The sequence below is a fragment of the Cryptomeria japonica genome, chromosome 10 (assembly GCF_030272615.1).
Source record: "Cryptomeria japonica chromosome 10, Sugi_1.0, whole genome shotgun sequence".
NCBI classification, from domain to species: Eukaryota; Viridiplantae; Streptophyta; class Pinopsida; order Cupressales; family Cupressaceae; genus Cryptomeria; species Cryptomeria japonica.
This window is the reverse complement of record NC_081414.1, coordinates 887437446-887509534: the sequence shown is the minus strand read 5'-3', so window position 1 is coordinate 887509534 and position 72089 is coordinate 887437446. Positions and strand designations below refer to the sequence as shown.

The 72089-nt window shown below is 34.8% G+C and overlaps 2 protein-coding genes across 2 annotated transcripts; one reads left to right on the top strand and one right to left on the bottom strand.

Moving 5' to 3' along the window:
- Window positions 1–44263: 44263 nt before the first annotated feature.
- Window positions 44264–44844, top strand: LOC131072295 (uncharacterized). Its single transcript, XM_058008436.2, has one exon. It carries the CDS (start codon window positions 44356–44358, stop codon window positions 44689–44691), a length of 336 nt encoding a protein of 111 aa, XP_057864419.1. The 5' UTR covers window positions 44264–44355; the 3' UTR covers window positions 44692–44844.
- A 3037-nt stretch (window positions 44845–47881) lies between these two features.
- LOC131072291 (ATP-dependent DNA helicase pfh1-like) lies at window positions 47882–49210 on the bottom strand. Its single transcript, XM_058008431.2, has one exon. It carries the CDS (start codon window positions 49208–49210, stop codon window positions 47882–47884), a length of 1329 nt encoding a protein of 442 aa, XP_057864414.2.
- Between the last annotated feature and the right edge of the window lie 22879 nt (window positions 49211–72089).

Here is a 72089-nt window from a genome sequence, read left to right as displayed (position 1 = left end):
ATCATTCTCCAGATAGTATACAACATATTCTCCAACTCCTGATAGATGTAGCTTCATCCTTTTCTACCATGTAGAGAAACTTGACTTGTTCAGCTTCAGTGCAGCCCTCTTATACATCTTTGGATCTTTAACTCAAGTGCCTTTAAACTTTCCTTCCAGAGTCCAAAGCTCTGATACCAATTGATAGTTCTGATACTTAATATGAGTACAAATCCAATAACCAACAAGATGATAGGGGGGGGGGGTGAATCATACAAACTTAATCATCCATAAAAACATTAGATTCAACCTCGGTAACATATATTTCAGTAATATAACCAAAACTGTTAAACATGCAAACACAAAAGCATATGAACATCATAAACCTCATAACACCAGATTTAATGTGGAAACCCAAATATGGAAAAACCACTGTGGGATTTCAGACCCACTAAGAAATATTCTCTTCTAAAGTATGCTCGGTTAAAAGAAAATCCTGTTAAAGATTACAAACACATTTCTAGATGTGACCCGGTTAAGGGATTTCCCTCATATCTATTAGGATCTTCACTTTGTTAGAAGTGACCTAGTTAAAGGATTTCAAACACTCAATCAGAATGTCACCTTGTTAGAGGGTTTTACAAATAAGACTATTAAGTCCACTTGGTTAAGAGATTTTCTATCACTTTCACAAAATAATAGTAATAAAATCTATCTGCAACTTCACATCTAAAATGCTAAAGCAGATTCCTATTTGTTCAATACAATCTAGACATAGAACTAATCTTGTCTATCTACTGGGCTTCTATACTCTGTTATTCTAATAGGTCTTCAAGCTTCTGTGCTTGGTAATAACTATGTAGCATCCCTGTGCATACACTTGCCCGCATACATTGTTTATCAATAGTTTCCTATTTATAAACAATTAGGTAACCGCTTAATTTGCTTGATCACATTTCCCATGATCAATCATAGCCATCAGATCTTCTATCTTTTCTAGGTTCAATGCATCTTTCGATCTGAAAATGTTTTACCCCACCTAGGAACTTGCATATTAGTCTTGGAACTTGTGCCAGGGTATTGTGGTTCAATCTGAGCTGTAGATCTTCATGCCGACTTTTCATTGGCTTAGATTCGTTAACAAACTTCTTCCACGGCTCACTAATCATTGATCCGTTCTATCTCATCAGCTTCCTTCATTAAATAACGCATGTAAACATTTAATGCATTTTGTTATAGCTCAGTTACAACTTAGTAACAACTTGATGAATACTAAACTTCACTCGGTAGACATTCTGCCTTCATTAACTGATAGCGATAACCTTAGGGTTTACCGACTAGGTTCTTTGCTTGATAACATAGTATAGTATTAACCTTTACATTTTACAACATATGTATGATGTTAAAACAATCTAAAACATCATGATCTCATCATTGTCTGACTCGGTACCAGTTGCCCATTGAATACCTTATTCATCCCCTTATTCATCATATTCTTTCCTGTGTCTTTTACCAACATCTTTATAATCTTCATATCATACTTCTCAAGAAATGGCAACATCATACTAAATTAGAAAATCAATTTCTTGACATCAATGACAAAATAATAATATCAAGACAGTAAACATCTTTAATCAGTTATATCCATAATCATCAACAACCTTCTCAATATCCTTATTGAAATGCCAACAATCTTTCATTGTCTATTATAAAGCTATATTGCCAACATAAGACATGGGATTAGATGATTTCTAAGTTGAAATCAAAGTTTGTTATTGATAGTGGTAGTTCACATAATCTTGTTTTAGAAGAGATGGTGAATAAATTAAAATTGGAGAGATTGACACACCCTAAGCCTTATCAGATAGCATGGATTCAGGATGAACATAAGTTGTTGGTAAGTGAATAATGTTTGGTGAAATTAAAAATTGGGAACTATCATGATGAAGTTTTGTGTAATATTATGCCTATGGATATTTGTCATCTTTTGTTGGTTAGACCTTGGTAGTTTGATAGGCAGGCAATACATGATGGGAGAAATAATACATACACTATTGTGGCCAATGGGATGAAGAAAACCTTGTTACCTTTGGAGGAACCTTTGAAGAATGAAGTCTATACGAATGCTAGAATCTCCTTATTAGATGGAAGGAAATTTATTGATGGATTGATACATGAGAAGGTATTTTTTTTCTTAATTCCTAAGAAAACTGAGAGACCAAAACTAGAAGGAGAGCACCCAGAAGAGATAAAAGATTTGCTGACAGAATATGAGGACATCATTTCAGATAATTTACCTGATGGATTGCCACCTATAATAAGTATTAGTCATTGCATGGACTTGGTTCCCAAAGCTAGTTTTCCTAACAAAGCTTCACATCGGTTGACACTGGTAGAGAATGAAGAATTGAATAGACAAGTGCAAGAGTTGTTGAAGAAAGGTTTGATTAGGGAGAGTCTGAGCCCTTGTGCAGTACCGGCAGTATTAGCACCTAAGAAGAATGGAGAATGGAGAATGTGTATCGATTCAAGAGCAATAAACAAGATCATAGTGCAATACTGGTTTCCTTTGCCTAGGATGGATGACATAATGCACTGTTTGAGTGGAGAACAATATTTTACAAAGATATATTTGAAGAGTAGATATCATCATATCACAATTAGAGAAGGTGATGAGTGGTAGACAACATTTGAGACAAATGAAGGACTGTATGAATGGTTGGTGATGCCTTTTAGATTGACTAATGTAGCAAGTACTTTCATGAGGCTAATGAATGAGGTATTGAAGAAATTCTTGGGTAAGTTTGGTATTGTATATTTGGATGACATTCTGATTTTTAGCAAGACAAAAGAGGAGAATTTGTTGCAGTTAAGACAAGTTTTGTAGAGATTGAGAGAAGAGAAGTTGTTGATCAATATCAAGAAGTGTACTTTCATGAATGATGAGTTAGTCTATTTGGGATTTGTGATATTGGAGGATGGTTTGAAGATGGACCCTAAGAAAGTGAAAGTAATTATTGAGTGGCCTACACCAGAAAGCATTGGAGAGGTAAGATCATTTCATGGATTGGCTAGTTTTTACCAAAAGTTTATCAGAAATTTCAATTCAGTTTGTAACCCTATGACTGAGACCATGAGAGGAGATCAGAAGGAATTCAAGTGGACCAATGGAGAAAACAAATATTTTGAATTATTGAAGCAAGAAGTGACTAAGAAACCTATGTTAGCTTTATCGGATTTCAATAAAGTATTTCAAGTGGATTGCGATGCAAGTGGAATAGCAATAGGAGCAGTCTTCAGTCAAGAAGAGAGAGCAGTAGCATATTTTAGTGAGAAATTGAATGATTTCTGAGGGAGATATTCAATGTATGATGAAGAATTTTATGCCATAATTCAAGCCTTGAAGAAGTGGAGACACTACTTGTTGCCTAAGGAGTTTGCATTGTGTATAGATCATCAATCTTTGTAGTATTTGAACAAATAGAGTAAGTTATATCAAAGACATATGAGATGGGTAGAATTCTTGTAGAGTTACACATTTGTGTTGAAGCACAGAAGTGGGAAATCTAACAAAGTTGTCGATGCATTGAGTAGGAGAAGAAATTTGCTGATAAAGATGAGAGTGACAGTATTAGGATTTGAGGATTTGAATGTTGGCATTTGCATGATGATTGCATTGATGACCTATTGTGTTGTCATTGATGTCAATTATAACCAGTAATGATGCTATTATGATGTTTTTTTGCAATCGGCAGGTGAGCTAGTGAAGGAAACTGATATTACTTGACAAGCAGTGAGATCAACTGGTAACCCTACTTGATGATGTGCTAAACCCTAACCAATGGAGCTTGGTGAATCAGTTGTATTGGTTTATGATCAAATATGAACGATAATGATTATGCCACACATGCATGTTGTATGTAAGAAGTTTCAAATGGTTTTTGGCATATAGAGATAATGGTTTTATCTTGGGATTGAGTGAGTACATTGCATGAAGTGGAAACCACATGATGAGTTACAAGAATCGATGAAGTGGTGATCTAGGAGCGGTCGAGGTTGTCTTCAATAATGTGTAATGATTGCTATGTATTCCAATAGTCATACTTGAACTGATTTGTTTGTAATCTCTATAAGATCTTAGGTTTGTGATGTGTTACCAACCTATTGTTTTGCTTATAAGGTCGATGAGTTGTTTTGTTGTAGTGGGGAATTTTGGTTAAGTGTAAGTGTGATTGGTCACCAAACCAAAAGGTATATCTGCAGCATGTGTGAAGGCATTTAGAAGCATGAAAAGGATTTGATCAAGTAGAATAGTGCTATTCACTAGATCAACAAACCCCTATTGTTCTTTAATAATTACAACAGTCAAATCCCTTAACCAGGTAAGCTTTAACAGGCTCAGTGCTATCTAAATCCTCTAACTAGGTGATCCATTAGCTTGGATTTCAAATCCTCTACCGAGGTTACTCCTAATAGGGTATTGCTTCTAATAGGGAATTATAGTCAATCCCTTAATCGGGTGGTCCCTAATAGGATCTGTTCCCAACAAGAATTTTTGTAAAGCTTTAATAGGCTTGGCTCCTAATAGGGCAAACTTCAGAAGAGTTTAGAATAGTTGTGGGTATTCATCCCCACCGTGGTTTTTCCTATTTGGGTTTCCACGTCAAAATCATTGTGTCAAGTGGTGAATGGTTTTTGTGGTTATGTTTGTTATGGTTAATTTGCTTAGCTACTAAATCCACTTAGATATGATAAGATGACTGATAGTAATCTGAAATGTTCTTTTACTATTGTTAGTAAAGTATTTGAATATTTTTGTTAAAAGTTTTTGAGAGTTTCAGAGTTGTTATACTGTTATGACAGTCAACCGGTATACTTGACAGTGATATTGCAATTTGTAGTTCAGTGTTTGAATTAGTTAGTTTTGAGATTGACTTGTGAGATTGTTATTGAGTTTGGTGAAATTTTAGTTAGTTTTCCATCTACTGATTCACCTCCCCCTCTCAGTAGTTGTCTAGATCCTTATTGATTCATCATACCATCAATTAGTATCAGAGCATTTTAGGTCCTCTAGTGTCTAAGCCTAACAACTTGAGGTAAAGATCCCGAAGAACATGATGAAGAAAGAAGGTCCAAAGTTTAATAGGGAAAACTACATAATATGGAGTGATAGGATGAAAATCTATATCAAGAGTCTAGGAAGTCAATACGGGGAACATGTTGTTACTCAATATGTTGCACCTAGTGGGACTATGTCTGATGACCAAAAGAAAGAGAAACAAGAAAATAATCAAGCATTGAAGGCCATTATCAGTTCTTTGTCTGATTTAGAGTATGTTGATGTCTATGGTCTGGAGACTTCTTATGATGTGTCGATGAAAATTGATGTAATCTATAGCAGTGATGAGCATGTGAAGATTGCCAAAGAAGAGAGTCTGAGAGGTAAATTTGATGACATGTAGATGGTTGAAGGTGAGAATATTCAATAGTATGGTCAGAGGATCAAGGAGATAGTTGGTGAGATCAAGAGTGTTGGTGGTAAAGTGGAGGATGCCACAATGGTTAGTAAGGTGTTGAGAACCCTTCTATCGGTCTACACTATCCAAGTTGCATCCATTCAGGAGATAAAGTCTATTGATAAATCTAAGGTAACTCTTGACTCCATCATTGGTAAACTTACTACATTTGAATTAAATGGTTATAATGGTAGTGCTCAGAAATCTGAATCTACATTTATAGCTTCAGTTTATAATCCACCTATGAGAAAAAATAGAGATGTTAGTCATAGTTATGAATCTAGATCCAGCGAGAACTTGATGATGAAGACAATCTGATTGAGATTGAAGCATTGTTGGCCAAGTGGTTGCCCAGAGGTACCAATAAGTATAGAGGTAAAATACCTTTCAAGTGTTTTGCATGTAACAAGATTGGACACATTGCCACTAACTGCCCTAATGGTGACAATGAGCATAAGCATGAGAAGTACAAAGGAAAAGGCAAAAGAGATTATCTCATTGCAGTTAATGGTGGTATTATTGATGAGGAATTTGAGGGAGATGCTAATGAAGACATTATCTTTGTTTCAATTAAAGAGGAGACATCTGATTAGAAGGTATTAGTTTCTCGCATGGATAGTTCTAATGATTGGATCATAAATAGTGGTTGTTCACACCACATGACTGGTGACCGGAGTAAATTTCTTACTTTGAAGGAATTTGATGGAGGAGTTGTGAGATTTGGAAATGAATCACCCTACATGGTAAAAGGAAAGGGAACCATTTCTCTTAGTGGAAAGAGAAGTGCAAATGATGTCTACTGGGTTGAAGGATTAAAGAACAGTCTTTTGAGTGTAGCTCAACTCAATGACAAAGGTTATCCATTGGAATTTAAGAATGGAATGTGCAAAATCTATGGGAGAAAAGGTGAACTAATTATAATCGGCAAGCAGACAAAAGGTAGCCTGTTTCACCTAAATCCTAAAGTCAATAATTGTTTAATTGCCAAAGTAGATGATAGTTGGCTTTGGCATCGGAGATTTTGTCATATAGATTTTGATAACATTGTCAAAGTCAGTAAGTCCAAGTTGGTAAGAGATTTTCCTTAGTTGGACAAACCGATGAGTTCTCTGTGTGAGGAATGTCAGTTAGGAAAGATGACATCCTTAACTTTTAAGAGAAAATCTTTCTCAGTAGAAAATTTGTTAGATTTGGTTCATACAGATCTCTGTGGACCAATAAGGACTAAAAGTATTCAAGGTGATAGATATTTTATGATCTTCACTGATGATTTCTCAAGAATAATGTGGGTCACATTCTTGAAGGACAAAACAAAAGCCTTTAGTAAGTTCAAGGTATTTAGGGCCCTAGTTAAATAGGAAAGTGGTAAGAAGATAAAGTGTCTGAGGACTGATCAAGGTGGTGAATTTACTTCAGAGGAATTCACTAGATATTGTGAAGACAATGGAATTAAGAGGCAACTTTGTACACCGAGGACACCACAGCAGAATGGTATTGCAGAGAGGAACAACCGATCAGTTGGTGAAGCTCCTATAATGATGCTAATACAAGGACGTGTAGCAAAAAATTTCTAGAGAGAAGTTGTCAGCACAACTGTCTACACTATGAACCAGATATTGGTAAAGAGAGGTAAGGATAAAACTCCTTAAGAATATTGGTATGGTAGATCACCTAATGTCAGTTATTTTAATATTTTTGGCAATAAATGTTTTATCAAGAGAGGTAACTATGTTAGTAAGTTTGAGGCTAAAAGTGATGAAGGCATATTTCCTGGTTACTCCACCAAGAGTAAGGCTTACAAATGTTACAACAACTAAACAAAGAGAATCATTGAGAGTGTTGATGTCCTAGTGGATGAGTATCCTAAAATTTTAGGAGAAACCAGTGAGGAGAAAAAGGAAGATGAACCTTACATTCTGATTTTGGAACCAGAATCAGTGAAGCCAGAAGCTAGTGAAGTGAATGTTGTAGTACCAGTTCAACCGGAATAGGTAGATTTTACAGAAGAAGATGATGATAGAGAGGAAGAAGAACTTGAAGATAATGATCATGTTATTCCAAGTTATGTGAGACTCAATCATAATCTTGACCAAATTATTGGAGATAAAGATGATGGAGTATTAACTAGAAGAAGAATTAGAGAGAATTCTTACATGATCTCCACTATTGAGCTGAGAACTTCTAAGGAAGCATTTGGAGATGAGCACTGAATTAAAGATATGGAAGAAAAGCTTGAATAGATTGAGAAGAACAATACATGGACCCTAGTACCCAGACCGGTTAATAAAAATGTGATAGGAACTAAATGGGTATTCAGGAATAAACTGAATGAAGATGGAGTAGTAGTCAGAAAAAAAGCTAGATTGGTATGCAAAGGTTATGCACAGGAAGAAGGAAAAGATTATGGTGAGACATTTGCACCAGTTGCTAGATTGGAAGGTGTTAGGACTCTACTTGCATTTGCAACATATAAGGGATTCAAAGTATATCAGATGGATGTGAAGTCATCATTTCTAAATGGAACACTGGAAGAAGAAGTATACATTGAGCAGCTAGATGGTTATGCTTTGACTGATGCAAAGGATATGGTGTGTAAAATGCACAAGGCACTATATGGTTTGAAGAAAGAACCAAGAGCATGGTATGAAAAGATACATTCACACTTGATGAAGATAGGTTTTCAGAGAACCAGTGAAGACAACAATATATATCTCAAATCTGAAGGAGATAAGATATTGGTTAGTGAAGTGTTTGTAGATGATATCATATTTGGAGGCAATGATGACATGAGTGATGACTTTGCAAATGAGATGAAAAGTGAATTTTAAATGTCTCTAGTAGGAGAGATAAAATTCTTCATAGGTTTGCAAATTCAACAGATGAAGAGTAGTATTTTTATTACACAGTCTAAGTATGTAAAAGAGGTATTGAAGACATTTGGAATGAGTGATTGTAAACCAGTTGAGACACCAATAGTTACAGGTTCTAAACTGTCTAAGGAGGATGATGCCGCATCTATTGATGAAAAGGAATATAGATCAATGATAGGGAAACTGCATTATGTTGTTCACAACAAACTGGATATTGGTCATGCAATTGGTTTAGTTGCCAAATTTTAGAAGAATCAAAAGGAGACAAACTTGATAGCAACCAAAAGGATATTTAGATATTTGAAAGGTACTATTGACTATGGATTATGGTATCCATATGTAGGTAACCTTGATTTGTAGGTTTATATAGATGCAGACTGGGTAGGTAATGTTGATGATAGGAAGAGCACAACCAGTGGTGCATTCTTTCTTGGAGGAAGACTTGTATCTTGGAGCAGCAAGAAGCAGAGTTGTATATCATAGTCCACTATTGAAGCTGAATATGTTGCAGCATATATGAATTGTACCCAGGCAATTTGGATGTAACATATTCTAGAAGCATTCAAGCTAAAGATTACAAAACCAGTAAAGATTTTATGTGACAACACCAATGCAATAAATATTTCAAAGAACTTGATGTTGCATGCTAGAACCAAGCATATTGAGCTAAAATATCATTTTGAGAGAGAAAGTGCAGAGTAAATATGTGTTATTGGAGCATGTATCTACTAAGGAGCAGCTAGCATATATCTTTACTAAACCTCTGCCTAAGACTACTTTTGAGTATCTTAGAGGTCAACTAGGGGTTGTACCCCTACATGAGTTCAATTGAGCAGATGTGGAATACATCAGTCCCAGAGCTAATTGAAGAATCTTGAAGCAGGATTGGTGTAGATTGGAGTTATTCCATAGGGGGAGCATCAAGTTGTAGATTGTTGTTGAAGAACAGTGAAGTATGACACTACATGTTTTACTTTCACTTTGGAATTATTGTCAAAGGGGGAGAAGAACTATATGATTATGGGGAGAAGAATTGTATGATTGATAGAGAAAAGATGTATAGCTAGTTACTAGCTGAAGACATGGAGACTCAGATGAAGGAGAGTACATGGTAAAATGTAAACCAGGATTCCTATACCTGTGTATGTGCATTACTCTCAATCATCACAATCGGGGGTTTTGATACTTGTATTGCCATCAATACCAAAGAGGGAGATTGTTGGCATTTGCATGAAGATTGCATTGATGAACTATTGTGTTGTCATTGATGTCAATTATAACCAGTAATGATGTTGTTATGATGTTGTTTTGCAATCGGTAGGTGAGCTAGTGAAGGAAGTTAGTATTACATGAGAAGCAGTGAGATCAACTGGTAACCCTAACTGATGGAGCTTGGTGAATTGGTTGTATTAGTTTATGATCAAATGATGAACGGTAATGATTATGCCACATATGCATGTTGTATGTGAAGAGTTTCAAATGGTTTTTGGTGCATAAATATAATGATTTTATCTTGTGAATGAGCAAGTACTTGGCTTGAAGTGGAAACTGCGTGATGAGTTATAGGAATCAATGAAGCGGTGATCTAGGAGCGGTCGAGGTTGTCTTGAATAATGTGCAATGATTTATATGTAATCTAATGGTCATACTTGAACTGAGTTGTTTGTAATCTCTATGAGATCTTAGGTTTGTGATGTGTTACCGACCTATTTTTTTTCTTATAAGGTTGATGAGTTGTTTTGTTTTAGTGTTCCCAATTTTGGTTAGGTGTAAGTGTGATTGGTTGTTGAACCAAAAGGTGTATCTATAGTATGTGTGAAGGCAGATAGAAGCATGAAAAGAATCCCATCAAGGAGAGTAGTGTTATTCACCAGATCAGCAAACCCTTGTTGTTCTCTAATAATTACAACAGTCAAATCCCTTAACCGGTTAAGCTTTAAAAGGCTTAGTGCTATCTAAATCCTCTAACCAAGTGATCCATTAGCTTGTATTTCAAATCCTCTACCGAGGTTACTCCTAAAAAGGTATTGCTTTTAACAGGGCATTATAGTCAATCCCTTAATCGAGTGGTCCCTAATAGGATATGTTCCTAACAAGACTTTTTGTAAAGTTTTAACAGGCTTGGCTCCTAACAAGGAAAACTTCATAAGAGTTCAAAATACTTGTGGGTATTCATCCCCATTGTGGTTTTTCCCATTTGGGTTTCCACATCAAAATCATTGTGTCAAGTGGTGAATGGTTTTTGTGGTTATGTTTGCTATGGTTAATTTGTTTTAATGCTAAATCCACTTACATATGATAAGATGACTGATAGTAATCTAGAATGTTCTTTTACTATTGTTAGTAAAGTATTTGAATGTTTTTGTTAAAAGGTTTTGAGAGTTTCATAGATGTTATACTGTTATTCTATTATGATTCAGCCCCCCTCTCATTAGTTGTTTGGATCCTTATTGATTCATCATACCATCATTGAAGACCTTGTATGATGAAGACCTAGATTTTGTAGAACCTTAGAAAGCATGTAGAGAACTGGTTATGGTGGACAAAAGAAAATGGTTGGATTACTTCATTCAGAATGGGATGTTATTCAGAGGAGTTCAGTTGTGCATACCTAAGAGTTCTATGAGAGAGAATCTGATAAAGGAAAAACATAGTGGAGGACTAGCTGGGAATTTTGGCATTGACAAAATAGTAGCATTGGTGAGTGGGAAGTACTTTTGGCCCAAGATTCATAAGGATGTTAAGAGATATGTGTAGAGTTGTAGAGTTTGTCATGTTGCAAAAGGTAGTAGTCAAAATGTGGGATTGTATAAACCTTTGACAATACTGGTAAGACCTTGGGAGGATATAAGCATGGATTTTGTACTTGGATTGCCTAAGACACCAAGAGGGAATGATTCTATATTTGTGGTAGTGGATAGATTTTCAAAGATGGTTCATTTCATACCTTGTAAGAAGACATTAGATGTATTACATGTAGCAGATCTATTTTTCAAGTAAGTGGTGAGATTGCATGGATTACCTAAGAGCATAGTTTCAAACAGAGACACTAAGTTTGTTGGCTATTTTTCAAGAACACTTTGGAAGAAGACAAAGATAGATTTGAAAATTAGTTCTACTTTTCATCCACAGACTGATGGACAGACAAAAGTTGTTAACCAAAGTTTGGGAAACTTGTTGAGATGTTTAGTGGGAGCTAAAATCGGAAGTTGGGATTTGATCCTTGCACATGCAGAGTTTGCCTATAACAATTTAGTGAATAGAAGTACCGGAAAAACACCTTTCAAGATTGTTACCGGAGTGCATCCTAGAGGTATATCAGACTTGAGAGACATTAGCAGTGCAAACAGGAGAAGTTTAGAAGCAGAAGACTTTGCAGATCACATGGCAACATTGCATATTCAGGTTAAACAACATTTAGAAGACATGAACAAAAAGTATAAGGAGAAGGAAGATAAGAAGAGGAGACATAAAGAATTTGAAGTTGGTGATGAATTGATGGTACACCTGAGAAAAGAGAGATTCCCATTTGGAAATTATAGCAAGTTTCAGATGAAGAAGTTTGGACCTTGCAAGATTTTGATGAAGTCCAGTTCTGGAAATGCATATGAAGTGGAGTTACTAGAGAGTCTAAGTATTTCACCTATATTCAACATTGCAGATCTTCATGAGTGTCATGAACCAAAATTCAGTGAGGAAAGTGTTGCAGACTTGGAGAAACAATTTCTCCAAAAGGAACCAGATCAGATTGAAGATATTTTGGATAGTATGATTAGGCATAGTACCCAGAGTAGTTAGTATAATGAATATCTTGTGAAGTGGAAGGACATTCTAGTTGAAGCTTCATCTTGGATTTCTTAGGAAGAGGTAGACTACCTTGGTTTTCCTTTGACCCAAGAAAAGTGAGAGGCTCACTTTTTCAATAACCCTAGATGTCTAATGCAGGATCATCCCTGATTATTTGCAATCTTGCATCAACCAAAAACATTTTCCTTTCTATTTTTTTTTCTGTTTGCAGTTTCAATTTTCCTTTCTATGTGTCCCAGTTTTGGCTCACTAGATCCTATGGAGTTGGATTCTACTTGAAGACTTGATCATCTTTCTTTCTTCCAGAACACATCACTATTGGGTCACTTTCCAACAGGATATTGCTATCGGTTTCCATGACAGTTTCCTGTTACTAGTTTCCTTTGTTTCTGGTTGCCTGGACCTATTTTGGTGATCTATCGGAACCCGTTCCAAAGCTTATGGAGCCTTGGGTGTTGATTCTGATGCTCCTTGGCATGTGGCCGACCTTTTCCCATGATCTACATTTCATCCTTTGGATTTTTTGAGGGAATCTTTTGGCGGAGGCTGACCTTGTTATTTTCATGTTAGGTCTTATTCTTTGGGTTTTGATCCCTTTTGGGCTGAGTGGATCCTTTGGATTGATATATATATTTGTAATTATTCTTTATAATGTAACAAACCAGAGAATCAAGTAGCTAGAGTGTGCATAGAAGATAGATCTTTCGATTCAAGGTCTCGATTGTAACCTATTCTATCGGGCCTGTGAGTCGGTATGTTGTAACCTTGTTGTTACCGGTTGGATGTAATAAGATTTCATGCAATAAAACTATCTATTTTGCTTTGCCTCTATCATATCTTTGTGTTTCTGCTATGTTTACTCTTGGTGATTGGTCAGGATTGATCTCTTTGAGGTCCCTCCTAATCGGCGACTGCTTAAAAATACCTAGAAACTCATGCTAGGTGCCTCAGTGTAGGTGGACTAAGGCACTAGGAGCCTAAGTCATTTCTTTTTTCAATTATTTTGTTCTAGTTGTCTTTGTCTACACTATGCTCATGTACCTTCAAACTAAGCCTAAGGTCTATTTTTGAGCCTACAAATGCACTAAAGAATACGGGAATGATATTGGGCTATATAGGATCTTGCCTATGTCAAACTCTGGGTAGGTGTTAACATTCACTACAACAATGATGAAAAGAGATATTACTGTGGTAGGGTAGAGGTTAAATCTAAAACAAATGTTAAATTGAAGTGCTCAAATAAATGATTATATGTTTGATTGATGATGCAATTCTCTTTAGATAAGTCCTCCAAATGTTGATGTGATAACATCATAAATCATCACAAAATCCATAATGAATATATAATTGAAGAGTACTTGTTGTAGCTTGATCCTCTTTTTCCTTAGATCTACTCTTAAGAAAGAATATTTTCTCTTGAATTGTAAAGATGAGATGAGATAACTAAAATAGTTAAAGGTGATGTATTATATAGGGTTATCAAGGTATTTTTGCATATTTATTGAATTACAATGGTCATATCCCAATATTGAGACCAAAGCCAATAATGTTAAGGCCAAAAAGTTACTCTCCCAAAGTATTAGCCAAACACCATCGTACTGTGGGGTTAACCCGCATAGTCCTAATAAAAAAGGTATTGATTTTTAGGGAAGCAAGATAATAGAGCCCTAATATTAAATCTAGAAACATTCAAAAGTGTGGGATAAAGTGCATTGAAATTTAAAATAAGATAGAACCCAAATAACCTTGAAATGATATAAGGTAAAGGGAACACTAAAGTAAGTTCCCAAAGATGAGTGTGAAATTGTAAGGAGTTCCAATTTATGAAATTCTAATAATTAATTTAATAAGAGGAAAAAAATAAATGAATTAACTATTCAATTAATCCTAAAATTACTAAACTAAGTCAATTTATTAATTTTTCAAGGAAAAATTTACAACATGAATAAAGAGAACATATAGTGAGTGGATGACTTAAGGGGAATTAATGGGGTGGATTAAAATGACATAAAATCAACTAATTTACTAAGGCGAGTAAATCAAATTAGGCTTCCTAACTATCATTATCACTAAGACTTAAGCATTTCTTAACCTCTTGTTTGATATATAATATATATTTCATATTAAACTTACTTCAATTATATTTATATAGAATTATATTAAAGTGGATTATTAGCCTTTATCCATAAATTTAGTATATTTTTTATGAATGGGTAGTCTTATTTCTCTACAATATAAACTTTACAATAATTCAAAAATAAATTGTACTTTCTATTTCAATAGTGTATAAATGATCATAAACTTAAACTATGCTTCATATAACTAGTGATTACTAATTATATAGTTTATATATGTATTTTTTTCATAAACATTACAATGATTTAAGTCTAGATAGAAGACTAAGCTTATTTTTAACTATCTATCATTTATGGTATCTCACATCTAGACTTGTATTTTCTTATTGGTAGCAAACCAAAGCCTTCATATTGAATTTGATTGACTAAAAATTTGAAGTCTTCACATTGAACTATTTCTAAATACACTATATTGTGTAGTATTAAGCCCATGTTTATTGCAAGCTACAACATGCAATGCTTCTCACATAACGGCTCTAAGTCCCCATTTTTCTACAAAAGTAACATTACGTGTCATCTAATTTTTTAATTCTACAACCAGTTCCATTTCAAGGATATCTATGATCATCATATGTTACAATTTTTTCATGTTCTTGCATCTACATTCCAAATGTTTTGATTCTTGTAGAGACAAGTTACCTTATAAAATGCACTTTACTCTAAGTAATTTCAAGTCCACCATGTATTATCATGAATTGATGTCATACTTTTACAAAATAATAATGAACATTCTAAATTAAGTTAATAGATAATTTTTTTGTAAAATGTTAGTTGAGTGTTTTTAAAATTTTTTAATTGATTTTTCTCGTGTATATCTATTTTTCAAATAATAAATCAATGATATTGTTAAAAATCCATCCATAATTATTGTATTGCATTATTGGCTCTTTCGGATGATCTATAGATTGTCATTTTATTTTATTACCACTATAAAAACCTTGATTTGATATCATAATATTAAATCCTTGTTGTATTAGGAAAACACAACTACTAATAGCACTATGAAGTGTAATGGTGTCTAAGTAAAAAGATGGGTTTGTGAGTTAGCTTTAGATTACTAAAGGGAGATGTATTGTTTTTTCCATTTCAATTCAAGAAAGGAACAATGCCATTTAGAAAATTTGTTGATCAACTAAATCTTAGGAAGGATTTCTAGATTAAATTGGAGGAAATGGAGAAAATACATTATAATTAAAACCTAAATTCATTAGAAAAAATATACAAATAAAAATCATAATCTTTACCTAAATTCATTTCAAAGAAAAAAATAGTAAAAATGGCACTGAGGTGTACCTGGATGAGTATCTAGTTGATGACATTGGTAGGAGGAGGTGAAAACGTTTGGTGGTGGCATATATCTCAAACGGAAACAAGTATCCATTTTAAATTTAGCCTTGAAATATTGAAGCATAATGAGTACCTATTATTTACAAAATGAGTACTCATTTTTGTGACTTTTATTGAGGCTGAAACCTCCCCTTAATGGGGACTCAAAATTTTGCATTCACTCTAGGCCATGCAGACACCTAAAATTAATATTTAATTAATTTAAGCCTATCAACATAATTAATTGACTTTAATTGTGTTATCCTTATTCCTCCCAGAACCAATTAAATCTAATTTAATTAATCCTATCACTATTGTCCAATAGTTAATTTATCAAATAAATAAATTATTCCCCTATTCCTCTAAAGTCCTCTCCAATAATCATTTCCTCTAAACCCACTCAGTTAATTAATTATAATTAATTAACCTAGTCATGTGATTCCTACAAATCATTTTTCCTAATCTCATTAGCCTAATTAATCCTTCTAGAATCTCTCATAATCATGCTTATCATTATCCCTCAATTTTTAATTCCCACTCATGTCACATCAACATTGAGTCTCTCAAAGAAATTCAAATTTCTTTGAATCCCTCAATGCATCCTTATTTTGGAATTTTTAATTCCTCATATTTGAAATTCAAATTTCTCCCCTCTTTTTCCAAGGAATTTTATATTCCTATTTATTTTCCCAAGACACCTTTGATCCATGCCTTCTATCTAAAATCAATCTCAAACCTTCATGATCAAATCAATCTTGGCCCTCCATTGGCCTTCTCCAATCTATAAATTGGAGCCTATTCTCCTCACAAACAATCCACTTCTCATGCATTGCCATGCTGCTCTTTTCTCCTCTTCTTTCTCCAATCTTTCAATTCAAATCCATCCAAAGTGTATTCAATAATCCTATCAAATCCATTATTCTTGTTGAGAAAAGGAGATCAATCCACATCCAAATCAAGCAAGCAACACATCAAGTGGAACATCAAGGGCGCATCCTCATCATCCACTTCCTCAAGCTCAATCTGAGGGCGAGGTAAACAAATAGCAAGGTATAAGCTTTGTCTTCATGTTTTTATGTGGTTTTATGCATGTTTCATGTTTTAATATCTTTTAGTGTTTTGTTTGTGCACTAACCACCTAATTCCACCTTGCTAGTTTTTCCCCTCTTCATTCTGGCACGCCCGGTGGGACCCACGTCCCAAATTTAACAAAAGTTTAAGATTTTTGTGAAGGTTTCTCGCATGATTCATGCTTTAGTGCGAGCGCATGAGAATTGGCGTGATTGTTTCTAAATCAACATGACTACCTATTAATCAGCGTGATCATCTCAGCTTCGGCGCGACCGTAGGAAATTTCAAGATTTTTCTAGTGCCTCACTATGCTTCAGCGCGACCGTCGCGAAAATTCATCTATCTCCTCCTCATTCTTCCTCTTCTTCATTCTTCTATCTTCTCACTTCTATCTCTTTTTAGTTGTCGCTTTAGCGCGACCGCTCTTTGATTAGCACGAGCATTTTTGTTAAAAAATTGAATTTGAATTTTTGGGTGTGAACTCTAATTGTTTTGATGCGAGCGCCCGCGCATCAACACGACCGCCTGCTAATCAGTGCATCTGCATTTGTTTTTTTATTGTCTATTTAAATATTAATTGTAGACACTCAAAATTGTCATGTCTAATTAAATAAATATTTTATTTATTTAATTATCTAAGCCTAATTCTTCTATTAATTAAATAAATTTTTATTTATTTAATTAATTCATTTATCCTCTTCTAGCCTTATTTCTCATTTGAATAAATACATTTATTTATTTAAATTATCCTTTTCCTAAATTAAATAAATATTTTATTTATTTAATTATCCTACTTCTTCTATTAATTAAATAAATATTTATTTATTTAATTAATTCATTAGCTTTTTCTACACATGACACATGTCATTCATCTCTTAATTCCTACACTACCTACCTCTTTCATTATTTTACTATTTCTTTTACCTACCCTCTAATCCTAGCCGACCTCTCTTTTTACACCTCTCAATCTTATCCCTCCATTTCATATTGTGTCTTCTATTTAAGGAGATGCTTTCTTCATTATCAAACCCTAATGACTAATCTTGAAGACTTGGCTACACTATGATCCTACTTGCAACCACATTCCGTTCTTTGTTGAGCTCTTGTGCATATAAAATTTGAGAGCAAATATATCAAGCAAGATCAATGGAGATAGGAAGAATGGAGATCAAAACCCTATTGGACATGTGATGGTATAATCTTTGTGATTTCATGTGATTTGCATTGTCTTAGGTAATCTTCATATGTTATGGTGGATCTTTATTGATTGTTAGGCTAGGGTTTTGTGGTTGGATTCATTTAGCCTTTCAATATTGTTATTATTGTTGTCCATTTTCACCATATACATTAATATCCAGTCTGTTAGCGGGACTGCTCACGCATTAGCCCGATTGTCTACTAATCAGCACAGCCGCAGGGATAAATAAAAAAACAAAAACAAAACAAAAAAAATTCTTTTATTTCACCATATCTTCTTTATCTTCACTCTGTTTTCCTCCAAACTTCACTAGATCCCCCACAATTTCATTTTTTTGCATTTCCTTCCATGAGGGTCTAATCACAAATTCCACTTTTTGAAGCCCAAAATCCCACATTTCTCTGTTATTAGGGTTTTCCATAACTTCTTCCAGTTTTATCCAATCACCTCCAAATTTTTCCATATTGTCTATCTCCAATTTTTTCTTCTTTGTCCCTCTTGGACAAATTTTTCCATTCCTTCACCTCTCCTCTAAAATCCCCATTTTATGCTTGCCTATCCCTTAGAAAGTGGCAAAAACCTAGTCAAACCCCATTTACCCATCAAAGTTTCCTCCAAATCCACATTTGTCATTATTAGAAAAGTTTTTATTCTTGTTTTTTTACTCATTCCCAAAAAATAAAAAATAAAAAATATTTTTGTCATTCTTTTGTCTTTTGCAGGACGCTTGTTGAAGACTTCATTTTTAAACTACTAATCAAGTTGTTTTGCAGGTTGTCTAAGGAGATACAAGCAAACATTGTGTCCTTTTAATCATTTCCTTAGGCACCTAGATGTAATTAGAGGGTAAATAAACCATTGTCTTTTGTGTTTGTGAAAAGCGTAAAGGTAGGAGAGTATACTCTTGTCTAGGTAGACGATCAGAAATCTAGACCCTCCAAGTTTTTCATGTTTGTTGCATGCTTACCCTTAGCGGGCCTGCCCTCCCAACTTTTTCTTTGAGTAGGTAAGAGGGGAATGACCCAAGTGAGTACACCTAGACCCGGGGTTCCCAACTCATTATAATAAATAGGCCATTGATGATGAAAGGGTCAATGGTTGGGGCTATATGAGAGTTCACTCTCACATTGGGTGCTTAGTAGGATCCTAGAGATCTCAATCATGCTTGCATGACTACTAAGTTCTTAGTGCTTTGTTGGGCTATAGGCCTCAATTTCGCTTGTGCAACTGCGAAGGGTAGCTCCTAACGGGAAGACATATTAAACACCTTGTGCATAGTGGCCAAAAACCTTCTAGTCATTGGTGCAGGAGGTCAGACCTCTGAAGCCACCCATATTTTTATGGCCCTTAGTAGAGACACAAAGTTCGCCATGAGGAGTTTTCATGGGAATTGATGCTTGGCTGCCCTGGAGAAGTGAGTGTCATGGTGGGGAGCCAATGGGGTCAAGCATCTAAGTGTCCGCTCTGGGTAAGCGTAGCTGGGAAACCAATTGGGATAAATTGACTATTGTCTTTTCTTGCCATAGGATATATTGTGAATGAGCATGAGTGTCTTTTGAGTCTAACTTCTCTTGACCATTGTGTTTTATTTACTTGACATCTCTTGCCAAGTCCATCCCCCACAACCAATCAATCATCCCTTTTTCCAAATTCCATCTTGTCATCAAATCTTTTATCCATTTCTATCTATCTAAGAAATTCTCCAATCCCCAATCCACTTTCATCCACTCAAATAAGCATTCTCCCTCAACCAATATTTTTGTCCAAATCATTCATCCAACTTTGGGTAGCCTCCCCCTTTGTTCTTCCTATTATCTATCCATTCTTTCATAATCATTCTCCCTCTAATCCAATCGAATCTCCAAAATTCCAATCAATCAAATTAATCCATTTTTCTAATCCAGTTATCCATTCCCTCATCAATCAATAATCCAATTCAATCAAATAAAATCTAATCTAATCTAGTCTAATTCAATCTAATCCAATCCAATCAAGTCCTAATCCAAGGACCAATCCAATCAAATCTAGTCCTAATCCAAATCAAATCCACTCAAACCAATTCCAATCCAAATTCAATCAAACCAAGTCCTAATCCAATTTTAATTCAATCCAATATAATCCAATTCAATCCAATTCAATCAACGCGACTGTCTGCTAATTAGCACAACCATAGGGATAAATCGAAAAAAACAAAAAAAAACAATTTATTCTGTTTTTTCGCCATATCTTCTTTATCTTCACTCTTTTTTCCTTAAAAATTCACTAGTTCCCCCACAATTTCATTTTTGTGCATTTCCTTCCTTGAATGCCTTATCCCAAATTCAACTTTTTGAAGCCCAAAATCCCACATTTCTTTATTTTTAGGGTTTGCCATAACTTCTTCACATTTTATCCAATCACCTCCATGTCCCTCTTGGACAAATTTTTCCATTCCTTCACCTCTCCTCTAAAATCCCCATTTTATGCTTGCTTATCCCTTAGAAAGTGGCAAGAACCTATTCAAACCCCATTTACCCATCAAAGTTTCCTCCAAATCCACATTTGTCATTAGTAGATATTCGTATTTTGGTATGGTTTTGTCATTGATGTCAACACCTATCAACACTTATCAACTCTAGCACTTTGGAGGATCAGCAATGTTCACCGGCAAGCGACTTATGCACAGTCACCAGTATCTGGTACACCGGCAGGATATATTGTTCACCAACACTTAGAATGATATGGAAAACATCTGGTTATGTCAAAGACATCATTTAGACACTTTGTCTTGGAGATTTGTTCATTGGCATATTCGTATTTGCATATTTGTTGTTACTGACAAATAGGTCCAGGTTATGCACCGGCAAGCTTATCTATTCCAGATCAGCACAACATGCTTTGGAGATGATTTTGTTGTTATTGTAAATGCATTAAGTCGACATGTTGAATCAGATATTGCATCGGTTATTGATTTACTGTAATATCTTTTAGAGCTGACCTACTAAAATTCGTATTAAGTTATGGTATATATGTAAGATCTTATTTGTAAGATCAATATGCGATAGGGATAAGGAATTGTAAGAAGATATATGCGAGAATAAGCAAGGCTATACACACAGACATCATTTGAAGGTGAAGCAAGGTATTTGTAAAGACAATCAAAACTACACTTGTACTGAATCCAACATATAAAGATGCTATTTTGAGCAGTACATTCTTATTGGATTTAACCATCCAATTGTAGTCAGTGTGACTCCTATTTGTGTTTGAGCAGAGAGCTCTAGGCGCTTGGCCCTTCTACATGTGCAGACCCCATTTGTATATACATACTATCTGTAGTAGTATCATTTGATTGTGGGTAAGGTTTCCCACCATGTTTTTTCCCCTTACAGGATTTCCACATACAAATATTGGTGTTATGTGTTACAGATGTTATTGTCTTTCTGTTTCATGCATTAATCTTTACCGAAACTATAATTAATTGATAAACTATCTACCGACATAAAGTTTTATTTACTGTTATTAAGCATTAAGGTTGGTTAAGTTGTTTTTAGTTTGAATTTATTTAACAACTGATTCACCCCCCCTCTTAGTTGTCTCTAGGACCTAACAATTGGTATCAGAGCCTAGTCCTCTTTTTGCAGAAGTTTAACAGCTTGAGGAGATCCAATGTCTACTAACTATTTCAGGAAGGAAAGTCCTAAACTTGATGGAACCAACTATGGCATATGGAAGATCAGAATGGAGACACATCTAAATTGCATTGGAAAGGACATCTGGGATGTTACAAATAATGGCTATACAGCTCCTACAACCAGTCAGCCTAATCCACCTACCTTAGGAAAAGATGAAGAAAATAATTGCAAAGCAAGAGAAGCACTTTTGAGCGCATTAACAGATCAGCAAAGCATGGGATTATCAGATAGGTCTACTACTAAAGCTATTTGGGATCATTTGGAAACATTGAATGAAGGAGATTCTGCAGTTAAAATTGCAAAACTTGAAAGCTTCTGGGTCAGGTATGAAAATCTGAAAATGTAAGAAGATGAAAGGATTTCTGCTTTTATGGAAAGAGTAAATGAAATTTTTTTGGGTATTAAATGTTGTGGAGGAACTTAAAGTGAAGATGAAATTGTTTCAAAAGTTTTAAGAGGATTGCCACTGGCATATAAAATAAAAGTTACTACTATAAATGAGTTGAGAACAATGCCTAATACATCAGTCACTAGGGATACATTGATTGGAAAACTTTCAGCTTTTGAAATTGAGGAATTTGGTCCTATTGCTACTATAAAGATAGATTTAGCTTTTAAGGCATCAACAACATCTGCACCATCTTTTGACAAATCTGATTGAAAAGCCTTTTATGCAAGAGAACTTGAGAAAAGCAAAAGAGAAAATGAAGAACTTTAAGAACTTGAAGCCCTATTTGCAAGGAAAATGCCTAAAGGTCTAGTTGGAAGTAAGTATGAAGGTAAAGCACCTTTTAAATGTTTTAAATGTAACAAGATTGGTCATATGGCTTCAAGATGCCCTGATAGACATGCTAGACTAAGAGAAGAAGCTAGAAGAACATACAAGCCTAACCTTGAATATCAGAGATACAAATTTAAGAAGAATAAAGATAAATCTTGTTATCTTGTTGATGAAGGAGTCATTGATGATTCTGATGAAGATCTGATAGACAATGGATGGGTTTTTGTTGCTATAACAAAATATCAACCGACACCTACTATTCAACTGGTAGAATGGGCCCTGGCAGCTAAAGTTGAAGTTGAGGATGAACGGATCATTGATTTAGGATGTTCACATCATATGACTGGTGATAAAGGTAAATTCTTGAACTTTCAGGAATATAATGGAGGTCTGGTAAGATTTGGAGATGATAAAGCTTGTTTGTTCAAAGGAAAATGTACTATATCTCTTGATGGTAAGCATAATACTAACAATGTTTACTATGTAGAAGGTTTAAAGCATAATCTTTTTAGTGTTGGTCAATTAGTTGAAAAAGGATTTTAGTTACAATTCAAGAATGGTAAATGCAAATTTATGAACATAACTGGTTTGGAAATTGCAACTGATAATCAAACTAGAGGTAATATCTTTCATTTGAATAACAGTGAAAAGACATGCTTGATTGCACATATTGATGAAAGTTGGCTATGGCATAAGAGACCTTGTCATGTAAATTTTGATTGCATGGTAAAAATCAGTACCACTAAGGCAGTTAGAGATTTACCTAAGATTGTCAAGCCTCACAATCCGTTATGTAAGGAATGTCAATTTGGAAAACAAGTTAGAGCATCTTTTAAAAGTATTCCAGAAAAATCAAATAATGCTCTTGACCTAATTCACACTAATTTATGTGGTCCAGCTATAACTAACAGTTTACAAGGTGATAGATATTTCATGCTAATCATTGATGACTATTCTAGAATGTGTTGGGTTACTTTTCTCAAAGAAAAATCATAAGCACTTGGGAAGTTCAAACTATTCAAAGCAATGGTAGAGAATGAAACCAGTAAGAAAATCAAATGTTTGAGATCAGATCAAGGAGGTGAATTCACATCTAAGGAATTTAATACATTCTATGAAGTGAATGGAATCAAAAGACAGTTATCAGCACCCCAGACACCACAATAGAATGGAGTTGTAGAAAGGAAAAATGGAACTATCTTGGATGCAACTAGAAGTATGTTATCTGAAGCAAATCTACCACATGTATATTGGAGAGAGGTAGTAAGCACATTGGTCTATACTTTCAACAAAGTTCACATCAAAGGAGAAACTGGTAAGACCCCTCATGAACTATGGTTTGGTATTATTCCTACTCTTAAATATTTCAGAATATTTGGAAGCAAATGCTATATTAGTAGAGATGAGTATATTGGCAAATTTGATCCTAGAAGTGATGAAGGAATATTTCTTGGTTATTTATCTAAGAGCAAGGCATATAGATGTTTTAACAAGAGATTGCAGAAAATTGTTGAGAGTAAAAATGTGAAAATTGATGAATAGTTTAGAGGAACTTCAAGATATATAGACTCTAAACCGGCAACAAAGATATTGACAAATGAACCTACATTGAATCCACCGGTATAGAATGAAGATCCAGTTACACCGGTATCATCTGAAAATTCCACTGTAACTGAGGAACATCAGCAAACGAAGACACCCCGATATGTAAGACTGAATCACTTTGAAAATCAGATAATTGGGAACAAGTATCAAGGAGTTATGACAAGAGGAAGACTGGAAAATGAAGAGGTATGTCTTATTTCTCAAATTGAACCATCATCAATTAATGAGGCATGTGAAGATAAACACTGGATTAAAGCTATGGAAGAGGAACTAAAACAAATTGAGAAAAATAACACATGGACATTAGTTCCCTGGCCTAAAGACAAAAATGTGATTGGAACAAAATGGGTATTCAGAAATAAAATTAATAAAGATGGTAAGGTAATTAGAAATAAAGCAAGACTAGTGTGTAAGGGATATTCTCAGAAAGAAGGAATTGATTATAATGAAACATTTGCACCGGTAGCTAGAATTGAGGCAATCAAATTATTCTTGGCTTTTGCAGCACACAAGAACTACAAAGTATATCAAATGGATATTAAATGTGCATTTTTGAATGGAGATCTTGAAGAAGAAGTTTACATTGAGCAACTTGATGGATTTTCTTTGACAGATAATAAAGATATGGTTTGCAGGTTAAGGAAAACTTTGTATGGGTTGAAGCAAGCTCCAAGAGCTTGGTATGCTAGATTGGATAAATATCTTTTGAAGATTGGTTTTTCTAAAGGTAATGTTGACAACAACTTATACTATAAAGTGACTAATGATGACATTTTGGTTATAGAATTTTTTGTTGATGATATAATCTTTGGAGGAGAAGATGAATTATGTAAAGACTTTTCTATTAAAATGCAACATGAATTTGAAATGTCTATGATTGGAGAGATAAAATTCTTTTTAGGATTGCAAATTTCATAGACTGATAAAGGTATATTCTTGAGTCAATCCAAATACTTGAAAGAGTTACTAAAGAAATTTGGGATGGAGAACTCTAAACCGGTAAGCACACCTATGACTATAAATGACAAATTATCACTAAGGGATGAATCTGCACCTATTAATTCGACTAGGTACAAATCTATGATCGGAGGCCTACTATATTTGACTCAAACAAGACCTAATATTATAAATGCAGCATGTATTGTTTCAAGATTTCAGAGTAATCCTAGAGAAAATCATGATTCAGTAGTAAAAAGAATTTTCTGGTACCTACAAGGTACTACAAATCTTGGCTTATGGTATCCTAGAGATGAAAACTTTGAATTATGTGCATACATAGATGCAAATTGGGTAGGAGATGTGGATGACAGAAAAAGCACCACCAGTGGAGCATTTTTTCTTCGAAGCAGATTAATTTCTTGGTTGAGTAAGAAATAAAGTTGTACATCTTTATCAACAACAGAATCAGAATATGTTGCAGCAGCAACTAACTGTACACAGGTATTATGGCTTAAGCAAATGTTGAAGGACATAAAGGTAAAATGCAAGGAACCTATAACTATCTATTGTGACAACACTGCAACAATTGATATATCTAAGAATTGGATACCACATTCTAAAACTAAACATGTTTCTATCAAATTGAATTTTCTGAAAGAGAATGTTGAAGCAAAACAATTAAAACTGGTTTATGTGAATACTAAAGAGCACATTGCAGATATTTTTACTAAGCCTTTGCCTAAGGAGACATTTCAATATCTTAGAGACCAGCTTGGGGTCATACCCCCACCGGTAGATACTTAGACAGTTGATGATTGTCATCAATTGACAGAACTAACACGCAAATCTTTTACTCTGACTTTGATGAGGAGAGCTACTTCTCAGGGGGAGTAGTTGGCATACTGAATTGGTTGGTATTTTGTATTTGAACCTAGCTTTTTGGCTTTGGCATTTGATGTCAAAGGGGAGAGATTGATATGGAAAAACACATGTTGGAAAAACACAAGGAAAACACATGTTACTCTCAGGGGGAGAGATTGTTACTTTGGAGAGATTGATTATGAGTTTTGATTTATGGTTATGATCTCTTTTGGGAGATTATTGGTTTATTGGCATTTGGCATTTCTATTTTGGCACTTTGATGGTTTTTCCATCTTGTGTTTCCATCAATGCCAAAGGGGGAGATTGTTGGTATTTTGGTATGGTTTTGTCATTGATGTCAACATCTATCAACACTTATCAACTCTGGTACTTTGGAGGATCAACAATGTTCACCGACAAGCAAGTGACTTATGCACAGTCACCGGTATCTGGTACACTGATAGGATATATTGTTCACCGACACTTAGAATGATATGGAAAACATCTGGTTATGTTGAAGACATCATTTGGACACTTTGTCTTGGAGATTTGTTCATTGGCATATTCGTATTTGCATATTTGCTGTTACTGGCAAATAGGTCCAAGTTATGCATCGATAGGCTTATCTATTCCAGATCAGCATGACATGCTTTGGAGATGATTTTGTTGTTATTGTAAATGCATTAAGCCGACATGTTGAATCAGATATTGCATCGGTTATTGATTTACTTGTAATTATTTTATTGTAATATCTTTTAGAGCCAACCTACTAAAATTGGTCTTAGGTTATGGTATATATGTAAGATCTTATTTGTAAGATCAATATGCGATAGGGATAAGGAATTGTAAGAAGGTATACATGAGAATAAGTAGAGCTATACAAACAAACATCATTTGAAGGTGAACCAAGGTATTTGTAAAGACAATCAGAACTACACTGGTACTGAATCTAGCATATAAAGATGCTATTTTGAGAAGTACATTCTTATTGGATTTAACCATCCAATTGTAGTTAGTGTGACACCTATTTATGTTTGAGCAGTGAGCTCTAGGCGCTTGGTCTTTCTACATGTGTAGACCCATCTGTATACACATACTATCTATAGTAGTATCATTTGATTGTGGGTAAGGTTTCCCACCGTGGTTTTTCCCCTTATAGGGTTTCCACGTACAAATATTGGTGTTATGTGTTGTGGATGTTATTGTCTTTCTGTTTCATGCATTAATCTTTACTGGTACCGTAATTAACTAATAAACTATCTACCGGCATAAAGTTTTGTTTACCATTATTAAGCATTAAAATTGGTTAAGTTATTTTTTGTTTGAATTTATTTGGCAACTGATTCACCACCCCCCTACCCTCTCAGTTGTCTCCAAGACCTAATAGTAGAAAAGTTTTTATTCTTGTTTTTCTACTCATTCCCAAAAAAATTAAAAAAAAAAATATTTTTGTCATTCTTTTGTCTTTTGTAGGACACTTGTTGAAGACTTCATTTTCGAACTACTAATCAAGTTGTTTTGCAGGTTGCCTAAGGAGATACAAGAAAACATTGTGTCCTTTTAATCATTTTCTTAGGCACCTACATCTAATTAGAGGGTAAATAAACCATTGTCTTTTGTGTTTGTGAAAAGCGTAAAGGTAGGAGAGTATGCTCTCGTCTAGCTAGATGATCAGAAATCTAGACCCTCCAAGTTTTTCTCATTTCTTGCTTGCTTACCCTTAGCGGGCTTTCCCTCCCAACTTTCTCTTTGAGAAGGTAAGAGGGGAATGACCCAAGTGAGTACACCCAGACCTGGGGTTCCCAACTCACTATAATAAATAGGCCATTGATGATGAAAGGTTCAATGGTTGGGGCTATATGAGAGTTCACTGTCACATTGGGTGCTTAGTAGGATCTTGAAGATCTCAAACACGCCTGCATGACTACTAAGTTCTTAGTGCTTCATTGAGCTATAGGCCTCAATTGCATTTGTGCAACTACGGAGGGTAGCTCCTAACGAGAAGACATATTAAACACCTTGTGCATAGTGGCCAAAAACCTTCTAGTCATTGGTGTAGGAGATTGGACCTCCAAAGCCACCCATATTTTTACGGCCCTTAGTAGAGACACAAATTTTTCCATGAGGATTTTTCATGGGAATTGATTCTTGGCTGCCCCAGAGAAGTGAGTGTCATGGAGGGGAGCCAGTGGGGTCAAGCATCTAAGTTTCCGCTCTGGGTAAGCATAGCTGGGAAACCAATTGGGATCCATTGACTATTATCCTTTCTTTCCATAGGATATATTGTGAATGAGCATGAGTGTCTTTTGAGTCTAACTTCTCTTGACCATTGTGTTTTCTTTACTTGACATCTCTTGCCAAGTCCATCCCCCACAACCAATCAATCATCCCTCTTTCCAAATTCCATCTTGTCATCAAATCTTTTATCCATTTCTATCCATCCAAGAAATTATCCAATCCCCAATCCACTTTCATCCACTCAAATAATCATCCTCCCTCAACCAATATTTTTTTTCCAAATCATTCATCCAACTTTGGGTAGCCTCCCCCTTCATTCTTCCTATTATCTATTCATTCTTCCATAATCATTCTCCCTCTAATCCAATCAAATATCCAAAATTCCAATCAATCAAATTAATCCATCTTTCTAATCTGGTTATACATTCCCTCGTCAATCAATCGTCCAATCAAATCAAATCAACTATAATCTAGTTCAATTCATTCTAATCTAATCCAATCAAGTCCTAATCCAAGGACCAATCCAATCAAATCAAGTTCTAATCCAAGGACCAATCCAAATCCAACCAAGTCCTAATCCAAGGACCATTCCAACCCAATCAAGTCCTAATCCAAGGACCATTCTAATCCAATCAAGTCCTAATCCAAAGAATAATCCAATCAAATCCAATCCAATCCAATCAAATATAATCCATCATAAGTCCTAATCCTCATCTTCATTTAACATCATCTTCATAATCTTTCTCCTCCAAAACATATTCATCTAATTCCAATCTAATTCTTCACTCTCAACATAACTACCCAAAATTTCAAAGCTTGGTATGAGAAGATGCTCATGGAAGTTCATGAATCTACCTACCAAGTTAATCCCATAATCTCCCACCCACCTATCATACATTCATCCATCACATCTCAACACATTACACCCAATCCCAATCTATACCATATCTCTTATCCTTCCTCTACCTTCGACAAGGGAAATCCATCTTATTCCCCATCCATATCTCCATATTATCCCTCATCCACATACTCCTCTAATCCAATATGTATACCTCCATCTCCCCCCCATCTACATCCCAATCACTATCCTTCTACAATGCATTCATTGTCTCTACTCCCCATCCAAATCCTTTACTCCATAGTCCTCCAATCATTAATCCTAATTCCCCAATCCATTATCCTAATCCTTCATCCAATCCCAATCCCACATCTAATCCCAATTCTCCATCTAATCCTAATCCTCCAAAATCCATATTATCCACGTCCTCCAAATCGATCATCCATAATCTTATCCAAGACATGATAGCAAAGGAGACAAAACCCTCACCTCAAATAAAAGTGGCCAAGTCTCCTCAAGTCATCCATTCACCCCAATCATCTCCACCTCAAAAAAAAATCCCAATCCACTGCACTTCATGATACCCCCATTTCCCCATCTACTCACATCAAAGCTTCCATATCTTCCTCCATCACACAATCCCCACAACTCCAAACATGCCAAAATATTGTTCCAAAGAATGCTAGCATAGAATACTCTCCATCTCATGATTCATCTCCCTCTACTCCATCTAATTATGGCATTCCCTCCACTTCCTCTCATGATCATATGATTCCTCTATCCAACCCTCTCCCTCCATCACATGATCCTCCTCCATCTCATGATCCAATCACCCCTCTCACTCCTTCTCATGATACCCTCCCTAGTCAAGATCAAAGTATCCCTTCATCTCCATGTTATGATCCTAACCCATCTAAAGATCCTAATCTTCCTTCCACATCTCATCCCCCTCAAAATGGACTCGCATCTTGTTTTCGAAATAATAAGGGTCCTCAAGATAATGCTCAAGATGTTGGTACATCCTCTATTACTCCTAAATCCAAATTTCCCTCATGCAAATCAAAATCCCGTTATCCCTCATCTTCCGCATCCATTTTGGGACCCTATGTTCCAAAGTTAAACCCTTTATTCCTTCCATCCAATTTGGGCCCCTATGTTCCGATGCTCAATCCTCCATCCCTTCCATCCATATTGGGTCCTTACATCCCTCCGTCCACCACCCCATCACCTCAAATAATCCCTAAGAAAGATCAACAAAGGCACACATCCTTGAATTCCTCCCAACACTCTCTTTCCACCATCCCATCCATAAAATCCATAAATCCTTCATCCTCATGCACCCATCCCATTGCTATTGGAAGCAATTTGGATACCCAATCTAAAAAGCATAAAGCTCAAAATCCCCTTGTACTCTACACTTGGGGGAAAGCTTCATCCACACAATTCTCCCATCTATCTCCATCATATCCAAGTCCATACTCCTTTCCTATCTTTTATCTTGACTATCATATCCATATCCTCCATCTCATATCCCTCATCCTATCAAGATGAATCCTCCATTCCTATCTTTCATCTTGATCATATAGAGGCAAAATAATGTATATGCATGCATGCTTTGGAGAGTTAAAGCCTTAATCCTCTACCATCCATATCCATTACACATTATCCTCCCATCTCATCCATATTTATTCACCATCCTTACATCCTTAATTCCACTACCTCTAGTGTGGGGCATTGCACTCCTTTGTAGCATAGTCGTTGGGTCTCCATCACCCTACCCTCCATCCTTTATTCCTCCATTTCATATCCATATCCATCCACTTGTTCCATCTATCCAGATAATATCTTCACTCATCCATCCATCCTCTTACCAACCCATTAGTTCTCCATTGTCATTGGTTCCATTCAATCAAATCCTATCCACCAATCCACCCCATCCAATCCAAATTCTAATCCAATCCTATCTCATCCAATCATATTCTCCATCTCTTCCAATTTAATGAATAACCCCATCCTCAATCCAATCCTATTCAATCATCCATCCCCCTTTTTCATCCTATCTAATCATTTATCCTTCTTCTAATCCTATCCAATCCATCAAACTAAGCTTTCCCCATCTACTCGAGCTTGCACTGACTTGTGCCTAATCCAAGCACCCATCCATACTTGTCTAATCAAATCCAAGTGAAAATCCTCTCATTTGCAAACCTCGTGCATCCAGCTTGTCTTTTCTCTTCCATCAATCAATCCATCACTCTTTCCATGTCAGGCAGTTCACCCAAATCCATCACCTACCAATTGGGATGTCTCCTTCCTTAGTCCCACAGTGAATCCAAATCCATGTCCTACTCTTGGCAAGAGATGTTAGTCAGCCATGTGTATATTTTTTGCATGCTTGATCTTTTCCCTTTGTTTTCATCTTGTGTCCTAGGACTATACTTGTTCAGGACTGCCTTGATCATCCTATATCTTGGTATGTCTTGGATGATGTATAATGGGGCATAGTTTTCATGGCATGGTGTGTTTGAAGATCTTCCTTGTACGAACCAACAACCCTGCATTAGTGTTTATCAACACTTGCATGATTGTGTGCAAGGAATTCCTATTTGACTGAGCGTCAGTCCATGCCTCAGATCTTCACATCATCCTGGTTCTTATAATCGGTGGTGTAGACTATCCATGGCAAAATTAAATCTAGGTTTTCTCTCTATATTTTCTCACCAAGAAATCCTATCCATTTATCATTTCTTTGTCTCATTTCATTCACAACACTCCAACTCATCCTACTTCCCTCTTTCATTATCTTCATCACTTATTCTCCTAAATCCTTTCGAGAGCACACCCGTGTTCTTCAAACTCGCATGTCCTCTCGAGGGGGAATACCATTTCTTCCTCATCATCCTTCCTCCTCATCAATCTTCCTCATCTCATGACTGGGGCATCATGCTACTAGTCCTTATCCTTTTCTTCATCTCGTGACTGGGGCATCATGCTACTAGTCCTTATCCTTTTCTTCCACTATGTTTTATTCTTCTTTGATATAACATCATTTCACGATGCTATATCAAAGAGGGGCAAAATGTAGACACCTAAAATTAATATTTAATTAATTTAAGCCTATCAACATAATTAATTGACTTTAATTGTGTTATCGTTATTCCTCTCAGAATCAATTAAATCTAATTTAATTAATCTTGTCACTATTATCCAATAATTAATTTATCAAATAAATTAATTATTCCCTTATTCCTCTAAAGTCCCCTCCAATAATCATTTCCTCTAAACCCACTCGATTAATTAATTCTAATTAATTAACCTAGTCATGTGATTCCTACAAATCACTTTTCCTAATCTCATTAGCCTAATTAATCCTTCTAGAATCTCTCATAATCATGCTTATCATTATCCCTCAATTTTTTAATTCCCACTCATGTCACATCAACATTGATTCTCTCAAATAAATTCAAATTTATTTGAATCCCTCAATGCATCATTATTTTGGAATTTTTAATTCCTCATATTTGAAATTCAAATTTCTCCCCCCTTTTTCCAAGGAATTTTATATTCCTATTTATTTTCCCAAGGCACCTTTGATCCATGCCTTCTATCTAAAATCAATCTCAACCCTTCAAGATAAAATAAATCTTGGCCCTCCATTGGCCTTCTCCAATCTATAAATTGGAGCCTATTCTCCTCACAAACAATCCACTTCTCATGCATTATCATGCTGCTCTTTTCTCCTCTTCTTTCTCCAATCTTTCAAATCAAATCCATCCAAAGTCCATTCAATAATCCTATCAAATCCATTATTCTTTTTGAGAAAAGGAGATCAATTCACATCCAAATCAAGCAAGTAGCACACCAAGTGGAGCATCAAGGGCGCATCCTCATCATCCACTTCATCAAGCTCAATCCGAGGGAGAGGTAAAAAAATAGAAAGGTATAAGCTTTGTCTTCATGTTTTTATGTGGTTTTATGCATGTTTCATGTTTTAATATCTTTTAGTGTTTTGTTTGTGCACTAACCACCTAAATCCACCTTGTTGTTTTTTCCCCTCTTCAAGCCCCCCTTTGGTTCCAACCAATAGACCATTGTTATAACTATCAATAATTAAATTCATTGACTCTAATCATTCAACATACTTTATCCCACATGTTTACCCAACCATCCTACTCCAAACACTTTATCAACTAATTAACACTGTCTTTTATGCCATTATAACATAAGTTTTACCTTATAAATGAAACCACTTCTTAAAATTATCATATAAGGACTTGAATGAACATTTCACGGGGGCTTCACTGTCTGGGAAATATTATATCATGTGCATTCATATTGTGGGGTTTAATACCCCAAATAATGAGCTGAATATATTACCTATCTAGTGAAAATAGGGGGTTTTTTAATTTGAGCTATGAAAAATTGCAATATTTGGTGAAAATAGGGGATTTTTAATTTGGGTAGTATATTGGGAGGGGGTGACAAAAAAGGATTTTAGGGAAATATTTTTTGAAAATAGGGGGATTATTTAAAATACCATGAACACATGTGCTATAACCCAGGCTCACTAAGTGAAGCCTCTGTGGAAGGTTTAAATATTGGCTAATAAAAAACATAAAATTCATCCTCTTAGCAATAGTGCTTAAGATAGATAACCATTTTTATTGCTTGCACCAACAAGAGTCATAAATTTAAACATACATGCATCAAATATATACATTCTATCCTTTACATTTTAATAAAAAAAATAAATCATTTATAGGAAAAATATTAGAAACATTTCAAGAAAGAATGGGGTTTAATCCTATATTGAATGGTTGGCACAATTTAATGAAGGATTTAAGTTATTCCTATATAGGTCCCAAGTTTTATTCTCTCTAGTTGGATTATCTAGCAACTAGATATTGTAGGGCACAATTGTCTCTTGATTGAAACTAGTTCATTCCCAAATCCTTACATCTGTTAGTCCATCTTCTGATCCATTTTTTCCATTGAGGTCTACAGTAAGGTCTGCAGCTCCCTAATATGTGAAGATAATGGAGTTGGTGTAGGTGTGAGAAAATGACTTGTTGTGACTTGTTAATGTCATTGGTTTTGGTGCTAAAATAGGTTTTTGGGTAGGAGCCTTTGGAAATAAGGGTATTGGAGGCCTAAGAGACAACTTTCTTTCCTGGATTAAGCAAATTGTTTTCCCTTATGGCAGTATCATATGCCACTAGAAGATTATCTCCTCCCATTGATTGAATCATTGCAGCTATGTGATTATTCAAAGCCTTAAGTAAATACAAGAAAGCATGGTTTTATGAAGGCTTTACCAATGATGGGATTCTATCCCATGTCTTTTGAAATCTATAGTTGAAGTCTCCCATGAACTCATGGGGTGCTTTCTTGATGGTTGTTAGCTGCTCAACCAATGACAAATGGTAACTTTTATCCTCAAAGTGTTTGCACAATTTCTCCCCGAACTCATCCCAATTATGAATTGAGTTAGGTGCTAGTCCTCTATACAATTGAATGTCTTTTCCCTTGAATGAGGAAGCAAGAAGCCTCACTACCACATTGTCTTCGATGACATTAAACATAGTGTATATGCTTGACACATCTTGGATGTGTTCCTCCTAGGAGGTAGATGTCTCTCCTGTGAAATATGGAATATCCTTCAAGGGTGCCACTAGAATATCATTCCTTTGGGTTAAAACCAAAGGGTTGCCACCATTAAAGGTGACAAACAAATGTTCTCTTGGTAATGCCATAACAAATAGGGGTTTTTTGATATGGATGTCAGGGCCTTTAGGTTGTGTTAATCTTAGGAATGGTGGGGTATAAAGAGACCTTAGGGATGTAAGTGATTCTCCTTGAGTTCCCCTAACAATGAATGTCTACCCCCTCTTCTTCTCGAAATATAACTTGAAAGCTCAAAGAATTGAAAATTACCTCTAGAAAATGCTCTGGTTTGAATTCTTGGCATGAAAGTGGCAATTGGTCATCTCCAAGAGTTGAATTTGATCCTCAGAGTCACCAAGTGCTAAATTTGATTGCCTCCAAAGGCAGGTTTGCTAAGAACAACACTAAATCCTTAGCATGAATGTTGAAATAGAGTCCCTCCGTGCATGCCAAAAACTTTTGTCACAAAAGTTGAACCCGCTTGATGATCACGTATGCTCATCAACCTTGTGCAACATGGAAACAACCTCCCAAGTGTGGGACTTGCAGAAGTGAGGTTGAGTCTCCAGAGAAGGCCGACTTCCTCTTCAATTTGATGCAAGTGTTGGACTAACCCAACACTGAAATATCTATTCTACTGGTTTGACAAGTAAAAATGAGAAAGAGGGATTCTTGAAGGAGGGAAAAAGGTTCACACCTAGATTGAATATGATCTTCCTACCTGTAACTGCATAAGACTCAATGAAAATCAACCTGGAATATGAACAACTTTCTATCCTAGTTAGATTCCCAAAGCATGAGTGGAGGTTGGAATTCTTATGAAAATCAAAAGGAGCTACACTTAGCTCACAGATGAAGTTCTAGGAAGGATCAATGAAGTCATAGATACTCAGAAAACTGACCAGAATGCATTCGGACAAAAGGGTAAAACATTACACAATTTTTCAAAATTGAAAGTAGGCAAGATAGATAATTTCATTAATGCAAAGGCAAGACATTTTTTTATAAATACAGAAAAACATGGGTTTTCAGCAGAAGAAAGAAAGAAGATCCTGAGGAAATATACAAAAATTGCCTTTATAGTTGAGGCATAACTCAAAATTGAATCACAAAAGAAACATTGTTAGGTTACAAAAAATTTGAGTAGAGGAGAAAATTAAATTGACAAGTTGATAGCATGTTGAATCTCCTCTGCAAGTGGTCCTTCATCTTTGAAAAGAGGCAAAACAAGGGTGCAAGAGAAGATATCTTTGTGATAGATGCATCATGGTAGCATGACAGAGGCAAGAAAGTCTCCAAAATATATTAAATGAGCATGGGTTGCATCTAAAATGACCTGCAAAATTTACTTTTGGAGTAATGGCAAGCAATTATGACAGTTGGATGAAAATCTGATCCAATTTGGGACACCAATCAAACAAAATAAGAACCTCAACCAATGGGTCAACAACCACCTCCCTGTAGAGAAATTGAATTCCAACTACCATCGAGAAAATTGAATTTCATTCATTGATCAAGAGATCTTGCATGCAAATGGACGTGTGAGATCTCACCACATAAGCTTCCAAAAGATCCTAATAGAGGATTAAAACACAACCATCTGATCAGAGAATAATTGATCATCAACGGTGGAGATTGCACTGGAGGAAAATGTTAGGCCCACCACTTCCCACATTTCATTGAGACTAGGCATTTCAACAAGACCCAAAAATGCAATCAACAACTTGGAAAGTGAGGCCGAAAAGGCCCCTACTACTCAGAGCCGACCACATCTGTTGCCCATAAGCACACTACACAACCTTGAAAATTCATTGTGGGATGGTGAGGAATGCCTTCAACTTTCTAATTGTTTACCCCACACAACCAAACTACACCTTTAAAAACCACCGTGGGGTGGTAAGATGACTTTCTCTCTCCTGGTCTGCATGATCCTCAATCTTTACTTATTGCATGGGATGGTGGGGGGGCACTTGGCCTACTCACTATTTATCCTGTAATACCTTTCATTTTGCGCCTTTTTCCTTGTGGGATGGTGAGTAAAATCATCCGCACTATATGTTTCTTACTCTCTAGGGCCCAATTTCTTCCCCAAAATCCCTTGTGGGATGGTGGAGAAGCCCTCTGTTCACTTTGCCTTTCTATCATGTGAGCCTTTGCCACTTGGTCATCTGCCTGTGCGGGATAGCGGAAAGATCATCTGCCTCTAGCTTGTGTTTCCCCGCAACACAACTTATTTAGCACCTTATGCCTTGTGGGATAGTAAGAACATTTCCCACACTTTGCTTTCTTTTTTTTCTTACCCTGCAAGTTTCCCTTAGGCACATTGAAATGCATGTGGGGTGGCAAGATGACTATCCACTTCTCTTGCTATTTTATCATATGCCTATCCTTATTGCCCTATACCATCGCTTGTTGAATTTTTGATAAAAAATGAAACATCAAAACAGGGAACGAAGAATAGAAGTGTTCTAGTTTGATGTGACCATGCGATAAGAGAACCTTTCTAGCCAATGGGAACAAATGCAGAGACCTGACTGTTGATAAATTGGAACCCTCCAACTAGTAGAAACTTAAGTGAGTTGACCGGGTGACCCAATCAACTCAAAAATAGAATTTGAAGCCCAAAAAGAAAAGGTTCATCTACATGCTACCAATGCAGTGCACATAACACATAGGTTATCTAGGTGCGCATAGCACAAAGGTTATGCAAAAAAATTGAATTTATCAGATCGGATCTACAGCTAAGTTGATAGAAAAAGGTCAACAATTACATTTAACCCAATTATGCTCTCTTGAGCTACTTGACCCAATTAGTTATGTTCTATATCAGGTACTAAAGGTCCCATAGCTACTTAATTCTTAACTCTTGAAGAGTGAGGATGAATTTGGAGAAGCCATAAGAAGCGAAATTTATGTTTTCCTTTATCTATCGTTTAATTATCAAAGATACCTCATAAATAGTTCTGGATTGATCCCTAAAAAACCCTATTATTTCTCTCCTTCCAAATTCCTCAAGCACAAATGAGACAATTTGGCTCTAGAGGTTTGACCAAAATCAAAGGGAGGATCTTATCCCAAATTTTCTTTGAAAAATCATACTAAAAAATAGATGGTTAATATTATCCAAAGCAGATTGACACAGATAGCACTAATTGATAAGTTGAAACCCTCTTTTATTCAAGTTGTCAATAGTTAAAATATTATTATGTGCAACAACCCACCAAAAATAATTTATTTTAGGGATAAGTTTAGGATTCCAAATATTTCTCCAATCAAACTCCATATGATTGATAAGTGGATTTTCTACGACAACATAAATAGACTTCATAAAGATATCGCCAAAAGGAGAAGGATACCATATCCACTCATCTTGCTTATCTTTATTAAAGAAATAACAATCACTCATTCTCATAAAGAGGTTATTAATATTAGGATTCCAATCAACAATACTATTGTTCCTTAGATCTCTCATGTTCTCTAACTACCTTCTAAATTTTTTCCACCTTGCCCTATCATCATCCCATTGAATATAGTCCTCGGGATTCTCCCTCAAATAGCTTTACAGACTTTCTTTAATTTTTTTAGACCAACAATAGAGCCTAGGGGTTGTCCGTCATTCCATGAATCCACCCAAAAGTAGGTATTTTTGTCCATTTCCAATTCTCCCTTTTAAGCCTTAACTCAAAATTTTTTTAGTGTTCTTCAAATTATTCCAGATTGTCGATCCTTGAGGCAATTTTGAATTATGAAGAAGAGCACTTTGATCTTCAAAAGATAAATATTTAACCTTCAATATTTTAACCCAATATTTCTCACCTTCTAAAAATTTTCATCCAATTATTAAACAACTTTAATCTATTAATCCAACCCTCCCTGTATTTTAGGAGCACAAAATTTATCCTAGCCCACCAAAGAGATTATATATTTTTCTTTAGTCCTTGACCAAAGGAACTTAGGATTTACTCAATCTTCTCCACAATGTAAGTAGAGATTTTAAATAGAGAGAGATAGTAAACATGGATGTTTTGGAGGGAGGCCTTTAAAAGTTGAATATTACCTACCTGACTGATAGTTTTTCATTTCCACCCTGTAAGATTCATCTGAAATCTCTCAATAATATTGTTCCAAAAGGAGGGAGGAGGGGCTTTGATGATCATAGGAAGACCTAGATAATAATTAAGAAGAGAAGTTGACTAGCATCCCAGAATATCTTGTACTTTTTGTTGTATAGCAGGGTCAACTTTGAAAAAATACAACTTACCCTAATGTAGTTTATATGTTGTCCTAAAACAACAACATAGTCATTTAGAATTTCTTTACATTTCTTTTCTTCAATAATTGATACTACACCAAAAATAATTGTGTCATTCACAAATTGTTGATGGGACTCAAGAGGCGGAGAGGAGGTATCCTTAACACCTTTAATATATTTATGATCCAGTAACTTTTGAAAATTTATTCCCATCACCTTAGCTAGAATAATGAAGACGTAGGGAAATAGGGGGTCCCCTTGATGAAGCCCCCTACCACAAGAGAAAAAACCCTTATGGACACCATTAACTAACACTGTGCATGAGGGAGTAGTGACACAAGTTGAGATGAATTTAAGTAATCTTCCTTTAAAACTATGTTTTTACAAAACCGCCACAAGAAAAAGCCATGAAACTCTATCATAGGCTTTTGATATGTCCAACTTTAGAGCCATACCTGGTCTCTTACTTGATTACATGGAGTGAACTAATTCATGAGTAATTAAACCCACATCCATTATATGTCTATCTTCAACAAATCCTTTTTGATTTTTGGTGAATATCTTATAAAGAACAAGTTGAAGCCAGTTGACTACAAGTTTTGATAGTATCTTGTAAACGGTATTATAGAGACTTATAGGTCTAAAATCTTGGATATTAGACACCCAATATTTTTTAGGAATTAAAGAAATAAATGTAGAGTTGAATTGATTAAGGAATCTACTCGACCTAAAGAAATATTTAGCCACAATAAGGAGATCATCAACAACTAACTCTCAGAAGTCTTGAAAAATGGTTAGTACAAACCCATTAGGGCTATGAGCTTTGAATGCTCTAAAAGAGAATTTAATAACATGCTTTACTTCTTCCAAAGAAACATGTCAGTATATCTTTAAGATATTGATCGGATGTCATATAAGGGATAACCTCTAGTAACTCTTCCATTTTGCCTCTATTCCCCATATCATCTTCTTTATGTTCAAAGAAGAAGGAAATGACTTCATCAATAATTTTCACATCTTCTACCAAGATAATACCATATCCCTTAATCTGCTACCTTATTCTATTCCTACTTCTATGCTTCATAGAGAATTGGTGGAAGAACTTAGTGTTCTTGTCTTCCTGAGTAAGCTATTGAATTCTAGATTTCTATTTTTAGAAAACTTCTTCTTCTATGGAAACATTTGACCATTAGGATCTAAGGTCTCTTTTCTTGTTAAAGATCTCATTATTTTTCTCATCGAGTTCCATCTTATCTTGAACATCCTTTAAGGCCAAAGAGAGGGATTTTTTCTTATGAAAGATGTTGCCAAAATAAATTCTATTGCATCCTCTTACTTTATCTTTTATCAATTTTATTTTCATATCCAAACAATACATATGGATGCCTTGGATAGAAGAAGACCACCATTTAATTTGTTTAAAATCAGGATGGAGAATCAACATCAATTCATATTTGAAAGGAAAAGGACTCTTAACCATGCTATTTTCCCAATTTAGAAGAATTGCATTAATATGATCAAAACAAATTCTTGGGAAAGCATTAAGAGTTAATTTGGGAAGGATGTCCCAATTGTTAGAAATAATAAAATTATCTAACCTAACCTAAATCAAGCGATCTCCTTGTCTTCTATTGGACTAGGTGAAGAGTGAGTCTCTTAGATCAATATCAACAATTTCCATATTATTTTAAAAAAATAGCTAAATCAACCATACTTTCCAAGAAGTCATCAAGACCCCCAAGTTTTTTAGAAGGATCAAGAGGAGAATTAAGGTCACCTCCCAACATCCAATATACCTCTTTATCCCTGATAACAATATCTATCAGGATGGTCCACAAATCAGCTCTAACTTCTTTTGATTTGGGAGCATAGATATTAGCAAGATTCCATTGCTCATTAGTTAAGAGGTCCTCTAGAGTAATCATCAAACATTTTTTGTTGAAGAAACCTTTGTTAACCTTAAATCTAGCTTGGTTCTATAAAGTAGAATCCCTTCTGAGGCACCTTCAACATTACTAAAAAAATAATCAGCAGAATGCCAAATATTTTTCACAGTCCTATCAAAAGAAGCTTCCATCAATTTAGTCTCTTGAATTAACAAAATGTCAATCTTATTATAATCATACAATATTTCAACATATGTTTCTCAAAAGGGATATTCAAACCTTGCACATTCCATGAAAGAATTTTCATAATGATAATGAAATATTAAAAGTAGGAGCTTTCTTCTTTTTTCTTTTTTCTTTTTTGATCCTAAGAGATTATCTAGGTTTTTTTGCTTGTTGATAGCCACATCTCTTGCTATTTCCCTGGCCCTAGTATCTCTTTGTGATGGTCTACCTTGTTTATTTTCCACCCTTAGATCAAGGTTATTTTTATTTTTCTACTTACTTCCAACTTGTGTCCATTCCTCCTCCAGTTGATTCTCCTTTGCCATTTTACCAAGAGATCCAAAGCCTAACATAGCTAAACAATATTTCATCTGCTTACTTTCCCTCACTGTATGATCTTTTCTTTTTACTTTTAATAACTTAGGGTTTACCTCATTAGAAAATAATATTTCACCTTCTTCAATATCTTGAATAAACTTCTCTTCCCCTAACAATACCTCTTGTGTTGGAAATTTTTGAGAAGGCTAATCTGAATTCACCTCTTTAAAAAAGTCTTCCCTATCTACACGAGCAGTCCTATTGGGAATGTTACCTACCTTGAAGCCTTCATCATAAGCCATCTACTTATCATCTATAGTATTCTCAAGAATAGAAAAAGAGGAATTTGTTAATACTTTGATGAAACTCAGTTCTAAGTGAATCTCATTTGGTGAATCTTCCATCCTCTTATTGGAATTTAAAACTTGTACCTGTGGATCTTCCATCTTCTAATTAGAATCTTGATTTGGATCTAAAACTTGTAGGTCTTTGGATCTTCCTTCTCCTTGTTAGAATCTTGTTTTGGTTCTTCTTCCTCCTTGTTTGGATAATAATACTTCATTTAGTGTATTCTAGTAACTATCAAGTGGAGGGTGGGGGGGGGGCTAGCAGATTTATTAATGAATGAGTCACCCTATAATTCTATGGATTGATTGACTCCATTCTAGCTTGATTCTAAAAATATTTTAGTGTTAATTCCATAACTATTTTAGACGTAGGTTGATTCCCAATTTAGCCAGCTGGGCCCTACAATAATTTGGCTAGGGTTTTATTAATGAATGCATAAATGAATTTAATTGAGCTAGAATAAGCAATACAAAAGTGGGCCTATCGCACCTTTTCTATATTTTTTAGTCTTCTTCTATAATCTATTTTCCTATCTTATCAGTATGGGTTTCATCCTTGTTGCTTTCTATAGCTAACTATTGATCCTATTTCCTCACAAATCCCATTATTATCAAGGTTATTCTTACAAATATTGCTTAAATGGCCCAAATTATTGTAAATTTGGCAAATAGTGCTAGCATTATCGTACTCAATATGTTGAACCCACCTTACAAACTTAGATTTGAGGGTAATATTTGTGGGGAGGTCTAAGTTAACAATCACATTAAAAGAGACATAGGAAACACAAGCCTAGTTTTCTTTTGAGTAACCTTATCAACTGCCAAAAGGGTCCCAAAGGAATTGGCTATACATTTGAAAATGTCAATATTCTAAAATTCTAGAGGAAGACCCAAGAATCGAATCCAAGTTGGAGCAGCCGAACCTAGATCCACCAAAGGATCAAACCTTGGCTTTCACTTGCAAAGTGAAAGAAAGTTCTTGAAGCTATAATCGAAAGCCCATTGGCATCTATTAAGGATCTTAATTAGATCCTCATGAACCACAAATCTAACAAGAAATAAATTATTCACCATAGCAGTGATGGAGACACTACCCTTCAATCTCCAAATCGAGTCAACCCATCTTATAAATTGATCAATGTTAGGATGAAAAGCAAGAAACTTACCAACCAGAGAAATTTGTTGCTCTTCTATAGTCTTGTTCATTAGGCCATCAAATATTGTCACTTCTAGTGCATCCACCTTGCATACAACATTGTTCAAAAAAGAAGAATTTGGACTTAACTAGAGAAGGGGATTTACCCCCTACCAACTTGTCCATAAATGAAGTGGGATCCTCATTATCAAAAAATGATTCCAGGCCATAGGGTAGAGAAGAGGGTAAAGAAACCAAACAACTAGCAGGGGCTCCACCCAAAGAGGAGGTAGGAATCTTTTGAGGGGGAGCCCCTTGGACGCCCCTGCTGAACAACCCCATCATACACATAGATCACAAATTCAAATTGCAGAAGGAAGGAAGTTGTCGAGCTCAGATCAAGAACATTAATTGTTGTTTGAGAGAGCAAGAACAACAACTCATTCTTATTGCCCTTCTTATAAAAATAGTTGTAATTACTCTTTTGTTTCTTTCAAAAAAAATTATTATTACTATTTTTCAAATATATATTGTTGCTTTATATTTTTACTTATAATTTTTAATCCTTTAAATTATGAGAACAAAATATGTTTACCTCCAACACCCTAGTCTAATATGATTTCTCTTTTGTTTGTTTGGTTATAATCAGTGTATTATTTATATTTGAAACATATTATGTCATGAAGATAGATTTTACATTAGAAATAACATCAAGAATAATATTTTTAAATTATATTGTAATATTTCATGTTTTATTTATCCACCATCTTACAATTTATTTTAAATATTTAATTAATAAATGTAAATGGTTAAATTGTTTAGTATAATATATAATTAGTAAACTTTTTTTAGTTATATTTTATGATATTCTTCTTCTTGTCAGTTTGTCTAATCACATAAGACAACTGTTATCATTTCTTTTATGTCATAGGTTATGAGACTTATAGACCTATAAATATAGAACTATTAATTTATATAGAGAACTTAGCTATACAATTATTTTTGTTGTGCCATTCTTTTTTTGTAGTATAGCTGCAATAATATTACAAAAATATAGTGTACTAGATACAATAAATACATTTATACTAAACAAAAAAATTAAAAAATCATCTACATAATTAAAAGCTTTTATGCATAATGTTGATCTAGAAAAACAATTCTTAAACAATCAAGGTCTATATTTGAAAATCTTATAATAAAATGAAATCAATTTTTAGGTCTTTTCAATCAATATACATATATATATATTTCGAGTCTCACTTCAAAAAAAAATAGTCAGATACATTTCAAAAGAACTGACGCATATAGATAGATATATAAGAGCACATCTGCCTAAACAAATACTCAACCTACCTATTACACACCAAAATACGACTGCTCATTCTAGACCCTTCTACCATATTAAAACAGAAGGCCGGACAATAAAATTAGCAGAAGTCGCAAGCAGCTGTAACAAGCTGTAAAGCATATTTACAATTCCCAGTTCATAAACCATTGTGGGACCCTGGTTCTGGCAGCATATGTGGAAGGACGATAAGAATGTAAAGGCAGTCACAGGTATGGAATCCTATAAAGTAGGATGATGTCATGATACATGGAATTCTCCAGCCAAACATTCCATAAGATAAGTTCCCTTATGTGACTGAACTTATACCAGACATTTTCAGCTTTTCTTCACTTAGTTCCTGTAATGGCGCACCATGGTCTCTTTGTCATTGCAGCTTCTCTTCTCTGCGTTATAGTTGCAGCTAATGGATTTGAGGGATACTTTTCATCATCTTCAATGGAAGGTCTGACAATTGAAGCACAGGCCTTGTATACTGACACCACCATGGACTTATTTGCAATGCAAAGGCTGCTCCAGGATAATAACGGTCATGTAAGTTACGATACTCTTCGTAGTGATTTCGCGCCCTGTATGAAAGGACAGCCCTACATGAGCAACTGCCAGAATAATCCAACCATAGTAAACCCTTACAAAATGGATTGTACCCAATATAATCGTTGTAAACGGTATACCCAATAGCAGGAGAGGCTCCTCATATGTTCCGAGTACTTGTAAAATGTGAGTGCCCAATATGTAGTCAAATGGGTTCCAGTTGATCTTCTCTCTTCATGTATTTGAATTGAGTTGTTAATTAGCAAGTATTTCAATATGTAGTCAAATGGGTTTCTGTTACTCTTCTCTGTTCAGGCACTTGAATCGAGTTGTAAATTAGCAGTGTTTCAATTTGTAGTCTAATGGGTTTCTGTTACTCTCATCGTTTTACTATTTGAATGCAATTGTTAATGAGCACTATGATATTGTCAGACGTTTATGAGTTTCATGTTAATAAAGCTGTTAAGATTGATTGAAGACCCCAGGGCACTTTTGAGATCTGGGTTTTTGAATTTAGTTGAAAAAAATTGAAGAGATTTAACGAGAAGAGCTTAAATTACCAAAGCTTGTCTTTCAAGCAGCTGGGGTTTCCAAGAACAAATTATAGGATTAAAATAACTAGCAGTTGCAGGAGAAGTGCCTGCAACATATCGCCGATAGGTAAGGCTGAAGAAGTGCCTGTGACAGATCGCCGATAGGTGAGGCTGAATGCAGGGAAAGAATTTTAAGAGTGGAATGACTGAAAGAGTAGCGAACAGTTAAAATGTTGCAACAGCACATAGAAGTAGATAAAACATCCAACATTAAAGCCAGTCAAAGTGAAGCAAGAACATAATTTAGAAACATTAATATAAATGATGGTTTTAATTATATCGTATAAATCTTTATAAAAGTTTTCGAATATATCTTGAAACTCTTATTAAGAATGAACCAGATCTGATATATCATCCTTAATAAGAAACTATATAATAAACCTTAAAAGCCTTATAGAAAAGCAAAGAGATCGGAAGAATCAATCCTGCACTGGGAAGAAACCAAACAAAGTGAGCAAAAGTGTGCAATAAATTGTATATAAAAATTGAAGATGATAGATAGAAATAGAATGAATATTTTTACTGTTAGAGAACAGTCTTAGTTTAATCTTCCTTACCTTGGCTAAAATGACTTTATTCTGTAGAGGAAATGATTCTGGAATTAGAGAACCAAACTGATGTACAAGTCAGTTATGAAACTCTCGAAATCGAAGCAAGAACATAATTTAGAAACATTAATAAATTTTAAAAGCCTTATAGATTGTCAAAGAGATCACCCGAAATCAGAAGTAATTACTTAGAGCTGAACAAAACACATCTAATATAAAATTAAACCAGATCTCAAAAATATAATATTATGAATCTTGTTACATAATATTTTAGTAAAAAGCTTAAAACATAAGCTGAAACCCTTAAAAAATATCAAACATCTTATTGCACATAAAAAAATCTTAGACTTATAATTTAATGTGATGGTTATTTGAGTTTAAAAAAAACATTGATGCAGAGAAAGGATAAATTGAAGCTAGAACAAAAATCCTATACCCATACTTTAATGTAATGCTTATTTCTATTTAAATTAAAAATTGGTGCAGAAATAGAGAAGTTAAAGGTAGAATAATATTTTGAAGCGTCAAGATAAATAATATATGGGGTAAATTTATGAAAGTTGAACTGTAAAGAGAGAGGACATGCTGTTGTTACCTTTCATTTCTATGTGATGAGAAATGGCCGTTGCAAGTGTCGATTTTCCTGGTCCACCGATGGCTGTAATTCCAACCTGTTTGCCAGAACAAACTATTAACATGTAGTGTGTGTCAATTTAGTGAATAGCCATATACATTGTGTCAATAGCCAATAAAAAATATACATATACAGCTACATACAGTCACCAACAATTCAATCAAGTTATATGTATATGTATATTAATTGGAATTTTCTATGGAGTTTATTAAAGTCACTCAAATTTCTTGATACATATGGTATATGTGTGAGGGTTGGTCGAATTTTTTGATACATATATGACATATATTAAAGTAGCTCAAATTAAATTCCTTGATGCATAGGACAGTGTAAAGATTGATAGAAAGGGTTTGAAACATAGGATAGCATATAGATTGATCTAGCATATATATTTAATGAGTATACCTATTGGTTGTACATACTTTCTATGGCTGTAAATATATAATGACGGTTGGTGACATATATAATTTATGGGATACTTAAGACATTAATGTGCCATAGCTTATTTTGAAATCAAAAGTATAAACAAAATGCATTCCTCCTAGTCATGAGATGTATTGAGAATATATGTAATGATACACACAACATGAATGATGAACGAAATAAAAAAGGAATTTGTTAAGACACTCACAAGCTTCATAACCTACATAAGGATCTATAAAAATCGTTACCTGTCACTCATACGTTGAACTAATCATGGCTTACTAGACTTTCTAATCTTTACAGAATTACCATAGCTATGAGATAGTCATTATATTTCAAAAATAAAATTAGAAAAAAGTGGGCTTGTTAGAAAATACCTTGGAAGGTGACATAACTAAAAAAAGGATTTGTAAAAATGCTTACCTGCCACACATGTATGCTGAACCAGTCATGCTTTATCAGACTTTCTTCTCTTTACAAAAATACCATAGTTCTGCGATAGGTATTATACAGTATAGTTGAAAAATAAAATTACAAAAAGGAAAAGGTAAAACAAAACGAGCCTAAGAAAATAAAATATATTGACTTAGACTCACCTATGATACTGCATAGGAAGAGATGGCAACATATAAAATTGTTGGCATACCTAATAATGGGAGGGAAAGCTTGAATATTATTGTGTGTAGAAATGGAAAGTGGAGGAAGAAAAGCCTTTAATGTTGGTGTATGTATAAACAACAAGCAGTGGAACAATAGTTAAATGGACCCTGCAAGAAAAGAATTGACGTCATTTATGACATGCATAGTAAAAATGAAGAGAGTGCAAAAATTTAAAAGGAAAAGGGAGGAGTGGAAGTGGAAGTGTGGAGTGGCATATCTGATGTTGTTGCTGATTAGAGTGGATGATTGGAAGGCGATACAAAAATCTAATTGGAGAGAGGCAGTAATTTGTTTTCTTCTTTCTTCTTGATAGTTCTATAAGCATTGCTTTGTGATTTTGAGTACCTTTCAAAAGTGAAAGGCAGGTCTATTCTTAGATCTTGAAGTGATTTCACTCGTGAGATTGCAGTGAAGGTGAACCCTTGTTTTTTAGTCTTTCCAATATCTATTGTTGCTTTGTCCAAAGTGAGACCTTGGGATTAGTGAATAGTAATAGCCCAAGCCATTGCAAGGGGGAATTGAGTGCGGCTAACTCGAGTAATAGGAGGTATAGGTACAAATTTAGCATTTGTACTGTCCCAAGGAGGTCCAATATAATGTTCTAACTGAACAACGATGTACTTTGGCAAGTCAAGAGGTTTAAAATTTGTATCATAGACAATGGATTTGATTTGTCCTAATGAGCCATTGACCAAGCTAGCTTGTATCCATAGATTAGCAATTAACATTACTTGTTCATTGAGGGAGAGGAGTATTTTAGAAGGGAGTTGTTCATCATTATCATATCCAATGTTACTTTGCCTTGGAACTTGGGCAACACATCGCACAACAGGCAAGTGCAATTGTTTTAACATTTTAGTATTGTGGTGTTTGGATGATGCATTTGTTGCAAATAAATGAATTGAATTGTCAAAGTTTTTGTTATCATTAACAACCAGTTTAGTGGATGATCGAGACATAAGAGGTTCCCAATCTGTTTGGAGTGCATTGGCATTTCTAATGTTTTGCAAGATTGCACGAAATTGTTGTTGGATATCCAATGTACCTTGCTGTCGGAAACTTGTATCCAAGGTAACCACAGTTTGGAAAAAGCACCATAATGAAAGTGTTGTAGAATGTGATGCATACAAAGGCTTGTCCATTACAGGAGGCAGTTGACCAAGGTCACCTACAAGGATTATTGAGATACCTCTAAATGGTTCATGTTCTTTATGAGGAAATGCTTGTCGTAATCTGCTGTTAATTTTCAAAAGCAATTTAGGACCCAAAAAGCTCATTTCATCAATTATAATATATTGCAATTGTTTATATTGTTCTTGGAAGAAAATTAAAGATTGGCCTGTTTGCATATATCTAAGAGGGATGCACAGGAAAACATGGATTGTTGTTGCTTGAATATTATATGCAGAAATGCCTGTTGGGGAAAGCACAAGCAAATGATTGTGCTCTAGATTAGTGGAAAGGTTAAATTTTTTTCTAATGCATTGTATCAAATAGGATTTGCCAGTGCTTGCAGTCCCTTGTATAATCATACAGAGAGGTGGTATGGTTTGATGAGATGCATAATGGGTAAGAATAAGCTCAAGTGCAAGTTTTTGTTTTGGTACCAAAGGGAAAGTATCACTGCTAGAAGAAGCTAGTTGGTGAAGGGCATGGTGGAGATTTATTTTACTTGTGGAAATGAAGTTAACAACAGTATGATGAAGTACATCAGTGGGATGAGGTTCATTCCAATCAAAGTTAATATCGTAATCACGTTTGCCCAGCATCTGGAGATCATTGATGTTGATTTTGATAGAAGCGCCCATTTTTTAAAGGTACTCCCATTTATACTGGTCTTCATTGTGTGAATGTAAGAAATCATTATCATCAGAGTTTGCATTAGTCTCTACCATGCATTCTTGTTCTATTCCATAAATATGCCAATGTGAATAACCATCTGTAATACCCTAAAAATGCTCATCTAAACCATGAGCCCCTAATCTCGACAATGTCACCAAGGTCCTAACCAAAGGCAATTAAATAAATCTTGAGCACACAATTAATTTCTTAAATCATCAATGTCACATGGCAAAATTAATCAACCAATATTAATTAAATATTTATTTAATTAATCGATCATTCCAAGTAAACCATTTTAAACAATTATCTTATTTATTTTAATTAAATATCTTTTGCATATTTAATTAAATAAATCAATTTGCCATTAAATCATCAAAAAGAGGAATTTAATTAAATAAATCAATTGAGCACAAATCTTCAAAAATGGAAATAAATCAAAAAAAGGAATTAATTGACCAAGAAAGAATTAAAAATTGAGAAAAGAAATCAATTGGAAATAATCTTGAAAAACAAATTAAAATTTGATGGATAATCTCAAAGAAAGCAATTAAAATAATTAAATATTAAAATTGAATGAAATAGAGAATAAATCAATTTTTCTTGATTTTTATCTTAATTTTAGTTCAATTTCCTTTAAAACTGAGAAAAGCATCCAATCACATCAAGTCACCTGGATTGTGCTTTCTCTTGGAAAATCTTGACCGCTCATCATCATTTGATCTTAGCCTTTGGTTTCTTTATGAATTTTCTATAAATTCAGGCTCTCATTCAAAAATCTTGAAGAATATATTGTTATTATACTATTTTTTCTCTAGGTTCATTGAGAATATTGCATATTAATTATTTCATATTGATTAAATCATTTAGCTTAATATTGCTTAAATCTTGTTAGATTAATCTTGTATCCATCTATCATTAATATCATGCTCATATAGATTAAAATCCTTCGTCTTGGTATTGTCTAGTCAATGGATTGCTTATACAAATCTGAGAGCAATCTTATACTCGCATCTTGTAGAAGGCAATGGGTCGATTTGTTATGGTTTTCATATTCATGTTTATATCTGTCTAACCATGCATGTAATGGCTTAATTGAAGTGTTGTGTATTGTAGATACAGATCTAGGTCCACTTTTCACACACACATCTTTGGCGCCCACCATGGGGCAGAAAACTACTTTTTCGGCCTCAAAATCATTCTTTTTATCCTACAGGTTTTCTTCGTACAATCTCTACGAAATATCATACGAGCAGTTTCACTACATTGTACAACATTATATTGAGGCCTATGGTTTATTGTACGACACAATATTATATCTTGTTAATTTTCGTACGAATCAGAATATGGACTCGTATGACACACTGTTTTTGTTATCTTCTGTCGTTCTCTATTGATTTCTGACTTGTATGACATACTGCTTATGATATCTTCTATCGTTCTATATTGATTTCTGACTCGTACGATAAAAGTTTTTTGTCATTCTAATTTATGAGGATTGTCGTACGATTATGTTTTTTGATAGATTAAAGACAAATTATTTTTTAGGGTTTTTGCTTGAATTAAATTTTGATTATGCTAACGCTAACCCTGCATTATCTTTTGTCTACTTGAGATTTTCACAACCTAACCAGTTTCTTGTAGGACGCTTGTTAAAGAATTTATCAATCAAACATATGCCTTTCAAAGAATAAAAACAACATGACTACTGATACATTGTTTTTGCAGGCCTAAAAGAGAAATCAATCAAACATCATGTATTCTTTAATTTTTCTAGGCACCTAACTTGCTATCTGGGTAATGAACAAATCTGTCTTTTGTGCTTTTTTTGGAAAATTCTGAGAGGTAGGAGAGTATGCTCTTGTCTTTCTAAGACAATCAGAAATCTAGACCCTTGAGGCTTTTTCTTTGTTTGAGATTTGTACATCTTTAGCAGGCTTGCCCTCCCAAGGGGTTGAAAAACTCTTAAAGCCATTATGGCCAGTGTGAGGGGAACGACCTAAGTGGGAACGACTAAACGCCAAGTACTCCAACCCACTATAAAATAAATGTGATTTGATAAAAATCAAGTCAATGACAATGCTCAGGAATAGCTCTCCTCAGTACCTTCGGGTATATTGAACCTTGATTTTCAAGGCTGGGAGACCTCTTAATTGAGTTTATACCTTGACATGTCGAATGGAACCCTTACTAGATCTAATTAAAATTAGAAGCTACCTGATTCACCTTTGAAAGGTTGATAATATTTGTACAAGAGAGATAGTAACTCTCCCAAGACACTTGCCATATCGTGCCCCCATTAGCGTTTGGAGTCAGATAATACGGCGTTGAGAATCCATTACGTGAGACTCAACGGCCATATTCTGATTAGCTATTGGGTGTGTACCTAAGTCAGCAAGCAAAGGTTTTCTTCTCTAAGCCAACTTCCATAGGGTTTGCATGTTGTAATTGGAGTTACTATTCATACTGCGTGTTTTCTGTGTTTTCATCCCTCAAACTAAAACTGGAGAAAACAAATCAACAAACTCAGTGATCAAAACTGTGAGTGTCACAAACTAGTCTATCCTGGTAAAAAATCAATCCATCTCAGAATTGGTCATACTCAAGTTTTCATACCTAGCCATTGAAAAAATCAGAATTTTGTCTCTATCTTGTTACCAGTCGTACGAGCCTAGTCATTTGTTGTCCTACACCATATTATTGTTGTACGAGTCTACTAAATTGTTGTACAAAGCTCAATTGTCTTTCATATGAAACCCATCAGTCTATCATTTTAAGCTAAATCCTATGTCGTACAAAACGTAGCTGCTCAGAATTATTTGTCATTCAGGACCTACCCATTTGTCATACGATACTAGATAGCAACTCTTACGAAATAGAACTATCGTTGTCCTGTACCTGTTATACTGTCGTGTGGTTTCAGAAATTATGTCGTATGGGTCTCTGATTTTGCTAGTCCAGAACAATCAAACCTGTCCAAAATAGTCTACAGCGAGCCTAAAACTGGTTATCATCCTCCTGAGCATAAACAACCTTGATAGTGTACCCCTGCTGTTGTGTTGCACGATTTTGTCGATCATCTTTAAGCTAGTTCAAACAAATATCTTATCAAACCTAAGTTAACTTAGATAACGTCTTACACAGGATAGATTATTCCTGAAACTAAACTAGATCTTAGTTACTTCTCTCAATCACTATGTTAAATGAACTACTAGCTAAAATTTGATCTTGACTTCTACAACACATCTAGCTCTTGGTCCTATCAGTTACAAATGCTTGTTCAAACTAGAAATTCTCACAACAAAAGGGACAAAGAAAAAGAAATGCCCTTTGTGTCAAAAGACAATCCATTCTTTGTGGAAAACCCCTTTTACAATAAACCATCCTCATCACAGATACCAATTTATGACATACCAATCTTTGGTCAACCCCTATCTCCCACCATGTCTGGGGAAAGACAAGAAAGAGAAGCTAATAAACGAGACACTCACAATGACTTTAGAAATCATGCCACTAACAGTGATTCCTCGTCGACTAAATCTAAGCTTTCTAAACCTCTTGAAGCCGAAGTACATAGATGTCAGAATGATGAACAATTTGGAAAAATGATGAAGGTCATCATGGCTAGGGAAAAAGAAGACTATTTCCTAGAATTAGCAAGGCAAGGCACCAAACTCCCTACTGGTTATAATGTGGAGGCCCTCGTCGCTAAAGAGGAAGAGACACCATGGGGAAAAATAAGCAAACAAATGCAAGCATTACAAACTACAGTCGCAAGAATAGAAGATAAAGATAAAACGCCAAAACAATATTCTTTGGACACAATATGCCCATTCCCATTTGACAAAAACCTTTCCATGTCTCCATTTCCTTCATGAGTTGAGATCCAAAAATTTGACAAATATGATGGTACCTCAGATCCTCAAGATCATGTCAGAGAGTTTTGTGCTGCTTGTATGGAGTTCATGCATGATCAAACATACCTCATGCACCTTTTCCCAAGGAGTTTAGGGGGTCAAGCAATGGAATGGTTCGCAAGCCTACCCAAAGGGATAAAAATGTTTGAAGAACTAATCCAACTATTTTTAAAACAATACTCATACAACATTCGTCACCCAGTCACTATGATAGAGCTTTGCAATACCAGACAAAAGATAGGAGAACCCTTTCTCACCTTCCTCCAATGAAGGAGAAAGATGTTCTCTAGATATTCACGGATTAGCCCAGATCTTGAGAAAATGAATATCTTTGTTAACAACCTAGTCCCTGAATTGAAGTATACTGTCCAGATGCAAGTACACCCTTCATTCAACAAAATGGTAGATAACTCCCTCAGAATGGAAGATGTGCTTATCAAAAAGGGAGATATATCACTTTGGAAAGAAACATCACAAGGTTCTAGCTCTAAAGAAAAGAGTAAATACTAGAAATATGGAAAAGATAGAAACAAGAACATCGTTAATGATGGAGTGGTAGATACTGTCCAAGTAAAAACAAAATCCACAATATTTAACTTGGCCAGTGGCATGCAAGCACTCAAGGTAGTTGAAACTACAACAGAGAATTCCCCAAAGAAAACAAGAGAATGGTTTAAAGAAAAACCTTGGCTTTCAAAGCCTAAGCGTGATTTTAATCCTCTAGATGAATCATATGAATCAAATTTTAAAACTTTATTGGAAAATAATCTGATAACATTACCAGACAACTCTAGACCATATGACCCAGAAATTAGACCCAAATGGTGGAGAGAAAATGAATACTGTGACTACCATCAGAATAAGGGACATAACATAAACAATTGCATGAAACTCTGACATGAAATCCAAGATCTCATTGACGTAGGCAAGATCATTGTTGGAAATCACGCGACTAATGTTGATCATAAGGCCTTTAAAGATCCCTTACCCACTTATGAACAAGGAGATTCCTCAAAATCCAAGGGAGGGGCTAGAGTCAATTATACTTGCTCTAACAACGATAATGTGATCAACATGATTGAATCCGCTCAAACTGAATATTACAATGTGATCATAGTCCCAGATCACCAAAATCAAGCACAATCTGCTAATGCCATGACTTGCGCTCAAAGGAAGATTACTCTCCCAGGAGCTAGTTCCTCAACTTTCGATCAAACAACATCAAATCTACCAAATAGACAAACAGACACAATCATGGCTAAATCAAAACAACTAGCTTCATCATCTTCTCCTGGTTATAGTATTGTCAAATAATTGAAGAGAACCAATGCTCAAATCTCCATTTTGGAACTGCTTAAGGTTTCTTCTGCTCATAGAGAGGTCCTGTACAAGGCTCTACTTACCACCAGTGTCCGTAAAGATTTAGACGTAGATCGGTTTCAGTCTATGGTGGGTCACCTGACTTCACCTCATTATCTCACTTTCTCTGAAGAAGATGATAACTCACTGAGTCACCTACATAACAAGCCATTACACATTGAAGCCATGATCCATAAACACCAAGTTAAACATGTTTTGATAGATGGAGGCACTGGGTTGAATATCTGTACATACAATCTACTGACACAGCTGGGATTTTTTGCAAATGTTATTGATCCAATAAAGAAAATAGCAATCAAGGCTTATGATGAAGAAGAAAGAACCTCTAAGGGTCTGGTGTGATTACTGATCAGGGTAGGACCTGTAGAAAGAGATGTCATTTTTCAAGTCTTGGATCTTTGTCTTTCATACAACATCTTACTAGGCAAGCCATGGATTCACGAAATGAACACAATACCATCTATGTATCATCAATGCCTAAAGTTTCCTTATAATAGAGTTGAAGTCAGTATTCTTGCTGATACAAGTTATGCCTACAATGCATTAACGTAGAGTGTTGATGCTTTTGTTCCTCATAATAGAGCGGCATCCACAACTGAAAGTTTAGAATCTTTGTTGAAATATTTACAAAAGAAATTGAAAATCACAAACATTGGTATAGATGGCTACAAAATAGATCCTATACTCTCACTAATGTCTCTTCCTCCATCACCAAGATAGTCGAGAAAACCATCAGAGGCTATGAAGCCACAAACTTCAACTCCAAAAGTCATTTACGATGGTGTCTTTATATAATCCTATACTTCTCTTGCGAGTGAAATACAAGAGGATTATGTTCTCAAGTCACTTTTCAAAGGAGACAGTGCAAATAAAGAAATACAACACTATGAGATTTCTCCAACATAATATGGTCTGGGCTATAAGATGCTTCAACGCATGGGATATTCAGGTATTGGTCCTCTTGGAAAATGTCAAAAAGGTATTGTTGAACCTTTTCAGTTACAAACTAAGTCTGCTAATGATAAAGATAGACTGGGATATGATCCAAGAAAGTCATTAGATCAGAAGCACATGCCCCACCATCAACGTAAGTGTAAGAAAAAGGTAATACTTTTAACAACACAAGAAATTAATACTCAACAAACTTAGAAGGAATGTGACAGTGAACAAAAAGAATTGCCCACCCAGAGAGAGGAAACAGATGGTAATCAAGTTCCAGTTATATCATCTTTGATACCACAGGAAGTAGAAGTCCCAGAGGATATGAGAGACGAAGTATACAGAATCAGAGAATTGTTTGCACTGCTGAACATTCTAGTCACATATACTGGAAGACAACAAGTAGATGATTCGGAAACTGATTCAAATGAGTATGAATGGGGTCCTGACCATCTCTTAGATACATCTACTACAGAAACCCCTGAAGAATCCAGTGATATCACAGATGATGCACAAGAGTTGATATGCCTAAAAATGCAAAAGGAAATAGAAGAAATTAGACTAAAAAGACAAGAAGACTATGAATGATAGATGGAGGAAGAAAGGACACAAGCAATTTCTTCACCTACTAACTCTACCTCTAATGAGGTAGGACAAATCAGGTACAATAATTGATACAACACCAAAAATAATTGTGTCATTCACAAATTGTTGATGGGACTCAAGAGGTAGAGAGGAGGTATCCTTAACACCTTTAATATATTTATGATCTAGTAACTTTTGAAAATTTATTCCCATCACCTTATCTAGAATATTGAAGAGGTGGGGAAATAGGGGGTCCCCTTGGTGAAGCCCCCTAGCACAAGAGAAAAAACCCTTATGGACACCATTAACTAACACTGTGCATGAGGGAGTAGTAACACAAGTTGAGATGAATTTAAGTAATCTTCCTTTATAACTATTTTTTTACAATTCTGCCAGGAGAAAAAGCCATGAAACTCTATCATAGGCTTTTGATATGTCCAACTTTAGAGTCATACCTGGTCTCTTACTTGATTACATTGAGTGAATTAATTCATGAGTAATTAAAGCCACATCCATTATATGTCTATCTTGAACAAATCCTTTTTTATTTTTGGTGAACGTCTTATAAAGAACAAGTTGAAGCTCGTTGACTACAAGTTTTGATAGGATCTTGTAAATGGTATTATAGAGACTTATAGGTCTAAAATCTTGGATATTAGACACCTGATCTTTTTTAGGAATTAAAGCAATAAATGTAGAGTGAAATTGATTAAGGAATCTACTCAACCTAAAGAAATATTTAGCCATAGTAAGGAGATCATTAACAACTAACTCTCAAAAGTCTTGAAAAATGGTTAGTACAAACCCATTAGGGACATGAGCTTTGAATGCTCTAAAAGATAATTTAATAACATGCTTTACTTCTTCCAAAGAAACATGTCAGTATATCTTTAAGATATTGATCGGACGTCATATAAGGGATAACCTCTAGTAACTCTTCCATTTTGCCTCTATTCCCCACATCATCTTCTTTATGTTCAGAGAAGAAGGAAATGACTTCATCAATAATTTTCGCATCTTCTAACAAGATAATACCATCTCCCTTAATCAAATACCTTATTCTATTCCTACTTCTATGCTTCATAGAGGCTTGGTGGAAGAACTTAGTGTTCTTGTCTTCCTGAGTAAGATATTGAAAACTTCTTCTTCTATGGAAATATTTGACCATTGGGATCTAAGGTATCTTTTCTTGTTAAAGATCTCATCATTTTTCTCATCAAGTTCCATCTTATCTTGAACATCCTTTAATGCCAAAGAGAGGGATTTTTTCTTATGAAAGATGTTGCCAAAATAAATTCTATTGCATCCTCTTACTTTATCTTTTATCAATTTTAATTTCATATCCAAACAATACATATGGATGCCTTAGATAGAAGAAGACCACCATTTAATTTGTTTAAAATCAGGATGGAGAATCAACATAAATTCATATTTGAAAGGAAAAGGACTCTTAACCATGTTATTTTCCCAATTTAGAAGAATTGCATTATGATCAAAACCAATTCTTGGGAAAGCATTAAGAGTTAATTTGGGAAGGATATCCCAATTGTTAGAAATAATAAAATTATCCAACCTAACCTAAATCAAGTGATCTCCTTGTCTTCTATTGGACTAGGTGAAGAGTGAGTCTCTTAGATCAATATCAACAATTTCCACATTATTTTAAAAAATAGTTAAATCAACCATACTTTCCAAGAAGTCATCAAGACCCCCAAGTTTTTTAAAAGGATCAAGAGGAGAATTAAGGTCACCTCCCAATATCCAATGTACCACTTTATCCTTGATAAAAATATCTATCAGGATGGTCCATAAATCAGCTCCGACTTCTTTTGATTTGGGAGCATAGATATTAGCAAGATTCCACTGCTCATTAGTTAAGAGGTCCTCTAGAGTAACCATCAAACATTTTTTTGTTGAAGAAACCTTTGTTACCCTTAAATTTAGCTTGGTTCTATACAGTAGAATCCCTTCCGAGGAACCTTCAACATTACTAAAAAAAAATCAGCAAAATGCCAAATATTTTTTACAATCCTATCAAAAGAAGCTTCCATCAATTTAGTCTCTTGAATTAACAAAATGTCAATCTTATTATAATCATACAATATTTCAACATATGTTTCTCAAAAGGGATATTCAAACCTTGCACATTCCATGAAAGAATTTTCATAATGATAATGAAATATTAAAAGTAGGAGCTTTCTTCTTTCTTTTATTTTTTGATCCTAAGAGATTATCTAGGTTTTTTTGCTTGCTAATAGCCACATCTCTTGCTATTTCCCTGGCCCTAGTATCTCTTTGTGATGGTCTACCTTGTTTATTTTCGACCCTTAGATCAAGGTTATTTTTATTTTTCTACTTACTTCCAACTTGTGTCCATTCCTCCTCCAGTTGATTCTCATTTGCCATTTTACCAAGAGATCCAAAGCCTAACAGAGCTAAAGAATATTTCATCTACTTACTTTCCCTCACTGTATGATCTTTTCTTTCTATCTTTTCTTTTTACTTTTAACAACTTAGGGTTTACCTCATTAGAAAATAAAATTTCACCTTCTTCAATATCTTGAATAAACTTCTCTTCCCCTAACAATACCTCTTGTGTTGGAAATTTTTGAGAAGGCTAATCTAAATTAGCCTCTTTAAAAAATCTTCCCTATCTACTTGAACAGTCCTATTGGGAATGTTACCTACCTTGAAGCCTTCATCATCAGCCATCTAGTTATCATCTATAGTATTATCAAGAATAGAAAAGGAGAAATTTGTTAATACTTTGATGAAACTCAGTTCTAAGTGAATCTCATTTGGTGAATCTTCCATCCTCTCATTGGAATTTGAAACTTGTACCTGTGGATCTTCCATCTTCTAATTAGAATCTTGATTTGGATCTAAAACTTATAGGTCTTTGGATCTTCCTTCTCCTTGTTAGAATCTTGTTTTGGATCTTGTTCCTCCTTGTTTGGATAATAATGCTTTATTTAGTGTATTCTAGTAAATATCAAGTGGAGGGTGCGAGTGCGGGGGGGGGGGGGGGGGCGGGCTAGCAGATTTATTAATGAATGAATCACCCTATAATTCTATGGATTTTTTGACTCCATTCTAGCTTGATTTTAAAAATATTTTAGTGTTAATTCCAAAACTATTTTAGACGTAGGTTGATTCCCTAAAATTCTATAGTACTAATCACCAATTTACCCAGGTGGGCCCTACAACAATTTGGCTAGGGTTTTATTAATGAATGCATAAAAGAATTTAATTGAGCTAGAATAAGCAATACAAAAGTGGGCCTATCACACCTTTTCTATATTTTTTAGTCTTCGTCTATAATCTATTTTCCTATCTTATCAGTATGGGTTTCATCCTTGTTGCTTTCTATAGCTAACTATTGATCCTATTTCCTCACAAATCCCATTATTATCAAGGTTATTCTTACAAATATTGCTTAAATGGCCAAAATTATTGTAAATTTGGTAAATAGTGCTAGCATTGTTGGAGTCAATATGCTGAACCCACCTTACAAACTTAGATTTGAGGGTAATATTGTTACTACTTATCAAATTGCCATTAGTTTCATATCCAAAGTCATACTATATTCTAGTCGGTTAGTATTACCGAATCATGCAGTCGGTACACATAGAGAAGTTGATATGAATAGTCTAGTCGGTTATAGAAGAAAGCAGTCATAGAACGCAGTATTCACCAAGCTGTTTACAGAGTAAAGTTTCATGGCTACTGAGTGGTAAAGTTAACTCACTGAGTTGTTATTCATTGAGTGAAATGTTTTACTAGATACATTGAACCTGGACATGCACATGAAAACATGTTACAAGATCGAGGCATATCTAACCATTTTTGCATTGGAAATTGCATTAGGAGATTTTGTATGATTACAAGGTCAATCTAACCAATGAGATATTTTTTTTAGTCATTCATTCGAAGAATCTTTTTGTAAGATCAAAGTAATGAATTAAATCACCGTTGTAAGAGATCTATTTATACAACATGATTTTAGGGTTAGACACAAGAGATGTGATAAGGTGTGTGTGTATGCATGAACGAAGACTGTTACAGAGACATCGAGAGGTCACCAAGAAGGTTATCAGTGAACAGTTGAAGAACAGAGTAAACAGAAGGGTTTACCAAGTTTCATTATGGGTTACCAAGGTATGCTACAAGCTAGGTAATCTTATTCAGAGAACATAGAATCTGATTTAGCATTTCGGATATAAAGTTGCATATATTTGTAATGATTTTATTGTAAAATTTGAAGTTGTAAGAGAAACCTTTAACAGGGTAAAAGACTCTAACCAAGTCTATAAATTGTAAATCCTTTAACCAGGTGCAACATTTATATAGTGTTGTAAAATCCTTTAGTAAGGTAGATCTAACTGATCTTGATACTCCTAACAGGGTAAGCTATCAGAAATAGCTAAATGTAGCTCTAACCGAGCATTCTTTATTATTACAGTAGTGAAGTTGTGGGTGCCATCCCCACCAGATTTTTTCTCTCTAACCAAGAGTTTCTGCATGACCAAAATATATGTGTTATGGAGTGAATCATGTATGATTGTTATCTGTTGATTTTAGTTTTATTTTATGTTACTGCACTATTCTATTTATGCATAATAGTAAGGTTATTATCAAAGAAAAGTTTTGTAGTACTGATTCACCCCTCCCCTCTCAGTACATTAGCTTTCCATATTGGGCCTAACAATTGGTATCAGACCAACAATCTTGGAAAAGGGTTTAACTACCTAAAGAGAAAGATCTTAGCAATGGAAGGCTACAAACAATCTCAGAGGATTGTGCATCTTCAAGAAGAGCTGGATAATACAAATCAAGTGATTGCAGACATGCAAAGGCAAATGCAAAAATCTCTGAAAGTAAGGAGAAGATTATCTGATGACTTTCAAGATTCTCAAGAGTTAGTGGAACAAATCAAGACATCATCTGAGAACAGTATATCTAAAGAGACTGAAGAAATGATTGGAATGTTGAAAGAAAAGAACAAAGCATTGGTTGATCAACTAAAAGCAATGAAAAGAGAACATGAATATTTCAGTACACAGATGACTGAAAATCTAGATGTATTAACGATAGCTGAGGATAAAGCAAGAGATCTACAAAGAGAGAAACAACAACTTGAAGCTCTAGTATCTCATAAGGATGATGAAATCATAAGGTTAACTAGCATTTAACAAAATATGACAGATCAACTAGGTTATGCACATCATGAAGCAATTCTAAAGAATGATGAAAATCAATCATTGAAACTTGAAGTATCAAGGTTGACTAGTGAACTTGAAACTGAGAAGAAATCCAAAGAATCATTGGAGAAAAGTTATGAAGCATCAAAGATATGGATGAGCAACTGAATACAAGAAGACTCTACAAATATGGAGGACTCAGTTACAAAGGAAAAGAATCAACCAAGAAAGGAATTCATACCATCGAGAGAGGAGAATCATCAAAACAAGTTGGAAAAAGGAATAACATCGAAAGGAAGAAGCCTATATACTACTACTGTGGAAATCAAGGTCATACTGCCAACATATGCCAAATTAGAAAAGGTAAGCAATCGAATATCTCTAAGTCCAATGAATATTATTACAATTGCAATAAATATGGTCACACACCTAATCAATGTAGGACAAAGTCTATTAACAACTATTAGAAGGCAAAATTCAAAGGGTTTTGTAAAAACTGCAATAGATATGGACATAGTACCGAGAAGTGTTGGTTTAAGCAAAAGAACTACATGAAGTATCCACACCGAGCAAACACTGGAGGTTACCGAACTCACACTGATCCTTATCGACAATATGCAGTAGTACCATGGGATTACAATACAAGGATATGGTGTGAATGTTGTGGAAGATATGGACATATAAGTGCCAACTGTTTCATAAGATTTGGAATGAACAACCAAAGATCATGGAGAAATCCTGGTATGGCATGTTTTCATTGTCACAAAGCTGGACATTTAGCTAGAGATTGCATAGATCAATCAAGAAGAGACACTGAAGAGATAAAAGAAAAATTCAAGATGATTTGGAAAAAGAAAGAAATTATGTCTGATGAAGAAAGCACCTTACCTACCGAGTTAGGTGCACCTATTTCAAATTAGTCAAGGAAAGGTATGAAGGGACTGCATTCTTTAAAAGTTAAATCGTATCAATTCCTATTCTATTATGTACAAAATTCAAAATCTGCATAGTTAAGATGCAATTAGTCAATTTATATACTATATAGGAAACCTATCAAGTCAATTAATAAAGTAAAGTTGGGTACTCGGTGAAAACAAAAAAAAGAGTAAATTGGTAAAAGGTGAATCAAGTGCATTTAATATCTTGACCTAACTTGCACGGAGCCTGATAAGATATTTTTGAGTACTTAAAAGTGTTTTCGCGATCATTTTCATTCACCCAAGTTTTTGAGAAGCAGAGCAAAGCGAATCAAAGTGATCAAACTTCATTCAGAGCGAATTTTGAGGTATTTACATCAATCTATTCACACTGTTAAGCTAGTTTCCGATCTAGTCAAATTGCTATTGTCTACTGAGTGTGAAGCGTCAGTCATTTGTAAACCCTAAGGATAACTTGTCAAATCCTACTTGAAATCTACCATGGCGCCCAAGATCCAAGACCCTGTAGTTGTCTAAAATGTGAAGAAGCCCTCACTTGAGGAACTCGGATCGAGTCTTGTTAGTGGAAGATGTCAGATTCTTTACCAAATGTCGTGTTGAGGAACTCGGTCATGTAGAGATTAGTGACACATATGATGAACTGTGCACTGATGGCAAACTGGATAGCAAATATGAGCATATCAAAATCAAGGGATTAACTAAAGCCCTAGTCTATCCCCGTGTGTTCAAACCCCAGTGGGTTAAGTTTGTATTGAGTAGAGTACATGATGATTTAATGTGGCTACAAGAGCAACCGTTCAAGATGACGAAGGAAGTCATTCACTTGATCACCGGATATCCCATCTACGATCATGCTCGTGCATAGAAAATGATATCACAAAAGGAGCTAATCAGTCGGTAAAGTAGTATGGGAGCTACACCGACCTATCACCCATCAGATCAATGACCACATCAAGAAGTTAGGAGATAACTTTAATGATATCATGGATGATTACTTCAGCAAATTCCAAGAGAAAATGCACAATAGGTATAGGATCCCACCACAGCTAGTCGAAAAATACAAGGACAATATATGTATTGAAGTCGACACTGATTATTGCTATGTAGATGTTGTCGAACCAAGGACTCAATCGTTGCAACCAATGGGTTATGAGATTGATTATAATATTACACAACAACAAATTGATGCCTATCTATCATTGCCAAGGCATGCAACTGAACTAAGGTATGGAACCTATGAAGAGGTGAAGGAGAAAGTAAAAATGAGCATTGTAGTTCCTAAGGCTACAAGAAAAGCTACAAAGATGATAAAGGCTTTATCTGAGAAATTCAGAGAAGAATCCTCCTCTACACGTGTCAAAGGCAATCTTGCCATTACCGAAGAGGAATCAGAAGCACATGAGGCTGTAATAACATTGAGCACAGAGTTGCCAAAGGGTAAAGTTTTGAAAAGAAAGAAACAGGACATCACAAAGGCCTCACCGACTCCACCAACAAAGAGACCCAACACCAAAGCATTAGCTGCATCATCGAGTAAGAAACAAAAGACTGTTGCTGCTCCTAAGGTAACCAAAACTTATAAGAAATCTACTCAGAGATTCATTTTGGCAAAAGAGTCGAGTGATATAGAGTCTGATGATGCAAACAAATTCCAGATTGTGAAAAGCAAAAAGGTAAACATTCACAGTGTTGAAATTTTTTGTGCCAATCTTAAAGAATACGATGGATTTGCAAGATTCAGATATGTTATGTATGAGACTAGGAATAATGATGAGAAATAATAGATTGAAGAAGCTGTCATATGTACACTTCTGAAGTTTCGATCAGCACCATTAGAACTAGCAAAGTCACTTCCGAGTGAACTCTACTCACATATTGATAATAGATGGAAATATGCAATGGATGCACAGAGACAAATAAGAGAAAGAAGTCTAGTCCATCTATTTCTTGACATGTCTGTAGTTGAAATCAAGGAGCATCTGACCACATACAATTCAAAATTTCTTGTGAAACAAAGAGCCTTAAAATTGATGAATGGGTTATACATTGATGTGGAGAATGAGACTAAAGCCAAGTGGCAGGAGATCTTCAAACAAAAGGATGTTGGTGAACAATCTCAAATTGAAATTGTTGATGTCACCGAGCAAGATCCAGATGTCACCGAGCAAGGTCCAAACCCGGTTGACGCTATACAAATTGATGAAGATGTAATGGATGAAGTAGCACCAGAGCAAGAAATGATTGAAGGCACTACTTATGAAAAACTTGTCTCTAGTGAATCTATCTTAGAACAAGTTCAGCCTTATCTGCTGGTGAAGCCACCAGTCTCAACCAAAGCTCCTAAGGACACCGAGCAAGCTACCGAAGGCAACAAATTTGAAGCTGTAGGAGATACAGGTAACAAATCTGAAGCTGCAGGTAATACAACCAAAGATCAGATGTCTCAAGCACAGACAAGCACTACAACTATTACAATTGAGACCCCTAGCACCGAGCCACCCAAAGACACTGCAATGGCTATAGGAACAAACCAAAGTGTTGCATCTATCGAGCAACCTACCGAGGGTCAACAAGCCTCACAAGCACTTGTCTTATTGCCATAGACCAAAGGAAAAGAAAAGAAGGTGAGAAAGCATGGTTTTAAATTTGACTTATCTAAATCAATCATGTTGCCCAATGTAGACATTTCCAAATTGAAAGGGCAAGCACTCACTGAATTCAGTGAACTATGCAAAGCAAAGGCCGAACAGGAGAAGCAACTGGCCATACAAAAAAAGAATAAAGTACTTCAGAAGGTTAGGACACTACTCACAGAAATGCTACCATCAGCAACAGTGTCAACCGATGCAGCCATCCATATTCAATTGGATGAACTCCTCAATCAGATTTAAACATTTGGAGTTAATGCATCTGAGTACTTAAGCAAGCTCAAGGATAAAGAGCTTACAACAAAAACGATAGAGGAAGTACAAAAATCAATTGCTATTGGCAAGGTAAAACTTGTCAAATTCATTGCTAAGTTGTCCCCTCAACTCAAGCACATTCTTTATTTATTCCAAAAATTGTGTACATTTTCTTTATTTATTAAAGATATCAAAAATAAAACTGATGCAATTGAGAAAGAGATCACCGATCTCTCATCTAAGTTGACCACTGAGCCTAATTTAGTTCAGAATTTTTACAAAAAGCTACAATAGCTCATGGCTCAACAGTTAGAACTGAGGAATGAAGAGCATAAAATCAGGATGGATATAATGACCCTTCAAACATTATTCCTTCCTCATCTCTCATCAATACAGGAACAGCTCAACCGAGCTACACGCTTATCAACTAAACAAGAGGGAAGCACTCTTGATGGCTTGGTATCACTATTATCTGATATTAAAGCACACAACTCATTAATGGAAAGTGTCAAGGACTCGCTCTCAGTTGCCCTCACTGATGCTCGGACCAAGTATAAGATTATTTTTGATCAATTACCGCCTCCGAATGGAAATTAAGTTTTTAATGTTTGTCAAAAAGGGGGAGTAATATTATGATACTACAAAGAGGAAAGCCCAGCAAAGGGGGAGTAATTCTACATTTGAAGAGTAATACAGTTTTGTTAACACAATTTTGAGTATTGTATACAAGAGGAGTATACCGAGCAGAATATACAGAGCATTCAGAGCACACAAGTATAGAACAGAACCGAACATGCAAAATTCAAAGTTATGTACAGAATAATGATAAGGGGAGTATATCTGCATATACTATTTTATTGACTATTGTATATATTGTCAAGTATAGTCATTTTGTCAAGTATATAGTTTTTGAGTTATGACTTTGTAAGTAGTTTTTGTCAAACATCTCAACTAATGTCAAAAGGGGAGATTGTTACTACTTATCAAATTCCCATTAGTTTCATATCCAAAGTCATACCATATTCTAGTCGGTTAGTATTACCGAATCATGTAGTCAGTACACATAGAGAAGTCGGTATGAACAGTCTAGTCGATTACAGAAGAAAGTAGTCACAGAACGTAGTATTCACCGAGTTGTTTACCGAGTAAAGTTTCATGGCTACCGAGTGGTAAAGTTAACTCACCGAGTTGATATTCACCGAGTGAAACATTTTACCAGATACATTGAACCTGGACATGCACATGAAAACGTTTTACAAGATCAAGGCACATCTAATCGTTTTGCATTGTAAATTGCATTAGGAGATTGTGTATGATTACAAGGTCAATCAAACCAATGAGATATTTTGTTTAGTCATTCATTCGAAGAATCTTTTTGTAAGATCGAAGCAATGAATTAAATCACTGCTATAAGAGATCTATTTATACAACATGATTTTAGGGTTAGACACAAGAGATGTGATAAGGTGTGTGTGTATGCATGAAGGAAGACTATTACAAAGACACAAAGAGGTCACCAAGAAGGTTATCAATGAACAGTTGAAGAACAGAGTAAACAGAAGGGTTTACCGAGTTTCATTATGGGTTACCGAGGTATGCTACAAGCTAGGTAATCTTATTCAGAGCACATAGAATCTGCTTTAGCATTTCAGATGTAAAGTTGTAGATATTTGTAATGATTTTATTGTAAAATTTGAAGTTATAAGAGAAACCTTTAACAGGGTAAAAGACTCTAACCAAGTCTATAAATTGTAATTCCTTTAACCAGGTGCAACATTTATATAGTGTTGTAAAATCCTTTAGTAAGGTAGATCTAACTGATCTTGATACTCCTAACAGGGTAAGCTATCAGAAGTAGCTAAATGTAGCTCTAACCAAGCATTCTTTATTATTGTAGTAGTGAAGTTGTGGGTGCCATCCCCACCACAATTTTTCTCTCTAGCCAAGAGTTTCTGTGTGACCAAAATATATGTGTTATGGAGTGAATCATGTATGATTGTTATCTATTGATTTTAGTTTTATTTTATGTTACTGCACTATTGTGTTTATGCATAACAGTAAGGTTATTATCAAAGAAAAGTTTTGGAGTACTGATTCACCCCCCCCCTCAGTACATCAGCTTTCCATATTGGGCCTAACAAATATTTGTGGGGAGGACTGAGTTAACAATCACATTAACATAGACACAGGAAACACAAGCCTAGTTTTCTTTTGAGTAACCTTGTCAACTGCCAAAAGGGTCCCAAAGGAATTGGCTATACATTTGAAAATGTCAATATTCCAAAATTATAGGGGAAGACCCAAGAATCGAATCCAAGTTGGAGCAGCCGAACCTAGATCCACCAAAGGATCAAACCTTGGTTTTCACTTGCAAAGTGAAAGAAAGATCTTGAAGCCATAATCAAAAGCCCATTGGCCTTTAGTAAGTATCTTAATTAGATCCTCATGAACCACAAATCTAAAAAGAAATAAATTGTTCACCATAGCAGTGATGGAGACACTACCCTTCAATCTCCAAATCGAGTCAACCCATCTTCTAAATTGATCAATGTTAGGATGAAAAGAAAGAAACTTACCAACCAAAGAAATTTGTTGCTCTTATGTAGTCTTGTTCATTAGGTCATCCGATATTGTCACTTCTAGTCCATCCACCTTGCATACAACATTGTTCAAAAAAGAAGATTTTGGACTTAACTAGAGAAGGGGATTTAACCCCCTACCAACTTGTCCATAAATGAAGTGGGATCCTCATTATCAAAAAAAGATTGTAGGCCATAGGGTAGAGAAGAGGGTAAAGAAACCAAACCATTAGGAGGGGCTCCACCCAAAGAGGAGGTAGGAATCTTTTGAGGGGGAGCCCCTTGGACGCCCCTACTTAACAACCCCGTCATACACATAGATCACAAATTCAAATTGTAGAAGGAAGGAAGTTGTCGAGCTCAGATCAAGAACATTAATTATTGTTTGTAAGAGGAAGAACAACAACTCATTCTTATTGACCTTCTTATAAAAATAGTTGTAATTACTCTTTTGTTTCTTTCAAAAAAAATTATTATTACTATTTTTCAAATATATATTGTTGCTTTATATTTTTACTTGTGATTTTCAATCCTTTAAATTATGAGAAAAAAATATGTGTACCTCCAACACCCTAGTCTAATATGATATCTCTTTTGTTTGTTTGGTTATAATCAATGTACTATTTATATTTTAAACATATTATGTCATGAAGATAGATTTCATATTAGAAATAACATCAAGAATAATATTTTTAAATTATATTTTAATATTTCATGTTATATTTATCCACCATCTTACAATTTATTTTGAATATTTAATTAATAAATGTAAATGGTTAAATTATTTATTATAATATATAATTAGTAAACTTTTTTTAGTTATATTTTATGATATTCTTCTTCTTGTGAGTTTGTCTAATCACATAAGACAAATGTTGTCATTTCTTTTATGTCATAGGTTATGAGACTTATAGACCTATACGTATAGAACTATTAATTTATATATAGAACTTACCTATAAAACTATTTTTGTTGTGTCATTCATATTTTGTAGTATAACTACAATTATATTACAAAAATATAGTGTACTAGATACAATAAATACATTTATACTAAACAAAAATATAAAAAAGCATCTGCATAATTAAAAACTTTTATACATAATGTTGATCTGGAAAAACAATTCTTAAACAATCAAGGTATATATTTGGGAATCTTATAATAAAATGAAATCAATTATTAGGTATTTTCAATTAGTATACATATATATATTTCAATAGTCTCACAAAAAAAAAAATAGTCATCACCATCTACAACTTAATTTAATGTCTATTCCATAAACCAAAACCAGCAACACCCCAACCTCTAGGATGCTCTAATGCATAAGTTATGGTATGAGGATAACTTATGCATTGGTGCATCGTAAAAATTGGATAGCCATTTTCCTACTAGATATCTCACATTTCTCTTTCTATTTGAAAAATATCTATTACACTGGACAAAGAAACTGACTATACATCAGATATATAAGCGATAGATTGATCTATTACATTGAGCAAAGGAACTGACTATACATCGGATATATAAGCGATACATTGATCTATTACACTGAGATATATAAGAACCACATCTGCCTAAACAAATACTCAACCTACCTATTACACACCAAAACACGACTGCTCATTCTAAACCCTTTTACTATATTAAAATAGAAGGCCTTACAATAAAATTAGCAGAAGTCGCAAGCAGCTGTAACAAGCTGTAAAGCATATTTACAATTCCCAGACCATAGACCATTGTGGGACCCTGGTTTTGGCAACATATGTGGAAGGACGATAAGAATGTAAAGGCAGTCACAGGTATGGAATCCCATAAAGTAGAATGATGTCATGATACATGGAATTCTCCATCCAAACATTCCATAAGATAAGTTCCCTTATGTGACTGAACTTATACCAGACATTTTCAGGTTTTCTTCACTTGGTTCCTATAATGGCGCACCATGGTCTCTTTGTCATTGCAGCTTCTCTTCTCTGCGTTATAGTTGCAGCTAATGGATTTGAGGGATACTTTTCATCATCTTCAATGGAAGGTCTGACAATTGAAGCACAGGCCTTGTATACTGACACCACCATGGACTTATTTGCAATGCAAAGGCTGCTCCAGGATAATAACGGTCATGTAAGTTACGATACTCTTCGTAGTGATTTCGCGCCCTGTATGAAAGGACAGCCCTACATGAGCAACTGCCAGAATAATCCAACCATAGTAAACCCTTACAAAATGGATTGTACCCAATATAATCGTTGTAAACGGTATACCCACTAGCAGGAGAGGCTCCTCATATGTTCCGAGTACTTGTAAAATGTGAGTGCCCAATATGTAGTCAAATGGGTTCCAGTTGATCTTCTCTCTTCATGTATTTGAATTGAGTTGTTAATTAGCAAGTATTTCAATATGTAGTCAAATGGGTTTCTGTTACTCTTCTCTGTTCAGGCATTTGAATCGAGTTGTAAATTAGCAGTGTTTCAATATGTAGTCTAATGGGTTTCTGTTACTCTTCATCGTTTTACTATTTGAATGCAATTGTTAATGAGCACTATGATATTGTCAGACGTTTATGAGTTTCATGTTAATAAAACTGTTAAGATTGATTGAAGACCCCAGGGCACTTTTGAGATCTGGGTTTTTGAATTTAGTTGAAAAAAATTGAAGAGATTTAACGGGAAGAGCTTAAATTACCAAAGCTTGTCTTTCAAGCAGCTGGGGTTTCCAAGAACAAATTATAGGATTAAAATAACTAGCAGTTGCAGGAGAAGTGCCTGCAACATATCGCCGATAGGTGAGGCTGAAGAAGTGCCTGTGACAGATCGCCGATAGGTGAGGCTGAATGCAGCGAAAGAATTTTAAGAGTGGAATGACTGAAAGAGTAGTGAACAGTTAAAATGTTGCAACAGCACATAGAAGTAGATAAAACATCTAACATTAAAGCCAGTCAAAGGGAAGCAAGAACATAATTTAGAAACATTAATATAAATGATGGTTTTAATTATAACGTATAAATCTTTATAAAAAGTCTTCGAATATATCTTGAAACTCTTATTAAGAGTGAACCATCTGATATATAATCCTTAATAAGAAACTATATAATAAACCTTAAAAGCCTTATAGACAAGCAAAGAGATCGGAAGAATCAATCCTGCACTGGGAAGAAACCAAACAAAGTGAGCGGAAGTGTGCAATAAATTGTATATAAAAATTGCAGATGATAGATAGAAATATAATGAATATTTTTACTTTTTAGAGAATAGTCTTAGTTTAATCTTCCTTACCTTGGCTAAAATGACTTTATTCTATAGAGGAAATGATTCTGGAATTAGAGAACCAAACTGATGTACAAGTCATTTATGAAACTTTGGAAATCGAAGCAAGAACATAATTTAGAAACATTAATAAATCTTAAAAGCCTTATAGATTGTCAAAGAGATCACCCAAAATTAGAAGTAATTACTTAGAGCTGAACAAAACACATCTAATATAAAATTAAACCAGATCTCAAAAATATAATATTATGAATCTTGTTACATAATATTTTAGTAAAAAGCTTAAAACATAAGCTGAAACCCTTAAAAAATATCAAACATCTTATTGCACATAAAAAAATCTTAGACTTATACTTTAATGTGATGGTTATTTGTGTTTAAATAAAACATTGATGCAGAGAAAGGATAAATTGAAGCTAGAACAAAAATCCTATACCCATACTTTAATGTAATGTTTATTTCTGTTTAAATTAAAAATTGGTGCAGAAATAGAGAAGTTAAAGGTAGAAGAATTTTTTGAAGCGTCAAGATAAATAATATATGGGATAAATTTATGAAAGTTGAACTGTAAAGAGAGAGGACATGCTATTGTTACCTTTCATTTCTATGTGATGAAAAATGGCCATTGCAAGTGTGGATTTTTTTGGTCCATTGATGGCTATAATTCCAACCTGTTTGCCAGAACAAACTATTAACATGTAGTGTGTGTCAATTTAGTGAATAGCCATATACATTGTGTCAATAGCCAATAAAAAATATACATATACAGCTACATACAGTCACCAACAATTCAATCAAGTTATATGTATATATATATTAATTGGAATTTTCTATGGAGTTTATTAAAGTCACTCAAATTTGTTGATACATATGGTATATGTGTGAGGGTTGGTCGAATTTTTTGATACATATATGACATATATTAAAGTAGCTCAAATTAAATTCCTTGATGCATAGGACAGTGTAAAGATTGATAGAAAGGGTTGCAAACATAGGATAGCATATAGATTGATCTAGCATATATATTTAATGAGTATACCTATTGGTTGTACATACTTTCTATGGCTATAAATATATAGTGACAGTTGGCGACATATATAATTTATGGGATACTTCGGACATTAATGTGCCATAGCTTATTTT

What these genes read in the sequence shown, in the direction of transcription:
- LOC131072295 (XM_058008436.2), top strand. Translation starts at nt 44,356, where the DNA reads ATGGCGCACCATGGTCTCTTTGTCATTGCAGCTTCTCTTCTCTGCGTT.
- LOC131072291 (XM_058008431.2), bottom strand. Translation starts at nt 49,210, where the DNA reads ATGGGCGCTTCTATCAAAATCAACATCAATGATCTCCAGATGCTGGGC.